This window comes from Candoia aspera, chromosome 9 (assembly GCF_035149785.1).
Source record: "Candoia aspera isolate rCanAsp1 chromosome 9, rCanAsp1.hap2, whole genome shotgun sequence".
NCBI classification, from domain to species: Eukaryota; Metazoa; Chordata; class Lepidosauria; order Squamata; family Boidae; genus Candoia; species Candoia aspera.
Window position 1 is genome coordinate 22056138 of NC_086161.1, and position 72089 is coordinate 22128226.

The 72089-nt window shown below is 41.8% G+C and overlaps 2 protein-coding genes across 2 annotated transcripts; one reads left to right on the forward strand and one right to left on the reverse strand.

Moving 5' to 3' along the window:
* The first annotated feature begins 6790 nt into the window (after positions 1 to 6790).
* Positions 6791 to 15959, forward strand: VDAC3 (voltage dependent anion channel 3). The gene is made up of 9 exons (XM_063311103.1): positions 6791 to 6908; positions 7790 to 7861; positions 8162 to 8211; positions 10944 to 11096; positions 12121 to 12173; positions 12582 to 12809; positions 13644 to 13794; positions 14788 to 14845; positions 15428 to 15959. The coding sequence occupies exons 1-9, from the start codon at positions 6881 to 6883 to the stop codon at positions 15517 to 15519; spliced, it is 885 nt and encodes a 294-aa protein (XP_063167173.1). The 5' UTR covers positions 6791 to 6880; the 3' UTR covers positions 15520 to 15959.
* A 542-nt stretch (positions 15960 to 16501) lies between these two features.
* On the reverse strand, positions 16502 to 49377 carry IKBKB (inhibitor of nuclear factor kappa B kinase subunit beta). The gene is made up of 21 exons (XM_063311096.1): positions 49154 to 49377; positions 42538 to 42632; positions 41187 to 41304; positions 38232 to 38301; positions 36602 to 36690; positions 35286 to 35375; positions 34559 to 34683; positions 32910 to 33017; positions 32679 to 32808; positions 31867 to 32061; positions 31408 to 31522; positions 29490 to 29613; positions 26215 to 26366; positions 25771 to 25832; positions 24491 to 24600; positions 21948 to 21997; positions 21020 to 21119; positions 20708 to 20855; positions 20413 to 20537; positions 17802 to 17892; positions 16502 to 17576 (listed from the first exon to the last, which is right to left on the reverse strand). The coding sequence occupies exons 1-21, from the start codon at positions 49274 to 49276 to the stop codon at positions 17508 to 17510; spliced, it is 2289 nt and encodes a 762-aa protein (XP_063167166.1). The 5' UTR covers positions 49277 to 49377; the 3' UTR covers positions 16502 to 17507.
* Between the last annotated feature and the right edge of the window lie 22712 nt (positions 49378 to 72089).

Genomic DNA, 72089 nt, shown 5'->3' on the forward strand with positions numbered 1-72089 from the left:
GGGAGGGAGGGCACCCACCCCACCCGCGCAGGGGTCAGCCGGAGGCGCTGGGGCTTGTAGGGGAGGCGAAGGCCGGGCCTCAAGGGGACCCCTGAGGGCTCTGGGGGGGCCCTCTTGTGGGGCTGCTAAGCGGTACTTAAGATCCCGCCCCCGTTGCCTTTCTCTGCCTGTGGGCAAGGTTGGGGCTTGGGCGGGGGGCAGGAAGGGCGGTGTTTGTGGAGTCCGAATCAGGGAGACCTTATGAGCCCCTCGGCCCCCCCGGATAGGGGCTGGCTGCCCCCGACGTACTAAGCCCACCCCTGGTGCCTCTGCGGGTCACGGAACTGGAGTTCCCACTGCCCAGTGTGGCCCGCGGTGGAGGATGCTTGCTGTCCCGTCAGCACTGGCCCGTGGGCGGGCCAGAACTGAACCGGCTGCCCCTTACCTTGAGGGGGGGCTGCGTGTATCGCGTGAAGTCACAATGGCCTTTGTTGACTTTGGCTCAGCAGGTTGTTAACAAGCCATTTTGGTTTGTTGAGCTTGGTGTCTGCTTTAGTGTGCTGTGGGCACAGGCTGCCATGGAGGGGCAGTGGGGAGGGGCCAAAGTCACCTTTGTACAAGATGGGTAGGGGCTGCCAGTTCCTCAGGTGTGCTTGCTGGGAATTATGGTTCTGACATGTCTGGGGAAAGTTTGGTTATAACACTGGACTAGAACTGGAGAGACTTGGGCTGAGAATAAAACAGAAGATGGAGTATGCTGATCATAATCAGAGAGACTAGAGTGAGGTTCAGGCCCTTGATTAGCAAAGAACCCCATTGAGCAACCTGGAGAGAGTGTTTTTGAACCAAACCTCTCTGACAAAGGGTGGCTGTACAGCTCAGCATTGGAGGGACCAATATAGTGTCTTGGCTTCTTGGCAAGAAAGGTAAGGTGGCAGAATATAATAAATACGTCTATAGAAAGGCTGTTGACTGTCCTGTGAAGTTTTGAAATACGGAATTTAAGAATCTGTCTCAAACCAGGTCAGATGTCTGTCCCTCTAACTCAGTTTAATGTAGCCTTTCCTGACTTGGTGCCCATCAGATGGATTGGGCTGCTACCCCACCCTCAGCTAACCTGGTTATTGGGCTGTTGTGTCTGGTTTATTCTTTAATCTGAACTTCCAGATCAGTATGGTAAGATTAAAAACATCGTATTTTAAGAATGTCTGTTTTCTGCTTCAAGCAGCAGGGGGCCAGCATGCATGTATTACTACTAGCCTGTAGTCATTTTTAAAGAGCACAATAGGACTTAATGGGAAGGTGGTATAAATAATACCACATCTGAATTATATACTTCTAAAGAGCTTTGGGTGGCATTTATTCATAAGATTTATAAAGCCATCCCAATGGATTCATGACTCAGGCAGCAAACATCAGATAACACCCCCCCCCCCAAAAAGATAATACTGCATTGCAAATCATAGCCATACAACATCAACAAAAATGAATCCAGAAACCAACATATAAACAACATACAGCCAGGACTCTCCAATTGTGCACTCCACTTCCCAAAAGATGAGGTCATCTGTCATTCTGGTTCAGTTGGGGGAAAAGCCACATTTTTAAACCTTTCCTGAAGGCTAACAAAGTTGGGGCCATCTATATTGGGCAGGTTGGGAAGGAGGTCATGTGCCATCTCAGAAAAAGCATGTGTATGCTCTTCCTGGCAAGGTAATCCAGATAGGTTTTTTTGGTAGAATGGAGATGTATTTATTTGTTTATTAGATTAATATCCTGCCTTTTGTTCAGGAGCTCAAGAACTAAGAACTCCCCAATCTAGTCCATCACCTTAGGTCATGCTGATCAGTTTGGCCAAGTGTTTAACTTGGTTCAAAGAAAATTGTTTGAAAATGAAGAGTGAATTAGAGCATGCAATAATGCCTTTTCCCTTATCCCTAATTAGGTTACATATGGGGAGTTACAAGTATTGTGAAGTTAGCAATGATGTCACAATGCACAGAGGAAAAAAAGTTTTAAAAATACTGCATAGCTTGGTATCCTTTTAACTGGACATCTAATAGATTTTTTTAAAAAAATAGACTTAAAAAGTAGCTAAGAGGTGGGAAGTTGTGTTCCTGACATGGTCAAAACAATGTTCTTTTTGTCTATTTCACCTCTTGAAATATATTCTAAAGTTTCTATTAAATCATATGCGAGACTGTATTCGAGGATACATATGTTATACCGTGTATAAAGTGCGTCAGTTTTAGTTCCTGAGGCTCTTGTGAATCAGCAGATGGGTTGTATCTAGGAATACTTAGACACATTCTTGTTTATTTAGAGTCATGTACAAACATAAATCTTATATACACATATTTATTTTGCTGGCCAGGGAATTCTGGGAGTTGAAGTCCATACATCTTAAAGTTGCCAGGGTTGAAAAACATTGCTCTAGTAAGTCAGCTAAAGCTGCTTTCACACATGACTAGCTTTAACCTTTGTTAGTATTTTTGTACTTAGCCGGTTGTGTAAACCTACCAGTTTGGTTACTTTATGGTTCAATCTATTCTGCAAACCCCAAAAATTGGTTTTTAAAAACCATTGCTTTGAGTTGTTTTGGTGGTTTTATATTGTTTTTTTAATTGTCTGTGAGCTGCCCAGAGTCGTATATTGAGATGGGCGGCTATATAAATTGAAATAACAAACAAACAAACAAATAAAAGTTACATGTGTAAACCCAGATTAGGCAAGGCTAGGATATTAACATGACTTATTTATTTATAGTATGGTGTAGGAAGATGGGGCTCAAATTCCCTCATACTTGTTACATAAATTAAAAGGGGAATTTACTGGTGCCTCAAGGAAGCAGATTCTTTTATACTGAGGGTATAATAGGAAGTAAATGAATTCCAGTGTTTATTTTAAAAACTATTTTATGATGGGTTGACATAACTTAGTTTAAAAGTTTCTAATAGTTACAGCTTGCAATTGGCTGGGTTACCATGCATGAATTTGGTTAGGTACATGTTAATACCAGATCTGAATTTTGTGTGGGTTGGTATTTGAACTTTTTGGTACTTTATCGCAGTTTGTGGAAATGCTGTGCTGCTGTAGCAGTATGAAAGAGTACTCCATTCTGAACCCAGCTTGGAATATTGTCATTCACATAAGCAGCTAAGCTTGTGGCACTGCAGTTGAAAATCAGGAAGGTGCTCACCTGGTAGTTCATGCCATGAACTAACATCTGGTGGGACTGAGCTACATGATACAGTTTTAGTTGAGCACTTCATCAGTGCAAGGGTGAGTTTTGCTTTCTTACACAATGTTCCTATTTTCCCTACTAGCAATCAGAGTAGAAGCTACTCAGACAAAGCAAGCACATGCAGAAAAAATGGAGTGGGCTATGATTTGAAATGCCCTTTTGCAAAAACTTTGTGAATGAGACAAATAGCATATCTTGTATAAATTAGAAACTGGATGCTTTGAACTCAAAATACACAAAGCGCAGAATGTCAAAGAAAATAATATGAAATCATTTCCTTTTTGTGCTGCTTCTTTCTCTGATTTTGTTTTAAGAAATGGGAAACATCATAATCTCTTCAGCAGAGAGGTGAACTTCTCCAAAACAGCTCTTTGTGATTGTGTGAGCCATATTTCCTTGCACTTAACTTTTGAGGTCTGAATGGCGGTAATAGATGGCTGCTTGAAAAAGTAGGATTTTTGTCTCTCACCTCTTCCCCCTGCAAACCTCCCCCCCACCAGATTGTGAGTTTTCTGAACTGCGTTGTTGAACGTCTTAGCAACACACAGCCCATTTTCTATATGAAAGTCTATTGTCCTGCATCATTGCAGGTTCTAATCTAAATTTTCCAACTGTTTTCAATATAGGTTCCTTTCCAATTTTTGCATTAAAGTTGCCAATAATTATCAGTACATCCTTATTGGGTATTTGATCTATTATTTGTTGTAATATTCCATAGAATTCATCAACAATTTTTTCAGCATCTATTGTTGTGCATATACCTGAATAATTGTGAAACTGAGTACCCATTCTTGAATACTGGTTATTCTGTCACAGACTGGGTTGTATCCCATTACACATGCAGCAGTATGTTTTGGAATTATAATTGCTATGCCATGTTTTTCTCTGAGTTTCATTTTCCAGCACAGAACATTCTGAATTTGTCTGATCGAAAATGGCCTCTTCCTGTCCACTTTAGTTTACATACGCCTAACATTTTTGTCCAGACTGTGTCATTTCCACTTTAACAATATCCGTATTTCCACGTTCCCATCTTGAATGCTTTCAGTAAGTTCTTTCTTTCAGGTATGGCTGCATCAGCAACTGGACTTCCCAGAAATGTTGATTCAGTCATGTCATACTGCCTAGATCTATTTGATAAAGCGCTTTGCTTTTCCCTGGTAGCCAGATAGTTACCTCCAAATGTGTATGTGTCTCATCAGTTAGCAACATGATATTCTTTCTTGTTGAGCTTCTTTCCATGAATTTCCTTGGCATATGCGAAGAATTAGTTTGCCATTGCTTTCTTCCTTGCAGTGCCTCAGCTGATAGAGTTGCTGCAACCTCACCCGTGGCTACCTGTTCATAAGCTCATCCAATGCATTTCATTTTGGTGCTATGCCAGTCTTGACTGCACTGCTGCCTGCACACACACAGGTGTTGGATTTTTAGGGTGGCCCAGGATCATCCTGTCACAATGCCCTATTTGGACTTCTGTGACATTTTGTAGAACTGTGTTCTTCCCCACAGTTCCCTATATCCTGCTGCTCATAGCTTGCAACTGCTTATTCGTCAGGGTATAACAGTTAACCTGCATATCTGTAGCTCACCGCATGAAAAAGGATGTGCTCTGATAAAATAAGCATAGCATCATGAGGGTAGTCCACACTCTCATGACATTTGAAATCTCTGTATTGATGACAAGTGCATTCCAGATCTGTTTTTTTATGGGGACTCCTTTTGAATTCTTTCACATCAGAAATAGAGAGCCAGTTTGGTCTAGTGGTTAAGGTGCTGGGCTAGAAACCAGGAGTCTGTGAGTTCTAGTCCCGCCTTAGGCAAGAAAGCCAGCTGGGTGACCTTGGGCCAGTCACCCTCAGCCCAACTTGGTGCAACGTACAGTAGACTAGCCTCCTCGTGGTGCACCCCGGGCAACGTGACTTGTCACAGCTAAATAGTCTACACATCTGGCTGCTGGACCTCACAAGGATTTCCCAGCAAGAAAAAAAAAAGCAGCATGAACACCAAACTGCTATGCCATACAGTTAAAAAAAGAAGTCCTTTTGATGGTCAGTCCAAATAGCAGATTTCTTTGCTTTCAAATTCTCAACAAAGATATTACAACAACGGGTGTGACCTTTTCTTTTTTTAAACCGTATACCCAAGAAATGTCCCAGTATCATCCATTATGCCAGTGCTCAGATGGAAAGTGTATTCTGGAGGGAGCATGCATCTGTGTTAGTTACATTTTTATATACATTTTAGAATCCACACATTGGAACACTTCCTTATAATATGTTTACATCCCTAAAATATATATGATCTCATGCTTAGAAGCGTTCAAAATGTTCTGTCGCACTGTTCTGACCCAGGAATAGGTTGTCATAACCTCAGAACAGGCCCATTCCAAGTGTCCAGTAATGGTCTGACCTCAAACTAGACCTGCCTAAATGTTCCAGAAGTGGAACACCTCAAGGTCAGACCATCACTGGAACACTTGGAATGACCCTTTACGTAGTCCGATCAAGCTCTCAAAACATGGTTTCTTCATCAGGCCTGGGGATCCCCTGACAGTAGGGAGCCCACACAATGTCTATGTTACATGTAACATTCTGATTTTAACCCTCCTGCGATCCTGGTTTTAATAATTTAATTGTTTTAATTGGTTTTATTATAATATGTGTAAATCATTGGTTTCATTGTCTGCTACTCAGAGTCACCTTGTGTGAGATGGGTGGCCATATAAATTTGATTAATTAAATAAATGGTATATGTTGCATGACCCTGCTCTCCTCACTTACTGTTCATGATGGCCTCCTACATATTTGAAGTGGTGCTTATTCTGTGGAATTTTATTTGGGATAAAGCCAATAGTGTTTGCCACTGATTGTATTTATTTATTTATTTTTTAAACTTCTCATCCTGATTTTTCAAGATAGAGAGGTTGTAGGTTGCAGTTAATAATCCAAATTTAGGTGAAAATGCATTTTTCAGAGATACTGGAATACCTGGTCTACAAATAACAGAATATAGGAATGTACATCTAGTACTTAACAATATGCTGATTTTGATCTTCATAGAAGTTGGTGGCTCTGAAAATAATATTTTGAATTAGTGTGTTGCTAGCACACTCAAATGTATTTTGAGCTTAAGCAAAATTATTCAAGAAATTCATTGAGCTTATTGGGACTTAAAGATAGAGATGACAAAAGAATCACACAAAATAGGTTTAGACTGAGAGATGGGAACTGATTTAGAGTTACCCAGGAACATTGTAGCTTGGCAAAATTGAGATCTGGATTTCCTTGGTCTTAAATATAATGCTGTACCAGTTGTACCACCCTGGCCTAGGCACGCATTAGGTCCTCTTTGTTGGAACAGTATTCTAAACGCATCAAAGGAATTAAATTTGGGATCAGCGGTTCACAATTTTTAGAATATGAAACCTACATTTTTTTTAAAAAAAAAGATAAACTTGGATTATATTTTGAGTAAAAAAAGTATTTTGTATTGCAGGTCTCTCACTGCAAGTACTGGTTATGATATTCTAATGACACATGTTTTTTTCCCCTCTTCCATCCCTGGCAGGTACACTTAAAAGAGGAGAGTCCTTCTGTAGATTCACAGTGAGAAGTAAATGTTTTAGGAGCTAAACTGTGAAATACTGAGTCTGCAACCATGTTCAGCTGTAACCCTAGAGTCTCAGGTAGATATATATATGGATATATATCAATGTCTATATACATATAAATATGTCTATTCTTATGGAAGTTCAAGCGTTTAAAGTAAGCAATTTAGAAACCAAGAGTCCTGAAGAAAGTTATTGCTTTGCTCTTGCCTTTTGTGGAACATTTGCAAGGAGTTCTGGTTTGACCAGCGTTGCCTTTTGAGGGGCTGTATTGGGAGCCACATCTGGCAAGACTAAAATGCTTGTCGAGCAAATTTCAGAAAAAAACTTGAGCTTTTGGAGAAGCGGGAAAACATCCTTAATAGCAGTAAGGTTGTTAGTGGACAGTATTTCATTTCTGTCAGTGGAAGAAAGAGGCAAGAGATTCACACTACAAAGGCAGCAGCCAATTTAGCGTTAATTTATTACGTTAAAGAGCTGGTCCCAGTGTACAAAATTAGGAATAACGCAACAACGTCTTGTCTCAGAGAAACAAGGCGCCCTGTTGAGCCTCAGCTCTCTTTCCAACTTGTAGCTCCCCACAGGCCTGGAAATTTCTTGTGAAGGAGTTAAGAAAATTGGGATCAAAAAAATAGTGAAGGATGGGCAGGGATGGAGAATTTTTGAAAAAGTCATACTGTTATTGTTGGAAGGATATACAAATGAGGGAAGTGCCTTGGAAGGAATGTATTGCTACAGTCTAATTGCTGGATGTCTTTTTTTTTTTTCTCAACATACTTTGCACTAGACTTGTATCTCTAAAGGTCTGCGAATAGACTATCAGGACTTCATCACTTGCGATATATAAAGTACAACTCGATTTGTACTTTCTGTTCGTGGGCCTTTAGAGAACCACTGAAGTTGTGTTCATGTGTGTCTTTGAGCTCTTTCTAAATCTGTTGTAATCTTGCTTCTTCTAGACCCCATGAATATTCCCCCATGTTATTGTGACCTGGGGAAGTCTGCTAGGGACATATTCAACAAAGGATATGGTGAGTAATGTAATGCCCACAAACCCAATTTTGCTATTTTAACCTCAACCTTATACTGGCTGTCCAGAAAAATTACAGATTATTCGAGTGATATAGACTCTCAGGAAAATCCTCTTTTGAGGTAAGTTAAGAAATGTTGGTTTTTAACTTTAGTATTAGGTAACATTGAACTTGCAAGATTTTTTGCAGTGCTCAGGATCCAAGCATTCACTTGGAATGCCTCACAACTACTGTACCTATTTCAGGCAAATGTATGCTGTTTATCACATCATTTATTCTGGTATGTGTTGTTAATTTCAGGGTTTGGATTGGTCAAGTTAGATTTGAAGACCAAATCTTCTAGCGGAGTGGTAAGTAATGACCTTATTAAATAACTTCTGTAACAAAAGGGTTTGTAGGAATATCTCGGTAATACTGAAGTAGTGCATACAAGCATTCCTTTTCAGGATCCCCAAATCCTACCTGCCCATCAATGTTTTGTGACTTGGCTTTTTCACAGCTTAATATTTTAGAGTATGGTTATAGTAAGTGGCAAAGAAAGATTTTGATTGATGGCAATTTTATTGTGCATTTGTCTGCCATGCTTGGAATAGTTATAGCAGGAGAGATAAACAATTGAAGGAATACATAATTATATAAGTATGATTGATATTATTGGAAATCCAGCAATATATTGGATTAATCAAATTTTACTGATGGATCAACAGTGCTAATTTAATTTCCCCCCCTTTTTTTCATGCAACACTGTTTTTGGATGTGTAATTAGCTGGTAAGAATACAACATATTCTCTTGTCTCCTATATGCTTTGTGTTAAGGTTTATTTACTTGGACTGTGACCCAGTCTGTTTCTAAGCCGCTCCAAAGGTTAAAAAATATATGGTAACCAGGCTCTAACTGTTGCATTATTAAGCTGAACCATTTATGCTGGAACTGCCAAAAGAGTTCCATCTGGTCAGATCTCCCATTTTTTTATAATGTCAGGCTTTGCATAGCTGTTGCACCATTCCCCAACCCAAACGTTACACGGGAGAGATGGAATAAGTTCTTCATGTGCTTGGAAATCCCCATGATTAACTCTAGCATTGGGCTTGGGTATTAAAATCAGTCTAAAGGCCTGAACCATGATTAGATTAACTGTAGATGTTGCAGCTTAGGTATACATTCTGGTAGATGCATTTTTATTTGCATCTCTGCTGCCCAGTGTGGGATTTCTAGTGGGGAGTTCAGTTTTTGAAATTTGTCTGGGACGCGGTGGCGCTGCGGGTTAAACCGCTGAGCTGTCGATCGGAAGGTCGGCGGTTCGAAACCGCGCGGCGGGGTGAGCTCCCGTTGCTCGTCCCAGCTCCTGCTCACCTAGCAGTTCGAAAACATGCAAATGTGAGTAGATCAATAGGTACCGCTTCGGCGGGAAGGTAACGGCGTTCCGAGTCGTCATGCTGGCCACATGACCCGGAAGTGTCTATGACAACACCGGCTCCAAGGCTTAGAAACGGAGATGAGCACCGCCCCCTAGAGTCAGACATGACTGGACTTTACGTCAAGGGAAACCTTTACCTTTTTAAAGTCTTGCAGCTGTTAGGACAGCATCTTCTCAAGATTGATTCAAAGTGCAGAGTATAGTTATTACCATTCCAGTTTTCACTCAATTGAGGCATAAAATATAATTCTGCAAATTGCTTAATTCCTGTTATTTCAGTGGTGAACTTTATTATTTTTTTCCATATCGTTTGCATCCAGTTCCTTTCTCTAGCTGGTCCTTTCTGCGTTCCATGTACTGCCTTGGCCCTTTTGATTCGTGAACTGCTGGAGTTTTGAGATAATTTCATATATTGTGTGAACCCACTGCCTGGTTTGTTTAGTTTTGGCTTAGCACAATGATATGAGTCTGGCCATTGGGATGCATGAAACCAGGGTTTATGGCTTAGCATTATGTATGAATGTCGCCATGGTAATTTATTCAAGAAACCATCGTTAAATAAAAATACGTTGGGAGGAAATGGGCCAGGGCATTTACCATTGCTTCAAGGAATGCTTTCAAGAACTTCTTAAGCTGAAATATTGGGGACCCTTGACTTTGCTGGAGTGTGCAAAGAGTTGCTGGATCAAAGCATTGAGACAGAAAGCTGAGGCAAAATCATAGCATCCCGCTTGTTCTAATATGGTCTGCCCCAACGGCATTTCTTGTCCCAAGAGGGCAGGCAAACCGTTGATGTTGTTAGTCGTCTTGCCGTCTTCTCTTCTGCAGCTTTTTCTCCCAGTAGAGCTCACTTGTAGAATGCTAGCCTAGCAGAGGGAGGGGGCAATTATTTGGGGCATAGATTGCACGAGGAGTTGCAGCAGAGAACAGGTTTCACTGCATCCCTCGTCTTCAGGCTCCATCTGGCAATGTAAACTCCTTTAGGCAGAATGCAAGCTTGCTGCCATCACTCTTAACTTTGGCCTTACTGCCATAAATGGATCAGATGCTGCTTTTTCAACCTATTGAAGGCATGAAATGTATGGTTTTTACAACACTTCTCAAGATAAGATATATTAGCCTGGAACAATGGGATTTGTTTCTTCTATCACATACTTGATTTAAAAACATCTACCTTGTGTTACATGATCTAAGGTATAGTCGTTTTAAGTGTATTCTGTTTTACTAAAATAGGGACGGGCAACATTTTTTCTATTCCCCTCTGCTGAGGATGGCTGAAACAAGAAGAGTAATTGCCAGAAATGGGTGGGGAGCATTTGTCTCTTTCTGGTACCCTCTTGTTTTCTGACATCCTCTTTTGAAATTAAGTCAAAGGCTCCAGAACGGAAAGGATCGGGAAAGCTTGACGCTGAATTAATAGACCCCTTTAACAAATGTCCTTGTGTTTGTCACTAGTACAGAAATATGTCGTTTTAGCACCGTCATGGAACAAGTTGAATTATAAGACCTCAGACAGGAGAAATATGTCTTGATAAGGTCCTGAAATTCAGTGGATTGTATCAATAATACTGCTCGGGAACTGCAAATCATGTTGTAGATGGAGGCTGTATCATTAGTCAAACCCCAAATCTTTCCAACTTAATACAAATGCAATTTGTTTACAGGAATTTACCACCACTGGCTCCTCCAACACAGACACAGGCAAAGCCTCAGGCAGCCTTGAGACTAAGTATAAATTTAAGGATTATGGACTTACATTCACCCAGAAATGGAACACCGACAACACCTTGGGCACAGAGCTTACCATGGAAGATAAGGTAAGAGAGGTAGAATCTAGGTTACGGCACGTCTTGTAGAGGGAAAAATCAAGAAGCACTTAATTTAATCTGCCCAGAATAAAACAGATTTTTGTGTGTTGTAGAGGACATTTTTTTTAAAAAATTGTTTTCTCACATCTTTTTTTCTTAGATCAGATCTTCATACTAGATTAAGTAATACATAAAAAATTAAAAATAATTTGAGTAACATTATCTTATGTTTTTATATTGTTAGTGTATTTTCTTACTTTGTGAGCTGCCAAGACTCCTGTGATAGCAGCGTGTATATTTGATTAGTAAATAAATAATAAATGAACATGGGTAGCACGAGATCTGTTGAAATCCTTGGAGAATTTAAAAAAATATCTGAGGATGGGCACGGGTGGATTTATCTCGCAGTCTCTAAAGCAGCGTTCCTCAACCTTGGCAACTTCAAGCTGTGTGAATTTCAACTCCCAGAATTCCCCAGCCAGCATGGCTGGGGAATTCTGGGAGTTGAAATCCACACAGCTTGAAGTTGCCAAGGCTGAAAAACACTGCTCTAAAGACAGGGAGCAGGAGTTTTCTGAGTGTACTCCGAACATGTGACAAAATAGTGAGGCTGCTGTAAACCCCACCAGTCCCAATTTTGGGGAGAACTTAAGATGCTCTCCGTTTTTTTGAATCTCAGTTAAGTTTCTGGTAACTGAAGAAGCGTGTCATTCAGTATATGTACATAGTAGTTCTGCTTGGATACTGCTTAGGTTTTTGAAGGGCCTTGAGGTAGATTTTTCTCAATTTCAGATAACCCAGGAGCTTCATGCTATAGTGGTAAATGAGAACTGTGCCTTGTCTGTAAAACCAAAACAACAGCTTTTGGGATCACCATTACATGTGTTATTTCACTTGTTTGTGTTACATTCTACTGTGATTTACCAAAAGAGAGAACAAGAAATGTTAAGTAGAGGATCATAAAACAGGATAAAAATGTAACCATATTATGGGGAGAAAGAACCAATGTATTCTTTTCCTTTTTTCACTCCAGTTGGTTGAGGGAATGAAGTTGAGTCTTGAAACCATGTTTGTACCAAATACGGGGTAAGTATTCCTCTTCTAGAAGTAGGACCTCTTTGGTTATATCCATTCCCCATAGGATGTGGTATAACATCTGGATAGCTTTTCTAAAACCGTGAGGACACCCTTCCCTCTCCTGGAACTCCCAGAAAATACCAGGATGTGGGAGGCAGAATTAGATGATGTATTAGATGCTTTTCCGCCTACATCTATTTAATATGTCTTTAACATGTAAATAAAATACAGTTTTTGGGATTCCACAGGTGCCATCTAACTGTTACAGGCACTGTATTGCTGACTATTTTCATAACATTGGGTTGGCAGAGTTTTGATCTCTAAAATTTAATAGAAAATGTCAATAAAATACATTGTATGCTACATACTAGACAACCTGACTCCATCTTCTGTTCTTCTTAAACTCTCCTTTGCCAGGAAGAAAAGTGGGAAGTTGAAGACATCTTACAAACGAGAGTTTATTAATATAGGTTGTAATGTTGACATAGATCTCTCTGGACCAACCATTCATGGCTGGGCTGTGTTGGGCTATGATGGTTGGCTTGCTGGCTATCAGATGGCTTTTGACACAGCCAAATCCAAACTCTCACAGAATAATTTTGCCTTGGGCTACAAGGCAGCAGATTTTCAGCTGCATACAAATGTGTAAGTACTGATTGAAGTCAAAGGGGCTTAAATGCGTGTTCATGTGTGTGTGAGAGTTAAATCAATAAATATTGCACAGTTGAAGTCTCTGTCCTTGGAGGGGTGGGTGCAGACTAAATGAACTGATGTCTTGCTTTACCTGAAACAGATGGTTTCTTTTCTAGTTGTCCTATCAGTGGAGATTTTGCTAGAGCTTTTATTTTGAATTTGAAAAAGGCCTTACCTTTTGAGAATAACTGAACATGTCAGAGCTTGCAGAGACAGCTGATTGACTGGTTGTAGGAATGTCCATCCTGAAGAAGCCAGTCTTTATTTATATTTCTCCCCAGTTCTTCTTCCCTGTACTACACTGTGGCTTATACAAACATTGTAGGAGGAGGGCTGTGGCAAAAAATCAGGAATTTGGTAGCACTTGATGAAAACTCACGTCTTTCAATAAAACAGGTTAGTTGGAAAAGGTGCTACCAGACTTCCGATTTCGTGGCTTAAGTGATTTTTAACGTGGCACCAAACATATGTGCTGTTCCATCCCCTGATGCAGCTGGGAGAAATCCCTTGAGATGTTTTTACAACCCTTCCAAACTTTTTCTAATTCCAACTGTTCTTGAGGAACCTTTGTACCTCACTGAACTCTAAAGCGTTGAATATATTATGAGAATGTCAAGGCCAGAAGAAAATTATTCAGTTAGATTATTCAAACTCCTGTCAGTCTCTGTTTACCTGAAGGAGAGCAGGGGAAGCAAAGGGTGTGGAGGGTGAGTGGGCAGGCAAGTTGAACTGAAGCAGAATTCTTTTCGGTGGGGGCAGAAATGAAACGGTATTTGTTACCAACAGGAACGATGGCACTGAATTTGGTGGCTCAATCTACCAGAAGGTTAATGACAAGGTTGAAACATCTGTAAGCCTTGCTTGGACTGCTGGTAGTAATAACACTCGGTTTGGTATTGCCACCAAGTATCAGCTGGATGAGAAAGCCTCTGTCTCGGTAAGAATTTTGCCATGTTTCTAGGATGTTATAACCGTGTGTTGTTTAATGAAGTCATTTGGATGTCATATTCTCTCTCCCCCTTCTCGCTTCCTCCTATTTACCTATGAGAAGTTTGGAAACTCCTTGTAGGTGATTTGTCTGAATCTGCCAGTTGCTGTAGTTGATTTCAGTTTAGCGAGCTCTGGGAACTGTGGTTTGAGGTTCACTCGTTAGCCAATTAAAAGTTTGGATGATGTGACACTGAACAGCAGAACTGAAGGGAAGCACACGTTATTCAGATCTCACTAAGCCATCATTTAGCAAGATTTCTGAACATCCCATGGGAATGAGTTGCACCTTGTTACTTCTTGGTTTAATTCATTTCCATGATGGAAAACACTGTGGCATTAACCTTTCCTTTTTATCACTCATGGGATCTTCTTGTGGAACTGTTTTGTATATTTCAGTAAACACTATTAGCTTACAAAAATGTATATATGATAATTTGCTGATGGTAGCTTTGGGCTAAGTGTATAAAGGAGGGGATCTTAACCTGAGGTCCATGGATAGATTTCAGAGGGTCTGTGAACTTGGGTGGAAAAAAAACTAATTTTATTATCACTGACCTCTAACAGAGATTTAGCCTTTCATTTAATGATGAATGTGGGCAACCCAAGTAATTTATGGCCTCTAGACTCCAAAAATCTCATGTTACTTCCCATTAATTTCATACCCAAGAGCAAGATTTATGTCTATAATTATGGCACTATTGTTTTGTCCAAGGTCACTGAAGTAAAAGCCTTGCACAGCAAAACTTCCATATGGCCAATTGTTATTAGCCTTTCCCTATAAGGTGTTAGCTCTAGTCCTCGAAAACTTCAGCTTTCAAGATATATACTGTACATAAACATAAGTACCAGGTGTGAAGTTGACTCTCTCAACTTTGATTGAGTCAACTTGTCCTAGGAAAGAACCCATGTATCATTATGTGCTGCACTTTTTTTTTTTTAGGCCAAAGTGAATAACGCCAGCCTCATCGGACTTGGTTACACTCAGACCCTCCGACCTGGTATGCTAATGACTTTTTCTATACTGAATGTTTTCATTTTAATAATACCATAGAGTACAAAGAGTATGTAAATGTAGCAGAACTTTCAGTCAAAACATACTGAAAAGTTCTGCACTTTGTAAACCTTAGGGAAGACCAGCATGGGATGGAATTTTTAAAAAGCAAGTTTCTAGTTCTTGTGATTGTGATCATTGGCTTGAAAGCATGTAGGCCACATCAGCTGAAATTCAGAATAGCTCAGTGGCATTCCATGTGGATCACAGGAGTGGAGTATATGAATCTGACAAAGAACAGTACGTGCTATTGCACACGGTGAGCAATCATGCCGAGAGAGAGTCCTGTCCTAAGAACCAAAGGGGAAATAAAGGGAAGGAAGCTAGATTAACCAAAGCTAGTCTGGAGATTTCTCAGGCAAAACTCCTCAGCAAGCAGATAGGCAATTAACCAAAGCTTAGAATCTGAGACCTGGCACTGTTTGCTTCAGCTTTCCCAACGCTGGGCTTCTCCTGCCTGTCTTTTGTGTTCTTATTGACTAGAAGTGGTCTGCTGCATTCTCTAACAATGACATGATATTTCTACCAGGTGTGAAGTTGACTCTCTCAACTTTGATTGATGGCAAGAATTTCAGTACTGGCGGCCATAAAATTGGTCTGGGATTTGAGCTGGAAGCTTAATGTAGGTTTTGATGAAGTATTAGATCTTTATTTGGAAGATGAAGGAGAAAATAAACCCCACATGTTCTGGCCTTAAACTCTTCCATGAAACTTCAAAAAGCGTGAACTTGATATTCTTCCAAAGAATTGTTGTAACCCCCAACACTGAAGTCTGGAGAGCACAACCCAGTGAAGGGCAATACTTGAAGAAATGCATGGAAGTTGTAATGGTTGTGCTACATTTCAGTTCGGTTCCTCAGTTATTTTAAAAGTTTCCTCAGAAGACAGCATAGCATCTGGTTAAAGGAAGAATCTCCCACTTCCCCATCCTTCTGTGTTACTTCATCACATCGTGCATGTCCGACATTTCATGATCTTTTGTAAAACCGGTCTCTGTGCTGTAGTGAAAACTCTGGTTTTGCATCAAAATGGAAATAAATGAAATCACATTTGGAACCCAATCCTTTGTTTGATTAATGCTACCTTTAAAATCCTAAATGTTCTGTTTCAGACCCAACCCGTAAAGATAGGAAAATAATGGTTGGAGGGGTCGCATGACATTTCTTTCTGTAGCTCAGAGTTTTGCTGTCAAAGCAAACTATTTAAAACTGCTGCTTTCTCAAGTAGGAAAACTAAACTCTTGTACGTAGCACTTGATAGAGAGTAACTGCAGTGGCAAACCAAACGTTCCGTTCTTCACCAGCGGAGGAAGGCATGCTGAATAGCAGCACTGGCCGTTTTGGATAATTGCATTTTTTTCTGCTATTTCCCTCTCTTGAGGAACAGCATCATCAGAGTGTGTGCCTTTCAAATACTATCAATTAATATTGCTTAACAAATAAATTAATAAAATAGCCATTGTGTTAAGTCTGTTTCTGTGTTAAAAATTGCAGTTTATAGCCTTTATTACAACAATATATTTTTCTTCCATCACAGCCTGCTGTAAAAAAATAATAAAATAACGGAGACTTTTTTTGCATTTGGAGGGCACAATTTTTTAAAAAATTGATTTCTGAGGCCTACAGAGCACACAGCTTGGGAAAAGATTCAGTTTCTAAAGGCACAAACTGTGATTATTTTTTAATAATGTATTTAAAAATGTAAGCTTAATGTATCCACTTATTTCATTGGTGGTTCCCCAGAATGCTGGCTAGGAAATTCTGGGAGTTGAAGTCCAGACATCTTAAAGTTGCCAAGGTTGAGAAACACTATCCTAGATATTTCACTGCTTTCAGCTTTTTAACTATAACCCTTCGCAACATCTGGTTAGAGGAACCAAAACCTTTTGATCATGCAGACTTGATGAAGAGTGGTAAATTTACCACTTACAATAATCAAATAAGGTTTCAGTATCATTTATTTCTCTGATGAACTTTTGCCTCTCTCAAAGTAGTGTGGACAGCAAAGTTCCATTGAGGAAGCTGTAAAACTAGATGCTCAGAGGGCTCCATATAGTCCCTGCAAATGTCACTCATTTGAATGACTTCAGGAGGAAAGCCTGTGTGTATACTGATACATGGGCTGGCCTTTATCCCCCTATTATAAGGTTCATGGCTCACATGGAAGCCAATGCAGCTTCTGTCCCACAAGTATATTTAGAGCAATATTAACAGGGAATTGTGTCGTGCGTGGGAGTCTCATATTAGGAGTGTCTAAATTCTTTCCTTGCTGGAAGCGGAGAATCTTTCTCACCTACATCAATGTAGCAAAATGAATGTCAACCTACCTTCAGGGTCTGCAATTCAGCAGTTATTATGGAAACAGGCACCACCAGGTGAACAAGCCACTGAGAGCCTAGACTAGACAGCTTATACCCAAAGTATCAGTTTAAACTAAAGCTATACAGAAAAATACAGTTTATATACAATTGAAGAAGAATCAAATACATCACTTAGGGTCGCCCAGTAGGCTGCAAGCATAGATTTCTCACCAAGAACAGCAGTTACAGTAAGGTCAGGTCATCAACACGATAGAAAGATAATTTTTATGTGATTAAATTAAGATCATTTTCACATCTGAGTTTGTTCTAGGCTTTTTCTTTCTTCTGCTGGAAGTTTCAGCCAACTCCAGTCCAAAGTCTAAATACAAAGAAAATGCATGTCCCTATTAATGTACTCTGCATTTGTTAACATATAGACACACTGATAGATATGAGTTAACTAAATCCCACCCACCCCCCTTTTTAACTTTTCCTCTATCCCTGTTTAAGCAGGGCTAAATATAACTAGCTGGCTGAAAAGTGAGAGTTGCTCTCATTACTTTTCTCCCAACCCATCACTTTATAGCGGAAGACCAGATGTTACCATAAAGCTATGCTCTTGATCCTTCATTGTGTCAAGCATGACATTCTCCAGCTGACTGCAGAGGCTATGAGATTCCATCAGGAGATCGTCACTAAGAGACAAAATTATAAAAGGGAACTCTGCAATAACATTTCACAAGAAAACTGTTGGGTGTGAAGAAATGCCACCTCCTAATCACTGCATACTTTTGTCAGGAGCAAGCAAGCTTTTCATCCTGCAGAGGTCTGCACCAGCCCAACTAAAATAGTCCTTTATTATTTTGCACAATACCCATTTTTTTTCTAACTCCAAAGAGTTTTGTAGGACAGTCCACTATGTTGTTAAGTAGTGTTCAAGAAAATAAGTACAAAGCTCCTGAATTAATAGATATATTTGAGATTCTGCCAGTTTCTATTACGGGCAGTCCTCACTTAATAACCCTAATTGGGACCAACCACTCTGCTGCTAAGCAAAGTGGCTGCTAAGTGGGAAATCACGACTGCAACTGTGCTTTCCGGCTGGGAAAAAAGACTAGGCTACTCAGTTTCACAGCTTTTGTTTGCCTTCTAACCATTCCCCCCATCTTTGGAACACTCGTGTGCCTGCTTGATGACTTGTACAGTTCAAAAGCAATGCAACTGCGCTGCAACCTGGGGGGGGAAGCCATGGATGGGCTACGCAAGCAGCTTACTCTCTTAAAATCTCTTTCTCTCCAATCTCTCTGCTCTGCAAGGGGTGGAGGAAAAAAGCAAGCAATTTCTGTAGGCAATCTCTCCTTTGCCTGACTCTTCCCCCCACCCCCCAACAGAACTGTTTGCAACAGCGTTGCCCACAGAAATCACTTGCTTTTTTCCCCCCCTCCCCCAGTCTGGCAGAGCAGAGAGATTGGAGAAAAATGTTTCAAGAGAGTACTGTAAGCAATTAGCATAGCACACCCACGGCTCCCAGCCCTGGGCTGCCAGCACAGTTGCATTGCTTTCGATGTGTAGAAGAGCCAACAGCTTATTCTCTTGCAATCCCTTCCTCTCCAATCTCTCTGCTCTGTAAGGGGCAAAATAAAAAACACAGGTCAGGCACAGGACAACACATGCTGACTAATGGTGACCACGTGACTAAGGGACATTGCGAAAGTCATAAATGGGCCATAAAGTTATTTTTTCAGCACCATCATAACTTTGAACAAAGGTGCAGACCATAAAAGATAACTGGGAACAAGTAAACGTTTTTATGAACAGTGGAATAATTTTTTTGGCTCATGTACCCATGATGAGACAATAAAGTATTCTCTTGGTGAACCATGTTTCTGCCGCCAAAATCTGCTACCATTTACATATGGTTCACTTGTTTTTCCCCCTTACATGAGTACGCAATACTCATGCCCAAAAGAACTTGCTGGTGTTAACAATCAATACAAATTTGCTTTTAGAGATCACTACTAATCTATGCATATTAATATTAAATACAAATCAGAGAAATTACCTGTCACACATCATGTTATTAATTCAAGTGTCTCCTATCTCTTAAAAAAAGTGAACGTAAGTTTCCTTGTGAACTGAAGGTATTTCAGTAAGGCTGTCCTGAACATATTGGGCAGTGTGGTTTCCAACAGCTGCTTCTATTTTGAGGGTGGGGTGGGGGGTGAGCAAAGTGCATTGAATGGACTGTGTGCCAAAATGGAAATGTTGTATATCAGAACTTGGAGGCACACATTTTAAATTGAGGAGGTTCTAGATCACAGCTGAAAATAAACAGCTGCTGGTCAAAAGCAGACAAATGGTTAGGCCAACCAACTGTCTGGTTCAGTTGACGGTGGGATCTGCAGGAGTTAAGAGCAAAGAGAACATCCAAAGGATTTAAGACTACATTGAACTGGGAAGAGCAAAAACGTATTATGTATTAAAAGGGAATACAGACATTTATTTGACACTAGTAATCTGTGGAATTGAAAATGGACAAGCAGTAGCACTTCCCACTCCTTAAGTATATTTTCATCTCTCCTTTTAAAAGCCAGACAGAAATATAACTGAATAATGTGCTAAGAAAGGCTCTTATCTCCTGGATGGATGGATCATAGGTGTTCAAAGATTTAGGTATTTTTCTATTGCATTATATGATCCTGCATATTGAAGGGGACCATGTCACCCATATGCCTTCTCCCCTTCTGCAAGCAAGATCAACCTCTTGTGATTGTCGCTTCAATTCAAAAGGGCACTGATCTCAATGCAAAACAGAATAGGTGCCTGTTTCTCCATGTTATAGCTCTTGAAGTCATGTGGCAAGCACGTGGTTGACCCTGGCTATCTCAAAAAGCTGAATGGGACTGGGTCAGATGACAGACTTCTTGGACAGAAGGCCAATTTCAAGGTAAACTGGAAAGTAAAAGAAACCCCAGAAGACAGCGATGGAAACCATTTCTAAACTATTGCCAAGAAACGACATGAGCAGGTCTATGAAGTTCAACTCAAAAGAGACTCAATTTGGAACATGGCACTAAAGACCTTTTCCTCAAAGAGTAACGGAAACAGTTGAAGTACAACCGTGTGAAATGATCTAAATTGTAGCTAAATAACTGATCCACTTCAACTGCAGGCCCAGATATTCCAATCTGGAAGTTAACCATTTTCACCATTACCTTTTCATCCCAGAATCCAAATTACTGTGTGGGGTAGTAACCTGGAGTGGCAGCTGACCAGGGTTATTAGGACGCGATATGTTTATGCTATCTGGGCTTCCACTGACCGGCCCACGGACTTTGCTCTGCAGAAGGGGAAAGGAAGAAAGGTTGTTTCCTGCACGCAAAGTGGAAATTGGGTAGCTAATGGGATGCCTTTATATCAACATGACAGTTCTTGTTTCTTTCCCAATACTAGGGAACTTGAGCATTTCCCACCAAGTAGATCAGATAATGAGACCTCCCCTTCACTCACACATGCAATTTTCAGGAGGTTCCAGAGCTCCTTCTGTCGTTTCTCCTGAAGCCAGACAACTGTCTTCTCATCTTCGTGCATAAGCAGCATCACCTCCTCCACCTTAGGAAACAATTCCAGTGCCTTCTGCTTGCAGACCACTGTGTTACTGAACAAAGTGACAGCCAAATCACCTATTAGTAGATATACCACAGGTGGCCAGGATGTTAGTTACCGTTAGCTCTCTGTGCACTAATAATATTCCCCCACTCCAGCTGTATTCCAAACAACCAGCCCACTGTCCTCATTAGAAGGCATTTTTGAGAGTCTTACCTGAGCTGAACATAAAGGAGGCGGACCTTCTTTTCAAACGTCTGGATTGCCTGTAGAAGCAACCTTACTACTTCTTGGCTGTCCCCGCTAGTCCTTTGATCTAGAGAAGAATGAGCAGCATTCAAAACACGCTGAACTATTTTAGACAAGAGAAGAAATAAGAGAGACAGCTAAGTTCTGCCACTGCTGGAGTGCTCAAGAGCAGCTGTGCTATCCTGGTGGCTTTCAATGCCTTGGGTCCACAGCTCCAAGAATTCCCAAGCACAAGTCTTGGGTTGCCACACAGAAGGGAGTAACTGTAACATATGATCCAGTCACATTCAGTAGTTTGATACTGCTGTGTTACAGGGCTGTGCAATGCTTTCTATTCTAAAAAGTTATTATGGAGCATGCAAATGGAGCACTTGTCTGCAGCTGCTTAAAACAACTGTTCCATGACTGAACAAATCAAAGGATTCCACACCCCTACTGTTTTGAGTTCAGGAAGAAAAAGGTTACACCCCTAATTTGTGTGAATAGTCACACGTCACCAAACTCTGAGAGAAGACTCATATTTTACATCAAATATGGCACAATTATATGTTAAGTTACATATCTTAGTGCATATATTTGCTTGCATTCTCTAAAATTAGAAATCAGTGTTCTTTCTATAACAGCATGAAAAAAAAATCCACATTTTTGCCATCCCTTCCACATAAAAAAAGTGAGTTATGTCGCATTAACTTCCTGGAATGGCAACAGTGCTTTATGTTTTGTAAAATAAAATCCAGATTAAGAAACTCGAAAAAGAAAAGTCTGGAGTATGTTAAACTGACAGAAGATTTAAGCTTGAAAACTGTGCCTGAATGCTGCTTCTCCCTGGTTTTAGATATTAGGTGGTCTTTGGAATAAAGTACAGAGCAAGATTCCAATGCTGTAAAACATTTACCTCTTGGTTTTTCCCTCAGTTTCCGGTATAAGTCCCTTGCCTGGTCCTCCCTATTGAAAAAAAAAAAGCAAGAAAAAAACTGAGCAATAAAGATCTCAAATATTGCCTTCCAGAAATTGTTTTCTGTGGGAATGGGTGAGGCAGGCTTAATTCTTCATATATGGCCTGGGTGACACAGAAAACATTCTACCCCTCACAAAGGATTCCCCCCCCCAAAAAAAAGGATAAAGCGACTGCTACAATGCAGTTAAGGAGGAAGAGTGGAGTAAGCCTTTGACTCCATTCTAGGCATGTAGTCCTGTCAATTCAGTCACCTATTTCTCTGTCTCCTCTCTAAAGGAGGAAAATCTACTGCTTTGGTGAATAGAAAATGGATCCTAGAAGGATTTGTGGTTCAGCAAAATTTGTATCCTATATTTCCCCAGTCCCAAACTGCAGCCCTGGCAACACAGAGTACAGTAGCTCAACATCTTCAGTCCACCCAATTCTCCTTCAACAACATCTCTATAAAGAAAAGCATTTTGAAATGCACAGTTGTAGATTCAAGCATGCGCGAAGTGATTTGTCATCCTCCCCCTGAATCCCTTTTGGCGACAGCCTTTATTGCAAGACCAATTCTTTCCACAACTCGTCTCCCCTTTTGCTCTGCCTCCCTTTTGTGATGGTCCTCAGTCTTGAAATGGGAAATAATGTGTGCAAAGCCTCACTGTGCTTCAGCAGTCCTCCAGTAAAGTTAGCAAGTAAAAACATTCCCCCTCATTTGCCAGTTCAGGTGAATCTCAAAAACTGGGGCACAGAACAGCAGTCCCACATGAAGAAAGCTCCTCTGGAACCCCAAAGATTCTTAGTTCAGGGTACATATTTTCACATCTCCCAAAGAGTACAAGGATTTGAAATGTTAAGCGGGATGAGAATGGAGCAAAATTACACGTTCACTACAATCAAGTAATACTTGTTTTCTTCATTTTTAAAACAATTATTTAATTTGTGCCACTCACATTTTTCTCAGATAGCACTTGCATTCTAACAGAATTATCACCACTATCCACCCTTCAAATAAACTAGTGAAAACTTGTCTTAACAGATTAATCACAGGGGAATCTGCTATTTGCATTTACATAATTTGCATGACATCATTACACAAATAATACAATTTACACCTTTTGCATGATCATACAATATCTTTAATGCAAAAGTCTACTACATGTGAAGTCTGTTGTACTGAGATCTAGTAAATCTAAGTTTCACTGTGCAGAAATTACTGTTACTATTCCAAACTACAGGGATGGGATCATTTGACTGCTTTCCTGCATGCAGACATAGCCCAGCAGGACAAGAAAAATACTGTCCAGATCAGCCTAACTTGCTGTTTTTCTATGGCTAGTTCCCATGTCATTTTAGAACTTCATTTAATTGTGATGTATTAAATAAACTACAACTGGCTGTCTTTCATTATATTAAGACATAAACTGTGATTTACAAAGCACAGTGGCGAGGCTAGCCAAAACATAGTTTTATGTTATGGCTGGGTGCAATACAGGAATTCAATCAATGCGTAGGAAGCAGGAAAAAAAACTTGGGGAAGCATTTGAACACGTCACACACACAGAAGCAGATCAGATGAACAGGTGGTTCATTTTGAAACTCTGGTAACCCATACAAACAAAAAGTACAAAACACAACTGAAATCAGCTACAGTCCTCTTTCAGTGCTGCCTATCAGTTACAATGAGCTTTTGATGTGCCAAACTTTCTACTGTTCTGTTCACATGATACATTAAAATAGGGTGGAATGGAGAGCATTTCCAAGCCCAGTCAGCGGGGAGGGAGTCAGCTTTAGCCAAAATCAGCTTGGGGCTGCTTGGTTTTTTAATTCACTCTCCCAATGAACTATGTTATGTGAACAAACACAAAATGGTTAATAAAGGATTACCATCTGATCTATTGGCCAACACCGAACAAAATTGCTATAAAAGTCCTGCAAAAGCAGTGATGCCTTAGGACTCCAGCTTGGTACTCATGTTATGTTTCACTCCCAACTTTTGTCCACAGTAAGTTTAATCATAGTAAGGCCATCTCAGATCTATTGTTATTCTTACTGAAAACCACAGACAACCTCCCAGCCATTTTTCTGGTGGCTAGGATATCATCTAAGATGGTTACTCCAATCTGACTAAGGCAGTTATAATCATGTGCTAATGGTGCCCACGGATAAATGTTTGCCCCAAGGGAGCAGCTAACTGGATCAGCCATGTCATGTGAACACCACTTACTAATCATACACAGTCCTGAAAAAGAAGGCCATTTTCTGCTGCTCCAAACTAATTGCTACTGGAACAGACCATTCTTTTAAGCAGGATTATGACTACCAACTGAAGAGAGTATCTGTAGCTCAGGGTTGAACTGTGGAGTCCTTGGTGCTTGCACTGAAGATGTTGCCTAGTCGGGCAATGAAACGTCTGCAAGAAAACCAGGTTCAGAGAGCACCAGGGTCTCCACAGGATTATGACTGCTAGACAAGTAGCACCAGAAGCAACTACTTACAGATCATCCAAGGAGCTCCCTTGTTTCCGGCCTTGTGGGATTCTCTGTAGCTCCACAATATCTGTCTGCAGGGCCATTGTCTTCTTCACCAGCTGCTCCACTTCTTCCTCCTTTCAGAGTCAAAGAAAGGGAACAAAGGAGGAACAACAGAACAAGAGCTGTTTAGTCTTAAAGTGAGCTAGTAACCACTTCTTTTCAGCTCCAGAATTATCTGGGCTGAGTACCAAATGGTTGGTTCACCCAATATGCCAAGACAATGGCTGGGTATTCACAACTTAACCACAAATCACCCAACACCATCTTATAGTGTGGCCTGGCATGCTGCATGAACCCAACCTCTATGTGAATTAGCCTGACTTGGCAGAAGTTGATATATATTAGCCTAAATTTTGCTTGGATTAATGTTTATCTCTGGATAGAAACTTAGAGCAACAAGCATCATTCTTGGGTTCCAAAGCCAAAAACCAACCCAAGTAGAATCAAAACAGACTTTCACTGTTACATTGCAAAAGATGTCTGAGAGCATAAATCAGCTTAAAATGTTCAAGCCTTTGAGGGATATACAATACTTGCTGCTTACAAATTCTGAACTGGAACACAAACAATAGTGTTGATATAGTATAGTGCCTAAGATCTAATAAACTCCAGAATCAAATGTCATTGGGAACATTATATTTAACTTGGGCAAAGCTCTCTCTCTCTGCCTTAGCCTATTTGCCACAGAAGCACAGTAATACAGTTGTATTTTACAGGACTCTTGTATAGCGCAGTGGCCTGGTTCATACACAGAACTAAGCAATATTGTGGTTTGCTCATTAATGTTACATGTAGGCCCACCCATATTGGCTTGTTCAACAAGCCAAGGTTAAAATCCTGATTCAGAGCTATATATGAAAGCAGCCAATGGATGTGAAATGCTTTAATTATTCAGAGGACAGAGGAAAGGGGACTCAATAATTTATATAGCATATTGAATTATTACTGAGTCTTCTTTCCTTTGTCCTCCTATAATTTCTCAATTCCAAGTAATAATGCCTTATCAGCTCTCTACCCCTCATAAGTTCTCATTAATTTTTTTTTCATACTCCCCCCTGTCCCCAAGTCCAAGGCTGCAGAGAAAAAGCACTCAAATCTCTCCTACTCAATCTTCCTAGAGAGACTCAGCCATAGTATCTATCTATTTTCCTCTCAAATATTCTTCCTTCAGTAACCATGACCAGCCTATACAAGAGCAGGGGAAAATATTTATTCCAGCAAATACAACTTTAATTACAACATACTCTTCCACGAAGCTCTACAGCCTGCTCCATCTCCTTCCAAGCAAGTAGTAGTTTCTCAGAAGCTGTAAAAGGGAACACAGCTATGTTTTAATTTGATTTTTTTTTTTAAAAATCAACTGCCCCTTTCTAAATTAATAAAATGATTATTTGAGCTTTTTTCATTAGGGCACAATAAAACTTTAAATGCTGATACCCTGATGGGAAGTACATTGATTTAGGCAACCTGAAACTCTACTTCTGCTCATGCTATCATGTACCAAGCTAAACATTTGTACATTGGAAGATAGCTTGTGTTTAGAAGAACATCAAGCCAATACAAGTACCATTCAAAATGCACTGTAGATTTTCCTCATGCTACAGTTTTTTGTATAGAGAAAACCAGTAGGAAAAGGATTAAAATTCTGTAACAACTGCTTGTGTCTTATTAAAGAAAATAAAACTTACTGATTCCAAATTCAATTTGTTCATTGTATTTCTCCAAGTCAATCTGGATGCTAGTTTTGAAGAAATCCAACTTTGCTTTCAGCTGTTGAGATAGGGAGGCCATAGCGTTCTTCATCTTGGAAAGCGTGCTGTTATGACGCAGCAGGTTCCGCCTATCAAGCCATGAGGGAAAGAGAGTCACCCTCTATGAGACTCAACAGACTCTGCCCTGCACTGGGGGTGGGAGGCGCTTTGTTTTTAATTACAACAGACCATTGAAACTAAAAGTAAGATGTAGTGCAGCAGGGCAACTCTCTTTTTTATCATATATGATTTTAATTTTTATTGAGTATAAACATAAAACAAGAAAGGAATACAATACATACATATAAATATATACATACCATTATAATCCCTAACTCATCTATTTTATTTTTTCATCTTTTGTTTTTTGTTGTTTTTAACAATATTTTTGCTGACGCACAAATTTTACACTAAGGTGAAAGTTGAAGTGAAAATTCAAACAATGAGATTTGATATAGTGGTTTTAAAAAAGACAGAAAAAAGTAAGAGCATTCAAGTGCCCCCCCCCTTTGTTCATTTTTCTTTTCTTTTTTTCCCCTGACCACCAACCAGAGGTCATCCAAGAGTGTGACCAATGCCGTCTCCATCCCGTACCCCAGCCTGAATCCTGACTCAAAGGGGTCTAGATAATCTGTTTCATCCATAGCCTACTGAAGTAGGTTGGAGGGTTGGAAACAGGACAAAAGCCGTCCAGACTGGTTGGTTGAGTGATGGCCCCTTCAGCAGGTGCACCACTGCCTCCTTAAGAGCCAACGGAACCACCCCCCTCCCTCAGAGAAGAATTCACCACCACCCAAACCCAATCGCATGTCCCTTCCCAGGTAGCCTTGACCAGCCAAGAGGGGAAAGGAGAGGTGGCCAAACTAACAGCTGCAAGAACCCTGTTCACTTCCTCTGGCTCAACAGAATCAAACTCCTCCCAGATAACCATGCATGACTTAGCCCCCCTCAACTATCACTGGCTCTGCTTCAAGGCTGGAGTCCAATACAGAGCAAATCTGAGCACCTTTATCCATCAGATGCCTAGCATATTCCTCACAGAGTCTCTCTCTATTGTCCTCTCTATGCAGATAGTCACCAGGAATTATCATCTCAATTTTTTACTAAATATCCAGGTCATTCAGATTCTTTTTATCTCAAGCTGTTTCTATCAGACCAATCTGATTTTACTTCATTGACCACAGCTAAATATTGCTCTATAATTTGTACAGCACGCCGCAATCTCTCTTCTAATTTTTTGTATGTATGTATGTATGTATGGGAATTTTGTGTTTTTTCTTTTATTCTAATCAGATGTGAATCTTCTGGTTTATTTGATAGTCTATGACCAAATAAAAATTGATTTGATTTGATAATATAAGCTAGCATAGCTTTACATTTTCATAGTGTTTTACAAATTCTAGTATTACTTATGTCCTTTTACAGTTATTTGCCCTAATTATTTATAGTATTTAGATTATTCATTGTAAAATTAATTGTAATTTTATAGAATTCTTTTGCTTTTTAATACCTGTACTGTCCTAACAGTCAGGAACCACGCTGAGACAAGGAATAGGTCTCTAGTGTTTTATTACTGCTACATAAGACAGAAAATCCTAACAAACTGAAGACGCGTGGGAAAAACCCAGACAGATAAACCCCAAAAGTCAAGGCGGGCCTGATCTGTGTCTCTCTGAATGGCTGCTTAACTCCTCAGTACTACGCATGCATTTTCCCCCCTGGATAGGGGCCCCCTCCTGCTCACCATCAGTACTCATGACATGTACTTTGTAATTTTACCTTAATAATTTCACCTTTTCCTTGTTTTATGCTATCAGTATGACTTTTTATTTGTATTTCTATTTTAGCGTAATTGTTATGTTACTAGTTGTATGCTGGTCTATGACCAAAATAAAATTGATTGATCTCTGTAAGTAAACTTTGGAATCGCTCCCTCTAAGGAGGGTCCGGTTACCCGAAACAGGGCCACTGGGTGGCCCTCTGCAGATGCAATAAGGGCAGAGGAATACTTAACATTTTGCTGCCCTTACCACCACAAGGTGGGCTCTAACAGTGGCTCCGTTTGATTGGGTTCGCTCCTTGTTGTCCACCAGTGGCACGCTAGGCATCTCTTCACCCACTTCATCTCCCTCAGTTCTTCCACGAACCAGAGAGCGCTCTGGGATCCATGGGTGCAGAGAGGCCACTCAGGTATAATCTGATCCAAAATCTCAGCTGCCTTCCCACTCGAGGTGGCCAACCGAGCTTCAGTCAGACTGTGTAGCAGACATTTTAGTTCCTGTGTGTCTTTCTGTGTTGTCTTTTTATTGTCTCACTATCAGCATATATCTTGGCTATATTAACATCTACAGCAATAGTTTTTACTTGGCAACCATATATATTTATTTTGTATTATTTTAACTGTTTTATGTTTTTATGATTGTAGGCCACCCAGAGTTACTTGTTGAGATGGGCAGCCAGAGAAATCAAATAAATAAATATTTACTGTCCTTTTACTCTTTTTGTATTTTTATTTGGGATCTATAATTTCAGTTGTAAAATTGTATATTGTTCTGCTCAGTGACTGCAGTAAGGTCACTAATTCATTCAAAATTATAACTGGCTTCCAATAGATGGAGAAAATATGGCAATTATGTCAGAATGGACAAGCCCAAAGTTTTCAGGGGCTTCAGTTCTTTAAAACATAAATTAATAAATTTAATGAACAGTTAAAATTGCCATTTTAATGCACAAGGGCCAGCGGGCTAGGAGGAGGCAGGCTCTGAAAACTATAGTCTGTGGCAGCAGTTTGTAATGTCCTAGGATGAGGCCGTCCTTGTTCTCCCATACTACATCATCTTCCAAGTCTGACAGTGGCTCTTTCAGTCTTACTGAAACAAATCCTCACACTCAGAGGAACTGGTACTGTGGACAGAATTCAGCAACTTGAGAATTAATACCTTCAGTTTTCTCCCCAATGCTTGCCTGAGGAGGACAGTACCTGGTACCATTTTGAAATTTCAGAAGGCATTTGAACAGAGCCTCTAAGCACTAGCATAAGTCAAATCATTTTAGGCAAATAAATGTAACTCATACTAGCCCACATTTTTAAGATGGCACAATGGATAAGGAAGTTGGACTTCTGGGGATGGGGTCAGGCATGGGATGTTGCAGAGTTCAGAAAGACACATTTTGACAGCCCTTTTTCTTACAAATACTGCTATATTACATACATTGCTGCTCGTTGACCTTTCTGAAGCTGATTGAAGTCCTCATTCAAACTTCGGATTGCGTGCCAGACCTGACCCCACACTTTGCGCAACTGGAAGAAGGCAAGGTTCCTTTTGGGATCCTGAACTGAGGAAGAAATATATAATCACTAAGAAAAACAAGACCGAGGGATAGGGATTGGCAAATACATAAACAAGCAAAGTTGATTTACATGCCAAATGCTAGCTCCTATAAAAAGATCTTTGATATGTTTAGGGTTTTAGACCCTAACTTGATCTTCTGATTAGCTGGATATCGTGTCAAATTCTATCTAATCAAAGCTTCAGTTGAGAGTATCTTTGCTAACATGGATGGTACCCGACTTGCCAGCTGGTATACAGTTCAGTGCAGCAATTGGTATTGATGTAGTTCAGGATCCTGAGAACCTCCAGTACCTCCCTGAAGCAAGCTGTTAACCATTGTGACTGCACAGATAAACTATGTGTCTGGGCAACGCTTGGAGAGCTCTCACAAACCTGTGCAAGAAAGCTTGAATATTTCTAACAGTCTGAACAGGATTCCATTTCCAGGTATAATTCCTTGTCCCTCATCATGATCAGCAAAAGCAAAATAAATCATGTCAAGTAAAGAATACTAGCGTCTTAATATATTTAACCTGTAGATGTTACAAAACTAACTTGTTCATGATGCAAAAGGAAACATCATTCTTACTATGAAGATTATTTCTTTTACTAGTTCGAGGACCACATGCAAGTAGCAGCACCCTATCCAAGTGTGAGAGGCTAGAATCATGTGACTGCCTTTGGCTCTTCCCATATCTTTTTAAACTGAAGCAGTCATAATCAAAATGAAGTCTCAAGAGTTAGCTTTGGATCTAGGCTTGAGAAAGTGGAATCCCATTGGAGAAATAGATACTAGTGTCTAAATCTAAAGACAGCTTAAAATCGCACAAAGATTAAAGAGAATCTGAAACAGCCAAGCTAATTTGTACTATTTAAACAGAACTGAAACCACCACCACAGGTAAAAATATATTGCAGGAGGAGAACTGATTTTTGGTAGCCAAAAATCAGGAGGAGTTTGGCAGCATCTTTTCAGACTAATAATATATTTTTAAAAAGCATACACTTTCATGAGTTACAGCTTTTTAATAGAATTTGTTAGTCAAAAAAGTGCTACCAGATTCTGGTTTTTGGTTAAAAAAAAAAAAGATAAAAGCTTTTGAAGCGGGTTCTGTATGCTCTCCTCCCAAAAGTGGCAACCTTCAGCATAAAAACTAATGTCCCCTTCTCAGTTGTGGAGACAATATATAAAAGCACAGATAGCCGAGCTGAGTAATGGTTGCTGGTTTCAGTTGAACAACTTTCCTACCTAAGGCCAAGACACACATGGCCACAAGTTTGCAATGGCAGGTAAACACATTGACCAATTAGTTGCCTGTACATTTCTGATACTGGTGCATTTAGAGAAGAGAGCACTGATGTGAAAACTGAACTAATGAAATGCGCTATTCTTCATAAAACCACAGGAATACAACACGATTCGTACAATAATACACACTGTAATTCAGCAGGAAATATAGAAAGACAACTAGAGGCCAAAGTAAGGTGAGCACTGAGGAAAAGTACTCTGTTCTTCTCTACAAAAAAGTCGCATTTGAGCTAAGGCAGAAAACTCAACAGGCGAGGCTTCACGATGATGGCAGAGAAGCTAAGGACTGCCATGTAATTCCTTACCTCTTAAGCCTGAACCAGATGATCAAGTCTCTCTCTACGCATTCCCAGACTAACAGAGAAGTTGGAATGTTATTCATTTAAAGAAAGAGCACAATTATATGTCTAAATACATAAGCAGAGAAAACTCTTTACTGGAACTTCTCCTGCAAAAAATAAGAAAGTCTCTTCCCATCCCAGATTCTTACGAATGCAGTTTATGCTTTCTGGATGGGGCCGTGGAGAGATCTGAGATTCATAGGCTACTTTTCGGTCATCAAACAGGAAGAAAAGGCCAGTATCAGCAGCTGTGGCATCATTAAGCTGGAAGGAAAAAAATAACTCTTCATTTCATTTGCACGATGACATTCTATAATCACTGAAAGTCTCCCTGGTTGTATCCAAGATCCTGCCTTGAGAGTCAAGGAAGACACAGACGAAGGTTCTTGATAATTTCGAAGTATTTCCTATAGAGGAATCTCTGCCCTCTAAGCTCTTCCCCCCACTTTAAAACATCAGTACTTTCAAAGGCTGAGATATTTTCAGCTATGAAGGATTAAATTCTTTCTTTTAATTAAAAGGAAGAATTTAATCCTTCATAGCTGAAAATATCTCAGCATCAGCCGTAGCTCACAGAGTGCCACCCAGTGAAAACATCACAGACTCACCTTTATGTCAGCTAGATACTGAACATCAAGTTTCTCAGGAAATAACACTAGGCCTCCTTCTTGTAACAACTCTTGGTCCTGCTCTGGAATGCCAGTGTCTGCCTGGATCTTAGCCTTTATGCTCTGCAGAGTCTCTCCCTCTGCCAGAGGATACACGTGCATGGAACCTGTTGCCATGTTTAAGATACGAACCAGCTGGAAAAAGAAATACTCATAAAGTAAGGGAAATAAAAAATAATACTACTGCTGCCAAAAATAAAAAAGCAACAAAGACATTGTTATGAAAAGTTCTTTCTCTCTTTCTGTCAGTTGAGTCTCACATTACATAGAATAGCCAGGAGTCAAAAACCTCATTTTTTAAAAAACCTGGTTCAATTAAATGAAAACAACATTTTCCTTGCTCTATTTTTTACCTGGCTAATATGTTAAACATATTTTTGCCATGTATTCCAACTCCATACTACTTTAAGACCTCAAACAGTACCCAATTTTTCTTTTTTCCTTCCCCAATTGTAGATATTTGTGGACTACAATGCCCATAACCCCAGACCAAGGCCCTTTAAGTCTTCCAAACCACCTGGACAGCATTATGTTGTATAACTCTGCATTACACTCTATCAGTGCTCAAAAAGCTGTAATCAATCATTCCTATTTGCAGAACAATATGGAGAAAACCTATAAAATATATCAATAAGCTAGGATGCCCAATACAACACATTAAATCACCCGGACTTCCGACTGGTCCAGTGTGTACTGATATAACACACCATCCTAAATGTCACCCTCCCTATTTCAGGGAGAACAGAACTTACCTTTACATTCAAGATGTCATCCAAAGCCTTGAAACAGCCATTGGTGCCATAGGTGGGATGAGTGCCTCTCTGCCGTGGGTGCCATTTAAGCATCAGCTGCAGCCATTTCTCCAGTCTATCAGCCAAAACACTATGAACGCAAGCATGAAATAATAAAAGTGGGAAGGAGGATGACTACTTAAGGGGATAGGGGTACTGAGTTGATTCTTTGATCTACATAGAATTCCTTACCTATTGAGATTATTAGGATATGGCAATTTGCTAGAAAATTTCACTTCTCCAGACAAATCTTCATAAACAACAATATCCAGCTCACTCTTCTGTCGGACTTTTGCATGCCTAAGAGAATAAAGGGAGGTCCGTGTGTAAGGGATTTCAGTCTTCTTTCTCCAGCATATGTCTGTTTCTTAATAAAAACTAAGAAATGTATTGTGTCAAAAGCTTTTATGAACCTGAATCTACTGTCAGATGCCAAGAGTATTCATCTCAGTGGCTACATGCATCTGCCACAAGCATTGTGATGTTTCTGTTCAAAGTCTATTATTTAACAACAACAACAACAACTTGGCTGTAGTATCAAAACACAGTGTAATATTATGAGGCTGAACTGTAATGTATCTTAGCTTGTTATAACATCCAACCCCAAACAAATTGTGGTTAATTTTAGCTATAATTAAAACTAGCAAATATAAAATTATTGTTTATGAAATTGGCTTTCAATTCCCCACAATTTATTACTTGAATTATTGTCATTAATGCAAAACAAAGCTGAAGTTTCCAATCTCCTCTTCATAGCCCCATTACAGGAGGAGGAGGGAGGATATGCAAGCTTAGGGAGTATTCTCGTAAATCAAACCATGGTTTGTGCTAAATGCGAATGCATCCATATCAAACACAACGTTCTCCTGAATTTCAGGTAGAAGACCCTGCACTGCTTTGCTCTTGTGATCTGATGAAGCTGCTTCTTACTCCCAGCTCCTTATCCCAGCAGCAATTTGTAACCCAAAAAATGATTGCACAGCAAACTGTTTCTTACTGTCTAAATTAGAAAGAGGATGTATGCAGAAGTACACCAACAATTATTTTAGCGTTGCTTGAGTAGGCAGCATAAAAATGCTGGAAACAAATAATAAACATACTAGAAACAAGAAAATGAATAAATAAGATCAACAAACTACCAGAAACAAGAAAACTAGGACACATTGCTGAAGTTCACCAGGAGCCTTTGGGCCAGTCAGCCCAACCTACCTCACAGGGTTTGTTTCTTTTATTTATTTATTTGCCTTAGTGGCCGCTCAACTCCAAATGACTCTGGGCAGCTTACACTTTAAGAGCAAGAACAATAAAAGTAAGAATCACAGACCTCTAGAAGAGAAAGAAACCAAACAAGACAACCAAGGAATGACCTACAGGGGCTCAGCAGCAACCCCAGATCAAAGCGTGGGAGAAGAGCTGGGTTTTCAAAGATTTTCAGAACATCATTAATACCTTACTTTTCCTGCAGGAGCTCAAGGAAGGGTGTAGAGCAGGTTCCTCAACCTTGGCAACTCTAAGCTGTGCGGACTTCAACTCCCGGAATTCCCCAGCCAGCAAATCCGGCTAGGGAATTCTGGGAGTTGAAGTCCGCACAGCTTAGAGTTGCCAAGGTTGAGGAACCCTGGTATAGAGCGCTCCTGCCTCCAATTTCTTTGGAAAACAACCACTCTGTTCAGTGGCTGTGCTGAAAGGCAGCAACTGAGCCAAAGTAATCCAGTGAGCAACTTTGGCAAAGGGTGGATTTGAACCTGGTTCTAATCCAGCACTTTAACCATTATATCACACCACTGGCTTACTTACAATAACTTCTCCAAATCCAAGTTACAAGAACATGTCCAAGTTACCATTGTACTGGCTGCCAGTTGGGAAGGAAAGGTCGGAAACCAGTTATGCACTCAAAGGCCAGTGTGCCAAAGCTCCAGTAATCCACCGTCACAGTGTATTTCTGTTGTTCCAGCAGCTCGGGAGCCTAAAACATTAAGAACGTAAAGCAGGCTACCAATGCAATCTCATACTTGCCTACACAGAAATGAAAACCAGGAGTTGAATAGGACTTATTTCCAGTTAGGGCACACTCCTCTATCCACTGAATTTTCTTTAAAAGAAAGAACTCTCAGTTAGAACTGTTGGGATGGTCACTCCTTTCTCCTACAAAGCCAGAGCCTTTTAAGAACAATGGATGGGTTAGGACTCACAAACGGAAATTATTCTTGACACATCAGTCATGGAATTCACTACTATAAGCTACAGTGATGCTGTAACATTAGAATGAATTTGAAAAATGGCAAGATAAATCCATTGAGGAAGAGGAGTTGGAGTTGGGAGAGCTCTGTTCATTTTATTACTTATAAAAGACAAACTAAATCACTATGGACCAGACAGTATACATTGAAAAAGCAGACTGGTCCCTGTCAGGAAGAAAGGCTATGGGCCACAGTTGAAATGCTTTCCCACTATATCAGCCTGGCACCCTGTTCATCCCAGCTTCAATATACTTCTTCTGTTCTTCGTATCTGAAACCCCATTGTACTTTTCTGAAAGCCCCATTACTTACTCTAAAAGAACACTTACCAGATATTGCAAAGTCCCAACAAAAGATGTGCAAAGACTGCCTTGATCCAGTTCTTTGGCATACCCCAAGTCAATGATCTTGTGTATTAACTAAAGAAAAGCACAATGATGACATGTGTGAGCATGCTAAGAATGCTGGGAGAGAGAGATGTTATTCATTGTCTGGGTTAACTAACACACTCAGCCCAATGTGCTGGATTATTACTTGTTGTGTAAACTTAGCTAACACAATTTGTAAACCACGTTTTATAGTTCAGAGGGTTGCATGAACCTAGACTATTGTAGATTATTTAATAAATTAGAGTTAATACATTGTGTAAATACAACTGTATTTTATTATAAACTGCTTTGAGACTTCTTAATGGGAAGTGGTATATAAATTATGTTTTCCCTGGAAAGACATGATAAATGCCCCTGGCAAGATCAGAGTTGCCTAAAATCCTAACCCTTTCCTGCTGCAGAAAAAGGAAGGGGGCCACAGAAGTGATGTGCAACGTGACTGAGTCGGGAAAAAGAGCCACAAGAACCAGTGTGCCCACTAAAGCTGAAAAGCAAGCTCTCCCTCCAGTGTATCTCCCAAAGACAGGATAGCCTTCCCTTAGGTAAAGGTAAAGGTTTCCCTTGACATTAAGTCCAGTCGTGTCCGATTCTAGGGGGCGGTGCTCATCTCCGTTTCAAAGCCAAAGAGCCGGCATTTGTCTGTAGACACTTCCGTGGTCATGTGGCCGGCATGACTACACGGAACGCCGTTACCTGCCCGCCAAAGCGGTACCTATTAATCGACTCACATTTGCATGTTTTCGAACTGCTAGGTTGGCAGGAGCTGGGACTAGCAACGGGAGCTCACCCCGTCACGCGGATTCGAACTGCCGACCTTCCGATAGGCAAGCTCAGTGGTTTAACCCGCAGCGCCACCACGTCCCACACAGCCTTCTGTTACCCCACCATAAAGCATGACACCCAATTCAAAACACACTATGCAACAAGCCAAAAATGGAGCAATCGGAAAAGGGCTTCTAAGCCATTTGAGCACAACACAAAGAAAGCAGACCCATAAGTATTGTGTATGCCACTTAAGAGTCACATGCAAGTGAGATGGGCGGCCATACAAATTAAGCAAGCAAGCCAGCACACCCACCTCCAGACTCTATTTCCTTCTTTTTTGACTAAATATGGGACGTCAATCTCTGAGAGTGAATGAAAGCCATCCACAGGCCTCTCCCCGTACACTACACATTTGACACAAGGGAAGAGCCATGTCTAACCTCCTGCACTTTATGAGGAATAAGGACACATACCAGAGGAATCTTACTCACCCTCTCTTCACCTTGTTGCAAGACTATGTTCTCTGGCTTCAGGTCTCTGTGGATGATCCTGTTCTCATGAAGGTAACGGAGGGCTGAAGCTAATATTGAGCGAATATTATAATCAACCAAGTTTATGGTATTAAACAAATACTGCATTGGGTTTTCAGACAAACTGAAACAGGTTCAGAAAAGGTCAGTCAGTTTGATCAGAGGAATGGAGACTGTGTCTTACATGGAGAGACTAAAGAAGCGGGGTATGTTCAGGTTTGAAACAAGGTGACTCTGGAGGGCATGATTCCAACTGTGGGCTTGGACCCTAATAGTCACTAGGAGCAGGGATTTCTCAACAGCAGCTACTCATTTATGAAACTTTCTCCTGGAGAAAGAAGTACTATTGGACTGCCTACTGTGACTTCAGGTGACACTTTAAATGCTTTAAATACTTTAAATATTGTGATTTTAGGTGGATTTTTTGAGGAAATCGTTACATTACTTTATGGAGTTTTTAAACACCTTTTATAATGCATTTTACTTTCAATGAGCGCTTTGTGCATTGCTCTGGACTTTCTTTGGGAAGATCGTCATCATCATTCTTCAAGTGCCTGAAAGGATATTGGCCAAGATGTGTTCTCTATTGACTAGAGTGCAGGATCAGATCTTAAGTGACAAAAAGAGAGAGGTTGATTATGCTGTATATATGGGAAAATGTCCTTAAAGAAACAGCAGCTCAGTGGTCTTCTCTTTCCTGGATGTGTTCCAGCAGAGACCAGACAACCGTTTGTCAGGGATACTTTAATGTAGATTTCTGTGTCAAGAACAGAGTTAACTGAATGGGCTAAGTGACCTCTTCTTAGACTAGGATTTGATGGTAGTGCAAGAAAAAAGGGAAGCATGGTGTCATGAGCACTGATGGCGAGCAGGAGGGGGCCTCTATCCAGGGGGGAAACTGAGGAATTAAGCAGCCATTCAAAGAGACACAGATCAGACCCGCCTTGACTTTTGGGGTTTATCTGTCTGGGTTTTCCCACGCTTCTTCAGTTTGTTAGGATTTTCTGTCTTATGTAGCAGCAATAAACACTAGAGACCTATTCCTCGTCTCAGCGTGATTCCTAACTGTTAGGACACGTGGAAATCTCAGGCAGCAACAGTACAAAGGCTCAGAGCATCGGAAGCAGGGAAAGAGCATTTAAGTAGGGCCACTGAGCAGAATCTGTCCTCAAGGACTATGAGCAGCATTATAACACTCTAAGAACTGAATGACTGCTGAGGTACATGGGCATTAGTTAACCTCTTCAAGATGCAAGAACATATTTTGCTTTTCCTACGTTACTAATTTAAAAAATACCCACGTAGCTTAGAATGAGCATTTTGCCTTTAAGAATAAACAAAAAAGGAGGAATGAAATCTGAAAAAAACAGCTTTTCAATCCACTGAATCGACTGTGCTGAATCAACAACATAAAAGCAATTGTAATAAATACTACAGTGCTCTCAATGCATGTGGTTGCTTCCATGGGCTCAACTAGGAGACCTTTGCTGGAATGTGGCCAAGCTCAGAACTGTTTCAGCCCCACACTGCTATCTGTAATCCACTTCTTGAGATTCCTTACCTTCAGACTAGGTCCCCACAAATTACTTACCAATATCTGACAATAAAATGAGAATTTCTCTCTCACGTAGGCCACAGCAATTCTCAAACTGGTTCAGATGCTATGGATTACAAGGAAAGACAAGAAAATAATCTATCTTTATAGGAGTTTTACATTTTGCAGTATAGCTAAATAAATTTATTTTATTTTTCAAGAAGCATTTAATTCTACAAAGGGAGATTTGTCAGCTAACAAGTGACACTTCCAGAACTGAGTTTCAGAACCATATCAAGTCCCACAGTACTTGCTCTTCTACACTGTACTGGTTCTCAGAGGATATACTTACACTCTGCTATATCTAAAAACATACGTGTCTTGAATGTAAAATAAATATTGCATCATCCCAGGGAAGAGTGGGGTAGAACACACTTTATAAAATAGCATACCAGAGGGAGAGATTTTGATGTCAGCAGCCTAGCATGTAGCAATGCGTATGGAACTCTGAGATAACACTAAAAGCAAGAATTGAGTGCCAACCAAAGCCAAATTTTGCAACAACTGAAGTTTAATTCTGAGTCCTACTTTAATGAAGCAAATTTGGATTTCTCTTGTTTGACAACTGGAAATCATATTCCATAACACTTTCCACAACCCTCCTTAGAGAGAGATGAAACGTTTTAAAATAAGTTGGTCATCACACTTCCATCTCTGGTCACCAGATTTTGCAGATTAGAACACTCTTTATTATAAACTTTTTTTTCTATAGGGGAAGAGTTGTATAAAAGTCTCCACAGGAAAAGGTTCAAGAATTGCTTAGTTCACTCATCAGAGAGCTGAATCCTCCATGTTCCTGAGAGATGAGATAATCTAATTCTCTCCACAGACATAAAATACTGAAACATTTTAATTTTTTCACAGAGAATTTGCATTCCCTCCCACTTCAATTAATCTGCCGACCTACTGGAATACAGTCAACTCAAGTTACACTAACATGAGACCTACTGAATTTGTTTACAGTCAGGGAGGATCACTGTGGTTTGACCTATTCCACTCCATCAGATTGTTGGTCCAAAGCTGGGACACATAACAATATTCCAGTTCTGGACTTTCCCATTACTGAGAGACAAGTAGAGGAGATGCTCTCCCCCCAGAATCTCATACTCGACGTGCTGTCCCCGCCTCTGGGGTTTCTTTAATCCGCAGAGTTAATTCGTGCCTGCCTATTGCAGCCACCTACCTCCTCTTGGAAGAGCAGCCCCAAGGAGTCTAGAGACAATGCAGGGTTGCTATTTCCTGCCTGCAAAAGGAACAGTGTGTCTGTAGTCACCACAATCTTCTCAGTGTCATTCGTTTCTTCTTTCTTCTTTTTAATGTTTTTTTCTCCATCCTGATTAAACCTTTTGTCATTTGAGTCATGCAAAAAGTGAACTAAAACTGAAGAAAGACAAGAGTGTTCCAGGATGCCCTGCCCTTTGGAGCTAGGCAGGACCGGAACTGGGAAAGGGCTTTCCCAGATCCAGGAAAATGCACGCAAAGCTGCTTTGCCGAAGCCTTGCCTACCCAAACAGAAAGTAGCCCATTCCTTGATACCTGCTTCCATTCTAAGAAATAGCAAAAAAGAAAAAAAAATCATATGCTTTGCACAATGACAAAACTGATCTTTAACTTCTTCAAACCACTGCTGTTTTCAGGCTGAGATTTCATCAGGTGTGCCCTGCATATCTTCATATACAGTATATCTTCTCAACTATAAGAATTAGATTTTTTTTTTAAAAATTGATTTAACAATTTTGGATAATATACTTTCCCTCTTGCAGAATCAAGCACATACATCCCTAGAAATCCTGCCTGGAAGCCACAGAGCCTTCACGCTAGGAAGAAGCCAAAGCGGAACATGCCTGCCTCTCTTTTTAACACACCTAAATGAAATAGAGAGGGAAAAATAAGCAACTCTCTCAAGAGCTTTAAAAACAGATTTTCCTGTAGCAGGTTTTCCATATGTAGACCTTGTAATAAAGTTTCCCCGACAGTAGACTGGACCCAAACCTAGGTCATGCCACAAGTGTGCAAATGAATAGGGCAAGTTAGTCATAAGTAACTTAAGTCCCATTTATTTCAACAGGCCTATTCAAAGCATAACTAATTATGTGCCATCAGGTTGATGTCAGCTTTTAGCAACCACACAGATTTTCTCCATGACTTAAACTGGTCCTTCGGGTCTTCCAATGGTTCCGCCATCACCACTGTAACTGAGTCCACCCCCTTGCTGCTGGTTGTCCTCTTCTTCTCTTTCCTTCCACCTTTCCCAGCAATACAGCCTTCTCCAGAGAGGTGGGTCTTCATATAATGTGTAGGATAATTTGAGCCTGGTCGTTTGCATCTCTAGTGAGAACTTTGGATTGATCTGTTAGATTTAACCCATTTGTTTGTTTTCTTGACTATCCATAGTAGTCTCAGGAGTCTTCTCCAACACTGAAGTTCAAAAGCATCAATATTCTTTCCACCCTGCTTCTTTAAAGTCCAACTTTCATTTCCATGTAGTGTCTACGGATAAATCCGTCCAATTTCATAATATTTATTTATTTATTTACTTACTTATTTTTTATCCCGCCTTTATTATTTTTAGAAATAATTCAAGGCAGCGAACATCCCTAATACTCCTTCCTCCTCCTATTTTCCCCACAACAGCAACCCTGTGAGGTGGGTTGGGCTGAGACAGAAGGACTGGCCCAAGGTCACCCAGCCAGCTTTCATGCCTAAGGTGGGACTAGAACTCTCAGTCTCCTGGTTTCTAGCCCAGCACCTTAACCACTAGACCATATTAAGCAACACATTGTTTCAGAAGAATACAGCTTCTAGACCCATGCCACAGTTTCAAGCAAAGCTCTAACTACACGCTGGAAAGTTCAAAAATACCCATAACAACAGCTTGAGAAAAGAGGATCATACTCCGCAGTGTTTCCATTTCTTTCTGACATGCAATAGTGTAGGCACCAAAAGACTCACCCTTCTAAGATCTCCTCCCTGGCAATATTCCATAGCCAGCAGTGGCAAGTCATTGGGTGCAACATTTTGCATCCCTTCCGGAACATCCCGGGCAGCCACCACATTGGGGTGATTTAGACTATGAGAAAGAAAAGAACACATAGAGAATACACAAAAGCTCTGGACAATCTGGCACTCAACTTTAAAGCAGTAGCTTTAACGAATGCTTGTACGTTAAGTGGTGACACAGAATACTTGAATGCTGAAACTCTGCAAAGGATTCTGGGGCATACCCAAGAGCACACTCTTATCCTTTAAGCCTCTGCTTGTATCACTACCCTATGCAAGCAGCACCCTTGTCCCAAATCCTTTCCTGTTGTCATACACATTAAAGAGAATATTTCAAGTACATTTCTAATTATGTTGCTCTTTTATTTACATGTATCCTTAAGAAAATTCAATATATATAAAACACGATTCTGCATATCATATATTGTAAGATTAAATAATTAAATATTGATGGATTACCAAGAAATGAATGAGCAATAATGCTGATACTGTTCATCCATTAATATATGTAATATTACTTTAATTAAAGATACTGTCATTTTGAAAACAAAATACTACAGAATTAGTTATTAAATTTCACCACAAAATAAGCAGCATGGCAAGACTCATGCTGCAGTTTATAGATGAGCTAAAGATAAGTAGCAAGAGGAAGATTTTCTAACTCTCAAAGAGAAGCATGAAGGGATCTTACCTAGAACAGAATGATACTTAGAATCAGGGCAACCCTCTAGTCACTTTTACCACTAAACAAACATTTGAATTTACTTCAGAATAAACATACATAGAATGAGACTGTATGCATTTCTATCTGACATATAATTAATTTCTTGACCTATAAAATGTGTTTTGGTATGCTCTTAATCTTTGTGATGATCCTGAGCTTGCTTGCTGTTTTATGATCACCCAGGTTTCATGCAGAGACCTAGCCAGCTTACAAAGTTGTCCATCTTAATTGATATATGCATATACTTAATGCCTTACATACATTTCAAAGGTCAGATTCTCTCAGAAATACAGCTAAATTAGGCAAGCCTGGGTGTATGCTATCACCACAACTGTTTCCACTTTCATAGGCTCAGGGTCTTGAGGTTTGGGAACTACCAAATCGGGACATACTTGGTTTAAGAAGAAACAAGTAATTTCTTTTCAGCTGAAGTGACACACAAGAATACTCCAGACTTTGGATCATGTTAGCAGTGGCACCTGGCATTTGGCAGGATTATAATTTTCCGGTTAAATACACTCATCAAATAACTACTTCTTACAATGTTTGTGGAAACTTGAGTTTTCCAGTATTGCTCACCGTTTCATGATCTGTATTTCCAAACACCATCTTTCTCGGTTGCGGGGGCTCAGCTCCTGACGACACTGTTTGATTGCAATTTGCTCCCCAGTTTCCTATAAAAGAAGGGGATTTTTTTTGCTCTTTTCTCTCCAATAATGCAAACACAATGTAAAGACCTTTAAACTTTCAGCAACTGCATATAACAGCAACTTCATATAAGCCATGGTCTGTTTTATTCATGATCTATCTGTGAAATGGGCGGCTATATAAATTTGATAAATAAACATTAAAATACTACAACAGCCAGTTTACACATAAATCTTGGTTAACATATCACAGTATCAAATCCCTACAAGCTGCTTTATGGCTCAGCAGGACGAGTGAACTCTGCCAGTGTGCTAGAGGGAGATCAAAGGAGGACCTTGTTAAATCTGGGGAAACTATAACAGCCCCTTGATAAAATAATTAGTTTGATAATATTTCATGTTGTGACACAGAGGATGATGAGACAATGCAGAGAGGAACATCAAGAAAGAATCCAGTCATAGCAGGCAGGCTGCATCCTCAGGGGTGAAGGAACTAAAGGCAAGGATTGCAGCTCAGTCCCCAGAAGGCATCCCATCAGGATGTTTTTGTTTCTCTTGTCCCTCCTCTCCTCCCTTCCCTACCATCTGTCACTGGAGACCCCCTTGTTAGGATCTGTGGAGATCCGGAAGACAGTCCCTTTTCCCCACCAATCTGTCATTAGCAGAGAAACCGATCTTGAGGGAGGTATAACCACATACTCCTTTCCTGCTGAAATCCCCAGTTCCACCCCTGCTGTCACCCTGGCAATTCTCACGTTGCCCTGCATAGAGGACACAATTTCAGGAAGCCTTCTCCAATCTGACCATCGAGGATGGTTGACAACAGCCCTATTGGCTGAGGATGATGGAATTGTAGTGAACACCTCTGGAAAGTGCCAAGCTGAAGGAAGCTGAGTCCATGTGACATTTTGCCAAATGGTGCTTGCATTGCTCCTTTTCTTTTGCTTTAGATTTCCCTTTCCCTTTCTCTCTTCCTGAATATTAGCTTTCATGAGCTTGAGTTCATATAATCAAATGTACGAAAAAAAATCACAGATAACATTTCATGCAATATGACAAGAGGACTCTGGTTCCTTCAAGCTTCTACCACAATAATTTGTTTTACCTGGAGGAGCAACACCTTTAGGGTTTTTCAATGGCTTTCTAATCTTAGCTATGACCTGGGTTAATATACAGCATTCATAACCTTCTACTAAAGATGTACTGTATGCCCTTACTGGAGGGGGAGCATAAGGCTGAGAAGTGAACAGAATAAAAATGTGACTTAGCAACTGCTGGGGACACCAGAAACAAAAATCTGCACAAAATGTTTCTGGATGAGGTTCCTATAATGCTGGTAATCTAAGCACTTTTTAAGGCAACCTAGGCAATACTGCAAATAAGGTTTCTTCACAGATTCCTGAACGCCAATTACACAAGCAATGTCACAGAAAAACATCTATTTGGTTGGGACCACAGATTTTTATATGCTATTACATTGTGAAGCTGCTGGCCATGTCCAACACACAATATTCCCAGTTTGAGACCCAATTCCTTAGAATTGATTCAAATCAGGGCTTCTCAACCATGATATGTCTACCTCAGGTGGGCCTCAGAAGTCATCTTGGTGGGACACAGATAGTCCTTGCAACTCTAAGGACTTAAATCTTCTAAGTTTTGCTCTCATTGTTCATTATAATAAAAGAATGCCTGCAGATATCTTCCTTCCTGCTTTCAGGAACTGAGGGACTGCTGAGGGTCCCAAACCTGAGGGAGTGACATGTGCTTGATAACAGTCAGTGATGGTCCCTGTGTCTGGAACAGATGATCCCCAGATATTTAGACCATCACTTTCATACTTTCAAAGTGGACACCTGAAGAATAGTGACAGAATAGTGGCACATCAAGGCCTTCTTGCTGCTATGTTAGGTTACTGATTTTTTAAGTGTTTTGTATTTATGCTTATTATTTGTAAGCCACTTGGAGTCTTTGGAAGTAGAGTAGCATATAAATCCAAAATAAGTAATAATTAAGAAAGATAAGAAATGCCTAAAACCAAAACCCATGATGCCCCCTGCTCCTTCCGAAATGGATTTTTAAAATGTATTTTAATTTGATGTTTATTTTTTAGCTGCTCTGAGGGTTCAGAAATGAAGCACCGTATAAACTGACAAAGACAAAGAAAGCCAAAAACCTAGCTAGGAAAACTCAAAGCCAAACCCCACAAATACCCTCTGCTCCTTCTTTTATATTTCAACTTTACATTTATTATTTGTTAACCGCTGTGAGGGTTCAGAGAGCACCACATAAACTGACAAAGGAAGGAAGCTAGAAATAAATAAGGAAGCAAAAAAGAAAGCTAGGACAAGCTCAAAGCCCAACCCACCGATGTCTTCTGCTCCCTCCATATCTGATTCTTTTATATTTCCATTTTCTCTTTATTATTTGTAAGATGCTCAGTGTCCTTGGAAACTGAGCAACAGAGAAACCTATTAATTTGTTTAATTGGTGCTGCCAAACCCCAGAATGTCTGAAGGAAGAGAGGAAGTTATAGATCAACCAGCAAGAAAGGGAAAAAGAAAGTAGGGTAGGAAAGGCTGCTCGGAACCAAAATCCAGAGCCCCTCAGATCCTTAAGGCTACTTGTTAATCATATATGAATAATATCATATATGAATGATATTAAACACTAGATAGATAGATAGATAGATAGATAGATAGCAGTGTTTCTCAACCTTGGCCACTTGAAGATGTGTGGACTTCAACTCCCAGAATTCTATAAATATATACTATGTAAATATATATATATACTATAAATATATATCTTCAGCAAAGGATCGTTACTTTGTCATGGTGCTGGAGCTTGAGCACCTCAGTGATGCCATGAGCTAAACCGTGAAGGGCCACCCAAGACGGGAAGGTCATGACAGAGAGGTCAGACTAAATGCGATCCCTGGGGAAGGTAATGGCAACCCACCCCAGTATTCTTGCCGTGAAAACTAAATGGATCAGCACAACCAGAGATATGTCGGTATACCATCGGAAGATAAGACCCCCAGGTCGGAAGATGGTCAAAATGCTACTGGGGAGGAACAGAGGATGAGTTCAACTAGCCCCAGACGTGATGACGCAGCTAGCTCAAAGCCGAAAGGATGGCTAGCGGCCAACGGTGCTGGTGGTGAACGGCGAATCCGATGTTCTAAGGATCAACACACCATTGGAACCTGGAATGTAAGATCTATGAGCCAGGCAAATTGGATGTGGTTATTGGTGAGATGTCAAGATTAAAGATAGACATTTTGGGTGTCAGCGAACTGAAATGGACTGGAATGGGCTACTTCACATCAAATGACCACCAGATCTACTACTGTGGACAAGAGGACCACAGAAGAAATGGAGTAGCCTTCATAATTAATAGTAAAGTGGATAAAGCAGTGCTTGGATACAATCCAAAAAACTATAGAATGATCTCAATTCGAATTCAGGGCAAGCCATCTAACATCACAGTGATCCAAATATACGCCCCAATCACAGATGCTGAAGAAGCTGAAGTAGAGCAGTTCTATGAGGATCTGCAGCACCTACTGGACAACACGCCTAAAAGAGATGTTATTTTCATCACGGGAGACTGGAATGCTAAGGTGGGCAGTCAGATGACACCTGGAATTACAGGTAAGCATGGCCTGGGAGAACAAAACGAAGCAGGACATAGGCTGATAGAATTTTGCCAAGACAACTCACTCTGCAGAACAAACACTCTCTTCCAACAACCTAAGAGACGGCTTTATACATGGACTTCACCAGATGGACAACACCGAAATCAGATTGACTACATCCTTTGCAGCCAAAGGTGGGGGACATCTATACAGTCGGTAAAAACAAGACCTGGAGCTGACTGTAGTTCAGATCACGAACTTCTTATTGCACAATTTAGGATCAGACTAAAGAGGTTAGGGAAGACCCACAGATTAGCTAGATATGAGCTCACTAATATTCCTAAGGAATATGCAGTGCAGGTGAAGAATAGATTTAAGGGACTGGACTTAGTAGATAGGGTCCCAGAAGAACTATGGACAGAAGTTTGCAACATTGTCCAGGAGGCGGCAACAAAATACATCCCAAAGAAAGAGAAAACCAAGAAGGCAAAATGGCTGTCTGCTGAGACACTAGAAGTAGCCCAAGAAAGAAGGAAAGCAAAAGGCAACAGTGATAGGGGGAGATATGCCCAATTAAATGCAAAATTCCAAAATTAGCCAGAACAGACAAGGAATTGTTTTTAAAAAAGCAATGCGCGGAAGTGGAAGAAGACAATAGAACAGGAAGGACAAGAGACCTCTTCCAGAAAATTAGAAACATTGGAGGTAAATTCCAGGCCAAAATGGGTATGATCAAAAACAAAGATGGCAAGGACCTAACAGAAGAAGAAGAGATCAAGAAAAGGTGGCAAGAATATACAGAAGACCTGTATAGGAAGGGTAACAATATCGGGGATAGCTTTGACGGTGTGGTCAGTGAGCTAGAGTCAGACATTCTGAAGAGTGAGGTTGAATGGGCCTTAAGAAGCATTGCTAATAACAAGGCAGCAGGAGACGACGGCATCCCAGCTGAACTGTTCAAAATCTTGCAAGATGTTGTTGTCAAGGTAATGCATGCTATATGCCAGCAAATTTGGAAAACACAAGAACGGCCATCAGATTGGAAAAAATCAACTTATATCCCCATACCAAAAAAGGGAAACACTAAAGAATGTTCAAACTATCGAACAGTGGCACTCATTTCACATGCCAGTAAGGTAATGCTCAAGATCCTGCAAGGTAGGCTTCAGCCATTCATGGAGCGAGAATTGCCAGATGTACAAGCTGGGTTTAGAAAAGGCAGAGGAACTAGGGACCAAATTGCCAATATCCACTGGATAATGGAAAAAGCCAGGGAGTTTCAGAAAAACATCTATTTCTGTTTTATTGACTATTCTAAAGCCTTTGACTGTGTGGACCATAACAAATTGTGGCAAGTTCTTAGTGGTATGGGGATACCAAGTCATCTTGTCTGCCTCCTGAAGAATCTGTATAACGACCAAGTAGCAACGGTAAGAACAGGCCACGGAACAACGGATTGGTTTAAGATTGGGAAAGGAGTACGGCAGGGCTGTATACTCTCACCCTACCTATTCAACTTGTATGCAGAACACATCATGCGACAAGCTGGTCTTGAGGAATCCAAGGCTGGAGTTAAAATCTCTGGAAGAAACACTAACAATCTCAGATATGCAGATGATACCACTTTGATGGCTGAAAGTGAAGAGGAACTGAGGAGCCTTATGATGAAGGTGAAAGAAGAAAGTGCAAAAGCTGGCTTGCAGCTAAACCTCAAAAAAACCAAGATTATGGCAACCAGCCTGATTGATAACTGGCAAATAGAGGGAGAAAATGTAGAAGCAGTGAAAGACCTTGTATTTCTAGGCGCAAAGATTACTGCAGACGCTGACTGAAGCCAGGAAATCAGAAGATGTTTAATTCTTGGGAAGAGAGCAATGACAAATCTCAATAAAATAGTCAAGAGCAGAGACATCACGCTGACAACAAAGGCCCGCATAGTTAAAGCAATGGTGTCCCCCGTAGTAACATATGGCTGCGAGAGCTGGACCATAAGGAAGGCTGAGCGAAGGAAGATCGATGCTTTTGAACTGTGGTGTTGGAGGAAAATTCTGAGAGTGCCTTGGACTGCAAGAAGATCCAACCAGTCCATCCTCCAGGAAATAAAGCCAGACTGCTCACTTGAGGGAATGATATTAAAGGCAAAACTGAAACACTTTGGCCACATAATGAGAAGACAGGACACCCTGGAGAAGATGCTGATGCTAGGGAGAGTGGAAGGCAAAAGGAAGAGGGGCCGACCAAGGGTAAGGTGGATGGATGATATTCTAGAGGTGACGGACTCGTCCCTGGGGGAGCTGGGGGTGGTGACGACCGACAGGAAGCTCTGGCGTGGGCTGGTCCATGAAGTCACGAAGAGTCGGAAGCAACTGAACGAATAAACAACAATAAATATATATATAAAGCAGTGTGTCTGGGGAATTCTGGGAGTTGAAGTCCACACACCTCCAGGCGGCCAAGGTTGAGAAACACTGATGTAAAGTATAAAGAAAGCATATATGTATAAATATATACTATATACGTACACACACACTGATTTTTCACTTCCATTTGAACCTGGCTGATTTTTTAAAACACCTCAGCGCGGCGCTTATTGCGCCTCCGAGGCCGGGGGACGGAACTGCGGCAAGGATGGAAGCTACAAATCCGTCAGCGAAGAGGAGAAAGAAGGCGCGGGTCCGTCAGTGAGGAAAAAAGGAAGCAACCTCGGAAAGGCCGCCCCGAAACTGAAAGCCACCGATCTGACGCCCTTTTTGGGGGGGGGGGGGGAGAGACGGCCTTATTTCCCCTTCTAACCCAAAAGGGGAAACAATCCTCTCGAGGGGAGAGGGGAGAGGGGAGGGGGGCTGGCGGCCTTGGGGACCCCGCGCTGGCCTTTCCCGCCAATTCCCCTCCGTCCCGCGCGCGCCCCGCTCACCTTGTGCTGCCACCGGATGACGTTGCCGAAGCCGCCGGTGCCCAGGCGCTCGCGCATCTCCCACGGGCCGCAGCTGCTGAGGGGCTGCAGAGGCGCCGAGGGCGAGGGCGGCGGCGGCGGCATGGCTGGTTGGGCCGGGCCCGGCCGGCGGAGGCCGGCGACAGCCTGAGGAGAGATCGCTGCCGCCTCAGGAGGAGCGGCGGCGGCAGCAGCGCTAGGCCCGGGGCCACTTCCGCGTCGCGAGGAGGAAGAAGGCGGCGGCCTGGAGGCCGGGTCTTAAAGGAGTAGCTTCGGCGGAGGCGAGGAGGCCGGGAAGCCGGGTGAGCGAGGCCCGGCGCCGGGGTCGCGCAGCAGGCGAGGCGCTGCCCGCGGAGGCTCTGGGCTGCAGCGCCCTGGCCGGCCGCTAGAGGGCAGCGGAGGGCGGAGTTCCGGGGGGCCCCCGGGCTGCCCCCTGGTGGCCGCCTGAGGTATCGCAGAGCCACCTGTCGCCTCCGGAGTGGGCTCCGCAGGTTCAGTACTCCTGAGCTGGATTGGTCTTGGGCTGCTTTCAGACAACCTGCCAGAATTGTTACAGCAGTGCAATTGGGGTCCAAGCACAGGGACCGGCAACTGCCCCTCCGCAGGGAGTGGGTTCTCACAATCTGCTGAATTCTAAACCCCGGTTAGCCAAACTGTTCACCTAATAGGCTGTGCCCACACCAGGTAACCAACCAGATTTTGCTCTGCTCGATGGCCTGATTCCCACAACAGGCTAAGACAAAGCTTGGGTTCCCAAGCACACTGCATCACAAACTACCCAATCTTGTTTTAGCCTTGTATAGCAGGTCGCTCAAAGTAGCCACTGAGTCAAACACCAGCCAACCACCTTGTATCAATCCAGCCATAGGACCACCTTATGACTGAATCAATTGTGCAAACCCATAAGTAAGCCGTGATGCACCGAATTATGGGTGACCTTGTCAGCTTAAGGAGTGGAGAAAGATACGGTTTAGCATTGGCAAGTTACAGCGCCTGCATCCATTTCTGTAGTGCAGCATTACTGCTTGTTCCAACGGCAAAGCATATCCCTGCATATTTGCAAAGGATTTCAGCTTTGACCTGGCTCACTTAACCATGCTTTATCGAATAAACCAGAATTGCTGAGTTTTAACATGACTAACCACAAAGCCTAACAACCCAGACAAAAACAGCCACAACAGTTAAAAACACAACAGGGGCTCCATTAACACAGTAACCCCAGGCCTGGGAACAGAGCCAGGTCTTAAGGGCCTTCTGGAACCCCAGGAGAGTGGGTGCCATCTGTATCTCTGGGGGGATGCTGTCCCAGAGGGCAGGGAATGTGACAGAAAGGGCACATGTCCTTGGTCCCACAAGACAACAGTGTTTAATTGAGAGGACCTGAAGCACACCTACTCTGCCTTAATGTACTAAGCGGGCAGAAATGACTGAAGACAGGCAATCCTGCAGATAATCAGGCTCTATGCCATGAAGGGCTTTATAGGTGACAACCAGCACCTTGAATTGCACGGCAAGCAGCCATGGGCATGATCTCTCCCCTCCTGTCAACACTGACTGGAAATGATCATTAAGGAAGGAGGCAAACTACTGCAACACAAGGCTTCCCACTCCAAAACCCCGCAGCTGGTCCAGAAGGATACCGTGGTCAACAATATCAAAAGCTGCTGAGAGATCAAGGAGCTTGAGGGATGCACCACCTCCATCCTGCCTTACAGGCTGAATGTTCACAGGCTGGATTTTCCATTGTAAACCAATATTAATGCCGAGAGAAAATGACAGTTTGTCTATTTATTTATTTTTCAAATTTCTATCACCGCCCATCTCCCCCAAAGGGGGACTCTGGGCAGTTTACAATAAAATTGGAAGTTAAAACTATAAAAGACATAAATTATCATACAAACAACCAATATAAATAGAAAGTAAATGAATATAAAATCCAGCAGCGACAAGATCTTGCTCAGGAGGGAGGGCCTTGTCCATTCATGTCTTTGCACTGTAGTGCATTTTTTCCTGTTATATCTGACAGGCCAGTCCAAGCAGTGTTTTCTATGCTGCTAAAGTGGCTGGTTAAGGCAAAAATTCTTATTTATCTGGTAAATAGCCCATCATCAGCTGCACTGTGCATATCAGGAAGCCAGTTAGCTGAGGGATTATCATGGGGTAGTGCTTTTATGACATTTCCAATTGCAGAGCCCATCGGGAGACTGGGTATCTATCTGGCTCTGAGTTGATTACATGTTCTAAAATTATGGGCTTGTGATCTGTACTGACATTACAACTGGCTGCTTTTCATTTACCAAACACTGATGGCAATCAGTTTTCATGTTTGTTTAAGTCAGTTTCCATATTACAAAGGGGTCAAATTCTTCACCTTTTAGGGTAGCCCTCTGGGCTACAGTTTGCAGAAGGCTTTAGAGAAGTCCAATATGGCTAAAACTGAGGGTGCCATAAGGGCTTCATTAAGAATCTTTTCTCTTACTCCACATAATAAGTACCATAATTTCCTTTTCCCTCAACTTGTATGAGCTGAAGTCATTTTGTGAAGACATAAGATTGGAAAGTGCTGTATTTTGAAAAGTGCTAAGTGAGCAACGTTTTGGATATGGCCACTTTGTAATTCTCTTGTATAAGGAGTGGTAATACTGGGTCACTATCATAACATTGACAGGGATGGAGGGAAATTTCCTCTCATTTTTTGGTTCATTAAGTGATTGCATAAACCATTTATTAAATGAATACTAACTGGAAATTCCACATGACATCTTTGAGGTTCAGTCTATCAAGTTCCTGCATGGATGTCAGTGTCAATATATATATATTTTAATCCATTCAATCGTGTCTGATTCTCAGAGACTGCCTAGACAAGTCCCTGCAGTTTTCTTGGCAAGGCTTTTCAGAAGTGGTTTGCCATTGCCTCTTTCCTAGGGCTGAGAGTGAGTGACTGGCCCAAAGTCACCCAGCTGGCTTCGTGCCCAAGGCGGGACAAGAACTCGCAATCTCCCGGATTCTAGCCCAGTGCCCTAACCACTACACCAAACTGGCTCGTCAATATGTTAGATGACTTCAAAAACATTAGATAAATCCATGGAAGTTAAGTCACTCACAAATACTTAGGTATATGTAGCCTCCTGTGCAGGATCCAACCTAGAGCCACTTTTATGGGACATCACGGTTGTGGTCCTCTAATCCTGCTGTGCTGCTGCCTTATCACAGCAGAGTGTTCTTACTGGGAAGGATGAGCAAAGAACATGGGAGTGTATGCCAAGGGTGCATAATCCCAGCTGAGTCACAAAACAAGATCATCTCAGGTGCCCAGCTAAAGCGAGCAGGCACCTATACTGGGCAGCAGTGATATAGGAGTATGCTGGAGGTAAGCAATTACTTTAGTGGCAAAGGCAAGGGCATAATTTCAAGGCATTGGTAAGGTACTCCCGTATTTTACCAAGGAAACCATGTTAGAAAACTCATTGCAGTGAAAAATGAAGTGACTCAATCACACATTGGCATCTTAGGTGTCAGCAAACTGAAATGGACTGGAACTGGACACTTTCAGTTGGAAGATCATACTGCTTGGTACCAAGATGCCCTCCTACAATGTTACTAGAAAAGGAAATGAGATCAACACCCCTGTCACCACCAAGTTGAAAGGTTATGAAAATTGATGGAATATCTACAGAAGTATGGCAGGCAACAGAAGAAGAATCTGCGCAGGCTCTGAACAAGCTACTGTATACCAGCAAATCTGGAAAACAACACAGTGCCCAACAGATTGGAAGAGATCATTCTACAAATTTTTGGTACATATTTGGTAGTTTTCCATAGTGCAGTTGTAACATGGTAGGCATGGAACAAACAACACATTGCAGTATCTGCTGTATTTAGAAAGTGAGTTTTTAAGATTATAAGCTATGGGAGGGGGCAGTGCTGGAAAGGGCACATATTTTTAGTGACCAGTAGCATTTCAGTTGCAAGCTCCAGTTCTTTGTGTGTTTCTTCAATTTTTTTCACCTAGCTTTCGGCCTTTGAATGAGCAAAGGTCGGAAACATTACTCCTTTTGTTTCTGAATCCCAGAAGTAGCCAAAGAAAGAAACCATTTATTTCATAGCCACTAATCCTACGAGGGAAACTGGGGCTGCCCCCCTGCCCAACCTGGCGTTCTCTTGCCACCTTGTTCTCTTTCCAGTAAGTTTCACAACTCAGCTTTTAGAAAATCCAATCTATTCAGTTCCATCATTCTTTCTAATCAGATTTACATTGCCCAAAGAACGCTGGCCAGCTTGATTCCTACTTATACTTACTTGGCAGGAACTGTCTCCTAGCAGCAGCCTTCAAGGAAAGTGTAACTTGAAACATATTGTGATCAGCAAAGCGCAGAAGCCAAGATTGCCTGAAGGATCTGTCATAAAAGCAAGCAGGCAAAAAGGTGATTTCTGAGAAAAAAATAGTGCCAGGAAAAGCCAGATTGACATGTGCAGTGTATTCTGAGAGTGAGGCAGTTGTCACATTAGTAGGATGTGCTGCCATCCCAGCATGGTATCCGTAGACATCTCATTGCAAAGAATTGGTTCGTTTGTTTGTTTGATTTTCTATCCCTTTATTATTTTTATAGCCTGGAAAACTGTTGTTTAGTTTAACATATGAACATATGTCTGATATGCTGCCACCCCAGCGTGGTATCCGTAGACTTCTCATTGGAAAGAAAAAGAAAGAAAGAAATGTATGTATGTATGTATGTATGTATGTTCTATCCTGCCTTTATTATTTTTATATCCTGGAAAACTGTTGCTTAGTTTAACTTATGAACCAAATGTCTGATATTCCAAAGGAAGTATCAAGCCACGAGAAATGCTGATCACAACTAAGCAGCTTCATTGGAAAGCACATGCGCTGGGACTTAAATGTTACCCTCTTTTCCCAGGAATCCAAAAATAAAGGTAGCAACCTTCACACTCTGTCCAGTACATATCTTATGCAGATGTCTTCCTTGATTCTTTTTATTTTAAGCATTTTTTACTCTACTCATCCATTTAATGCCTTCCACTCTGGATGATTTCTTATTAAGGGTATGAGGGAACCACCCATCCCATTTTCCTGCCCCTTCCCCTCAAGTTGCCTTTGAAGTCATGCTGCTTCAGCAAGCTTGCTATAGTCTGCAGTATGGGTGCTTGTCCCCCAGAGGGCACCCTTGCACACTTCCAGTGGCTCCAAAACGAACACACTCGGGATTTTGGTGTTTTTAAGCTCTTCCCAATTCTTCTAATTTAATCATAAATGGCCTCCCTGCAAAACAGATTGAAACAGGAAGGAAAAAGGAAGATCTAAAACAGAGCACTTTCTCAAATACCAGTTTCTAAAAGTAGTTCAAATTTCAGTTAAACAAAAGGGTTTTAACAGACTGCAATCAAAGTGTTGCCACACAGAAGACTGTCCTCTGGGCTAATTTCTAGAATTAGACCAAAGGATCAGAAGATCATCATTTATCATCAGGGACTGGAGTTTTATTTTGGGTTTTTTTTAATAAAGACACAGAATTATATAAATAGGAGCTTGGTTCATAATGACTCAGCCATTTAGTTGGGTGACCTTGGGCCAGTCGCTGTCTCTCAGCCCAACTCACCTCACAAGGTGGTGGTTGTGGGCAAAATAGGAGGAAGGAGTATCAGGTATGTTCGCCACCTTGAGTTACTTATAAAAAATAATAAAGGCGGGATAGAAAATAAATAAATACGGCTTGTTTAATGTTGGCTTAGTAGGTTGCATGAATCCAGCCACTGTGGTTGTAAACTATAATTTATGGCTTACTATGCGGTGCTAAGGAACGTACTGATGGTCTAGCCAACTATCCATTACAGTATTTTTGTGAAATTCTGAAGACAGGATGAAGTGCTGGATGGCTGGAGGAGGGTAAATGTTCCTCTGTTCCGAAAGGGGGCAAAGGAGGAATCAGGGAACTACAGATCAGTCTGGCAACATTCTAGAGTAGATTCTCGTGCAAAGTGATGCAGCTGCTCAGCCCTACTGTTTAGAAGCAGAAGGCAATATCACTTCGACAAGCTGCATCAAGAGGATGCTTTGCACCTTTCTTGAAACGAGGCATACCTCCAGATATTTGCACAACCCTGTTGCAAACCCTCTATTTGTTGATATTTCTGTGATTTTGTTTCCCTTTCTGATTTTTTTGTATTTAGTATACTCTTTGACCTTTTCAGCAAAACTAATGCAGCGCAACCTATTCCACTTTTTAATTAATTTTTCTATACATAGTAATCACTGTGTCCCATTGATTAATATCATTTCACTATATTTTTGATATTTCCATTATACTTACACTATCACTCTGATTCGTTCACCTCGCCTTTGAGACCTCTAGCACTTGTATATAATATGAAAAGGGTAAATACTCCCTTGAGTGAAACTTAGCTCCTGATGACTACCTGGACATGTCCATGAAGGTTTTTTTTGGCAATAGCACCAGTGGTTTTCTCTTGGTTTCTTCATGGATATTTTTCTGATTTCCTAGTTTAGTCCACAGCATTAGAATCCCATAGTGGACCCCTATCCAAATACAAGCTAGGCCAGACCTTTCTTAACTTGGGAGCCATCTGCTGGGACCACCTTTGGAGAAAATAAGAGCTCTCTCTCTCTCTCTCATTATCAAGCTGTGATCACTGGTTCTCTGCTTGCCCTGCTTTTATCCTGTGCCATAAAGAATCCATAAAAGATTCAGATTTTATCTAAAGTATGGATTATTCCACAGCAGATTTTGCTTTCCAACAAAATCCTCCAAGGCCTTTCCAGAATGTATCTTTGTTATTACTTTATCTAGAAATGTATATTTGTTGACTTAGAATTTGTACAAGAACAGAACTTCTTTGCATTCCTTTACATTCATCACACGTTGATCCATGACTGAGTTGCATTCCTAATACAGTGTGGATCACAAAGCCAGTGCTACTGTTATTCAAACATATGGTAGAAGTGGTGGGGAAACATCTTTTCAACTGTCTGAAATGAAAGTGGTTTCTTGGTCTGAAAATGACAATAATTGAGGATGCAAAGTAGATTATTCACAGAATTATATTCTCACATTCTCTATATGTCTTTCCCATTGTTCATGTACCAGTTTGTGCCCAATTTGAGTAATTGATGCATCCAGAGTGAGGATGAGAAAATAAATCCCAATTCTGTTGGTCAGCATTCAAAAATCAAACAGTGGTAGATTTTGATCTCATATTCTTTCCTTCCTTAACACATTTCCCTTCTCCTGAACTCTGAACCCAGTAATTTTTTTGAGTACCAGAATAGAACGGAACTTATTGTCCAGTGTGACCCTCCAGTTGTTGTTGGAGAGCAACTCTCATGATCCTTCACTGTAGGTTATGTCAGCCAGGGATGATAGGCATTGAAGTTCAGCCACATCTGACGCACCACCCTGTCATAATATTGTCACCAGGAAAGTTTATTGGGGAGTGGGGGAGGTATTTTTATTGGCGATACTATCAGTTCATCTACTGCAAATGAAATTACCCCCAAATCACTCAGTAGATTCAGTTGTACCTTTTTCCCATCCCTAGGTCTGAGGAACAATATAGGCCCTTTTTAAGACCCTAAGAGGCTTTATAGGTGAATATTTATTTGATTTTCTCCACTTCTCAGTGTATTCTTGGTCAATGTAAGTTTTTCCCTTTATTTTTGTCCTTTGAATTCAGTGGCCAAATGAATGGAAACCTGAAATAGGAAAACTCAAAATACTGAAATAATTTGTGGGGTTATATTTTAACTGGACGGACTTCCTGCCTTGAATTAGAAGCACCAGTTCATTGGATCACTTCAGATACTGGACCATACTTTCTGTGGTGGCCCCCTCCATGCTTGGGGCCCAGAGCAATTGTCCCATGGGCCCTTCATCCCAGGCCTTGCACCTGTGGGGTGCTATAGTAGTCTCGTATGTTTTTCCAATGCCTTGCCTTGCCCTTTTTTTTTCTTGTTTGTATTGTCCTTTGGAATTAGCTAATGGTTTCAAGAGCAGTAGGTGAAACTACTGTGCTAAATTGTCCTTAGTTTCAAAAGGTTTTATTTTACACCACTAATTCATTCATGGACTGTGAGCTGAATGGCTCATTCCTAGCACAAAAGCACTGTGATAACATGAAGAAAACACACACAGAGGAAAAACATAGTTTTGGATCCTGTCAGTTGTAAGTCATTAAACTAATTACATAGTGAGGGGAGGGGGACAGGACAGGAACTTATTGGGTAAATTACCTGTTAAGTTCCTGAACTTTGGGAAATGCTGGCTGGATAAAGGAATTGCTTGGAATGTAGGAGCTGGAATAGGAAACTACAGTTTTATAGCTTCTTTTCTTTCCGTATCAGAAACTTTAACCTGATGATGAGACCATCAGTGCTTTAGAGTCCCAAGAGTGGATTTTCCATCATCCTAAACATTCTGCAGGGATCTAATTATGAGATGAGGTAAAGCAAAGTTGCAAGACAGAAGGGTGGGTAAGATAAAGACAAATTTAATTCTACTATGCAAGGAGGCTTTTCTATCTAAGCATCCATAAAGAGCAACTAACTATACAGAGGCAGAGATTGGGGTCTGAACGACCAACTGTTGTTGATCCTTTATTGGCTTCCTGCACTGAGCAGTGGTTGGACTGGACGTGCTATAGATTCCTTCTAACTCATACATTCTGTGAGTCTATAGGGATTTCTTTGTGGTTCTGTGATAGAAGTCTGTGGATCTTGTCCTAGGAGCTCAAGGTCAGAGGATCGCATGGTAGGTGATGAGGAAGTCCTCTGACCTCAAGAGCTGGTTCCAGTTAAACCCCAGGAACGGGGGACCTGTAGCTCAGCTACAGCTCCCAGCATCCTTCACCATTAATGATACTGTCTGAGGCTGCTAGGCATTTCATGAATATCTGGAATGCCACAGGCTCCCTGGTCCTGGAGAAGAAAATATTAGATTTGGCATACAATAATCTATTGGGTGTAATGTGCCGGCTTATATCAGATAAACTGGTATAATCTTGCTTTGATTGTTTATATGCTTGGTTGTTTGCTTAGTTACAGGCTGCATTGACGCATTCTGAACCTGGTTACTGAATTAAGTCATTTCCTGGACTTGCACAGGGCATTGAATTTTAAAGTAACCAAACAGTCTGGATTCACAAAATACACTAAGCCACCAATAAAAGAAAACCCCACTGTGGTTGAAATTAATGAGTTTCTACACATGCAGTTCCAGTTTCTTTAACTGATCTGATTAAGCATATTGTGTTAATACTTCAGTCTGTATCCCACCTTTCATTTCAGATAGGACACTCAGGGCGGCTTATAGCCTAAAACAAAAAGTTAAATCTGATAAAGAAGCCTTTCTGATCCAGGACTTTGTACATACAGAGCTATAGAATCAGGATGGGGAGATGCTAATCTTCAGGCAAGATCCTCTCTGTAGCCTGTTTCGGTCCAGACATAGCATTCCTTCCTCGCATTCCCCAGCATAGCAGATTCTTCCAAGTTCTAGGGAAAAAAAGTACAAATTGTACTTGTTCCAAAAAGTCTAAATGCTGTGTGGGGAGATTTTGAGGGACATTACATTGTCCCCCTGCCTCCAAACTTCTCATGGAATAATTATCACTTTTATTCTAAACTACTTTGAGAATTTTTAAAAATAAGCACAGTATACAAATGTAAGAAAGAGAGAAAGAGAAAAAAAAGTGGGAAGGGGAGACAAGGAGTATGGTATGTGTGGTTGACAGATTAATGAAGTGTGTGAATAGGATGCATGTATGATAAGAGAGTACAGGGTGGCCCCATTCCATCCCACCATTGGTATGTAGCCTCCAATTGGTTACCCCCCTGAAAGGAATGCAGTTCCTAGGGTGAGAAGGACAAAGGAATTTTCTTACCCCTCCAATGGACATTTTTTCCAACAGGAAAACTTTGGGTCATTGAAGTTTTTCTCCTTCCTAGTAACTGCTACCATTCTGGGATAGGGTAACAGCACAGTTACCTTTGTCAGTAATTCCAAAAGCATGTGCTGGCATAGAGCTGCATACAGCTTGCCTCCTGCCTGCCAGAAATTGCAGGAATGTCTCTAATTAGGTGGTTGATTCTTTTGAGATGGGGAGATGACCTTTGGCTTTGGCTGCCATGGGAAGGAGTTGTTGAAATAAGAAAATGTGACCTGTAAGAGAGAGGTGCAGAAGAAAGAAGCAGAAAATATAAATGTCAACTCCCCAACTCAAACTTGACAGAAGTTCTCCAGACTCTCAACCCTGGACAGTTAGATAAGAATACTTAATCCCTTCTAGGAAGCAGCCACATTGATCGGAGAGCACAGTTATTTCTTATACCTATTGTAGCTTGAATTTGGTGCTTAAGTCTATTTCCCATGGCTTAGTGAACACCTTGCTATGTGTCTGTAAGGCTTAATGTTGGGGAACAGTTGATTATTGACATACTGACATTAATATGCTTTTCTCCCATCCTTGACTTGGAAGCATATCAACATGAATTTCACTTCCCTCACAGTCTGTCTTTACCATGCCTCCTCACCGAGGCCAGGCAGTATTGCTGCCCTCATACAGTATTATGCAGGATAGTTTCAAAACAGTGATAAGCTGATTCTCTGCTGTTCTTGCCCTTCCCCGCATGACTTGCTGGTAGGAAAACCAACCACTGTCCTGAAGTTATGGCAGGGTGGAGCTGGAGGTTCAAACCTTAATTTTGATTATATAGTTATTTAGCCTTTTATTATTTACTATCCTTCTTCTGAAAGGACTGTTCATCTCCCAGGAGACTGATTCTTGCCTGCAGTGACTCTGATTGCATCCTGGCCTCTGGAAGGCAACATCTGTGAAATTGTTTCATAAGACTATTGATCTCTGGAAACAGCCTTTTCAGAGAAATAGAAAATCAGTATATGTAGGTCAAACTTCTCCCCCACCAAAAAAAAAAAAAAGTTGCTGGAGTCATTAGAAGAGCTGATTTGAAATACAAAGCAAAGACATCCCAAGTCAGAGATTTTTCTGATCCTTCTTGTAATGGTTGCCTACTCCAAAATACTCAGTCTCACAACCAGAGCTTAAAGATAACTGATTTATTATAAGAATAGTGTGCAAATACAGAGAAAGCTGAGAATGAGCAAAAGCGCACGAAATACAAACTAAAAACCCTTGCTTTCAAACCAGTCCCGCCCTTCCTCCCTCCTAGCAACCACCCCCTCCCAGGTGTTAGCAACCGTTGCCCACATCGGCCTGAGAAAGTAACCTTGTACAGAGTCACTAACCCCAACATACATTCCACAGTTGCAGTAAGAAGATTACAGCCTGGCACGGCTGGAAATTTCCAACCCGCAAACACGGGTTAGAAAAGTGACATGCGAAACGTTACGATGTATACAGAACATTGAAACGATGAACATGACATATTGCCCCCCCCCCAAAAAAAATGCTAAGGAGCTGGCTTGGCCGGATAGGCAGCATGAAATCTAGCAACGAGGTCCGGAGAGCGGACATCGTGAGCGGCAACCCACTCAGGATGTGGAAAATGCTTCCAACGAATGAGATATTGTAAGGTAGACCGCTGGTGACGAGAATCAAGTACCTCCTTGACCTCAAAGTGTTGTTGGCTATCAATCATAATCGGTGGGGGAGGCGATGGTTGGGGATGCCATCAGTCGGACAGGAGAAACGGCTTGAGTAAACTGCAATGAAAAACAGGATGCAAACGTTTAAGATTATGTGGCAGATCCAATTTAAAGGTCACAGGGTTTATTTGTGCAACAATAGGAAAAGGACCCACAAATTTAGGACCAAGTTTCTTGGACAGTTGTGGTGATTTGATGAACTTTGTGGAAAGGTAGACTTTATCCCCCACTTTAAATGTAGGTTGCGGGGAGCGCTTTGCATCCGCATGTTTTTTATAAGAGGATTGGGCATGTTGCAGTGCTTGTTGGATTTTCTGCCAAGAGTCTGTGAGAGTCTGTGCCCAATCGTTTAGAGATGAAGGCAGAGATTGCGGGTGCGGGAGTTCCGGTATCGGGACGAAATCACGGCCGAACACAGTTTTAAAAGGAACTTGGCCAGTGCTTTGATGTACGGCGTTGTTATAAGCAACTTCAGCAAAGGGAAGAAGATCCACCCAGTTGTCTTGTTGATAATTAACAAACGCACGTAGATATTGTTCCAATGTGGAATTAACAGCCTCAGTAGATCCATCTGTCTCAGGATGCCACGCCGTAGAGAGGGCTTGTTTGGTTCCAACCAGTTTCATAAATACCCGCATGACGTAAATTGTGAGCCCCTGTCACTCACCAAACGGGAGGGGCTCCCGTGAAGGCGGTACACGTGTACGAGAAATAGGTGGGCCAGCTGTTGCGCGGTGGGAATGGAAGCGCAGGGGATGAAATGCGCTTGTTTGGAGAAGAAGTCTTTGACTACCCAAATCACCGTTTTACGTTGACTGGGGGGTAAGTAAAGGTAAAGGTTTCCCTTGACGTAAAGTCCAGTCGTGTCCGACTCTAGGGGGCGGTGCTCATCTCCGTTTCAAAGCCTTGGAGCCGGCGTTGTCCATAGGACACTTCTGGGTCATGTGGCCAGCATGACTCACGGAACGCCGTTACCTTCCCGCCGAAGCGGTACCAATTAATCTACTCACATTTGCATGTTTTCGAACTGCTTGGTGTGCAGGAGCTGGGACGAGCAACGGGAGCTCACCCCGCCGCGCGGTTTCGAACCGCCGACCTTCCGATCGACAGCTCAGCGGTTTAACCCGCAGCGCCACCGCGTCCCTGGGGGGTAGGTCAACTATAAAGTCCATGGAGATTTCTTGCCAAGGATAGGAAGGATTAGCCACAGGCTGCAGAAAGCCTTGGGGTTTTCCAGCCTTGCGCTTAGTCGCCGCACAAACAGGACAAGCAGCTACATAAGCTTTAATATCCCTCAGGAGAGCTGGCCACCAAAACTGACGTCTGATGAGATGGAGGGTCTTAAGGTACCCAAAATGGCCAGCCAGTTTATCATCATGACAGCGCACCAGGATCGTCTTTCGTAAAGCCTCAGGTACATAAAGACGATCATTCTTCCAGGCAAAATCAAAGTAACAGTGTTTAAGTTTGCCTGCAACCAAGTATCAGATTTCAGGTGGAGAAGAAACTGTTGTTGCAAATCTGACGGAATTGGCAAATGTCCCGGACTGGAAGGAGGAGGAGTGGCTGGCCATTGAGCTGGTTGGGTGCGCGTCTGCGCGTCACCGCTGCAAAGCCCAATTGCTTTTCAGTCCACACAGTACCCTGAACGATTGGCACAGGGCCAGCATCTTGGGGTCTGCGGGATAAGGCGTCTGCCAAAAGGTTTTTCCTCCCCGGAATGAATTTAAGAGAGAAATCAAAGCGGCTAAAAAATTCAGCCCATCTGAGTTGTTTAGGGCTGAGTTTTCAACTAGTGCTTAATGCCTCAAGGTTTTTATGGTCAGTCCAAACTTCAAAAGGGTGAGAAGCCCCCTCTAATAAGTGCCGCCATGTTTCCAAGGCTGCTTTTACAGCAAACGCCTCTTTTTCCCAAACATGCCACCTTCTCTCTGTTTCTGTGAACTTGCGAGATAAATATGCACAGGGTTTCAAACTGCCCGAGTGGTCGGCTTGGAGCAGAAGGGCTCCGATAGAGAAGTCGGAAGCATCAACCTGCACCACAAACGGTTTAGTCGGATCGGGATGCTTTAGGATGGGTTCAGTTGTAAATAGCTGTTTGAGCGCGTCAAACGCCTGTTGGCAGGCTGGGGTCCACTTAAGTAGCGTGCCTGGATTTTTTGAACGCCGCGTATCCCCCTGAGCTTTCGTTTTTAGTAAGTCAGTGAGGGGGAGGGCAATTTCTGCAAAATTTTGGGCAAATGCCCGATAGAAATTGGTGAAGCCAAGGAAACTTTGTAATTGGCGTCGCGTGCGTGGGGGTTCCCATGTGACAATGGCTTCGATTTTAGCAGGGTCCATTTCAATGCCCCCTTCTGAAATCCTGTAGCCCAGATAATCAATTTCCGACTGATGAAAAGCACATTTTGACAGTTTAGCATACAACTCAGCCTTTCTCAGTTTAGCGAGCACTTGCCGCACCAAGTGAATATGTTCTGCCATTGTTTCAGTATAAATCAATACATCATCCAAATATACCAACACCCCTTTGAACAGGTGGTCATGCAAGACCTCATTGATGAGCTGCATAAAAACCCCAGGCGCCCCTGATAAACCAAAAGGTAACACTTTATATTGGAAAGCCCCCAGAGGACAGTTAAATGCTGTTTTCCACTCATCCCCTTCCCTTATGCGAATACGAAAATAGGCTTCCCTTAGATCCAGTTTTGAGAAAATTTTACCTCTGGCCAGATGTGATAACATATCTTTGATGAGGGGCAAAGGATATTTGGTTAAAATTGAAACTGCATTGAGCCCACGGAAATCTGTACATAGCCTCAAAGAACCATCTTTTTTCGGTCTAAAAAGGACAGGTGCCCCCACCGGAGAGTTAGCTGGCTCAATAAAACCCCTGGCCAGGTTCTTGTCAATGAACTCCCTCAATGTGGCCAACTCTTTCGGGGACATAGCATAGATTTTTGGGTTAGGCAATTTTACATTGGGCAGGAATTCAATAGCACAGTCCATCTTTCGGTGAGGCGGCAAGCGATCCGCCTCCTTTTCTCCAAACACATCTGCGAAGTCTTGATATTGCTCCGGCAGCCCTTCTAGCGGCTCAAGCGTTTGTACAGTCGTTGTGGCTGCCCGTCCACCCTCATTGTCTCCCAGTAAATCCTTTTCTGGCACTTTATAAAATCCATCAGCAAATGTCACAGTCCTATGCAGCCAGTTGATAAGAGGATTTTGCTTGACAAACCAGGGCATCCCCAAAATGACCAATGGGCCCCCCACCGGCGCTATGACAAAGGGTAATTTCTCCCAATGACTACCCATTTGTAGTGCCACCAGTCCTGTGGAGTGGGTGACCGGTTTCCCCCCAGCCATAGTCCTGTCCAATTGCGTAAAGATCATTGGCCGCTTCAAAGGGAACCTAGGGAGGTCTAAGGCGGCTACGAGATTGGGGTGCATTAATGAATGCGAGCAGCCTGAGTCAAGCATAGCCCACACCTCCACAGTTCGGGTACTGGATCCCAATTTCACCTTGACCGTCAGGGTAGGAAAATTCCCACTCACCGAATCATGGTCGCGCCCATCTCCTTCCACCTGCCCTACGGTGCCCTTCAGAGCAGGTGGTTGCCTTTTCCCGCTGGCTGTTCAAAATCCAGTTCCTCCTCCTCTCCCCCGAATTGGTTGTCGTTAGGATCGACCTCCGCGCAGGCAGCCCTCATCTTTCTCGGTACCGACGGAGACTTGCCGGACGACTTCTCTGGCCGCTCCTCAGATCTCTTTCTTGGGCACGCAGCTGTGCGATGTCCTTCTTTCTCGCATCTCAGGCACTGCCCCTTCGCAAAACGCCGTTCTCTTTCTTCCTCCCAACTTTTCGGTTTGGGGCGGCTTGGGAATCCCGGGGCACGGACACTTTTACTTGACTTCCCTTGCTTCAGTTCCTTGTTATGTGCGAAAGTCTCTAGGGCGTTTTCAGCACTGCCTGCCAGCTGAATCCACCCATACAATGTTTTCGGATCGTCACGTCCCAAAGCCCATCGGAGGACCTCCGTCTCCAGTCCCTGTTTGAACATTTCTACTAGAGTTGACTGGGACCAATCCTCCACCTTTCCAGCCAGGGCTTTAAACTCCAAGGTGTAGTCTGCGACGGAGAGAGATCCCTGGGCAAGTTTCCTCAGCGCCCGTTTCGCTCGTTCCTGGGCCAAGGGGTCTTCGAAGTGTTGTTTTAACGCCCACAGGAACTCCTCAAATTCTTCTAATTCCGTGGCTTCGGCTTGGCATAACTGTACATACCAATCCGCTGCCCTCCCCTTTAGTTTGTTGGCGATGGCATTAATTTTGCCATGTTCTGAGCGAAAACTTTGCCCCCCGTCCTCCATATAGTTCCTGGCATTGGTAATAAAGAAGGACAACTTTGTGGGATCGCCATCAAACTTTACCATGAAAGGCGGAGGGGTTCTTGTCGACTCTTTCGGCTCAAGTGGTTCCGCGAATGCCAACGAACGCCTGCCCACCGTCTGTGACCCTTCCCTGGTCACTCCCGACTCTTTTCCCTTCGACTGCCGGAAAACCCGAGTCCTACTTCTTCCCCTGGGCGATGGGGACCTCGCCACCGGATTGGGCTGTCGGGTTGGAATTTCTTCCGGACCCTCTCGCAGGGACCCCGACCCTCTGGGGTTTTCCTTTAGCAGGGCAACTAGAGATTCGATTTTTTCCTCTAGTGCTTTTATGTGTGCGGGGGTAACAGGTTCGTCCAATGGCCCCGTGGTCACCACCGTAGGCGACAACGGGATCTCAGGTTCCCAGGACGCTTGCGGCGATTCGACCTCAGAGTCTCCTTCCTCCCTGGTTCGATAGTCATCCCCTGTAGCGCCGCTCACTTCAGACGGTAAACCCCGGCCTTCCATCTGGGTACCCCGTTTATCCCAGCGGGCTGCCCTCTGAGCTCGGGAGCTCAGGACCACAAGCGCCCTTGTGGTGTCTGGTTCTTCTTCGCCCCCTTCGCTCTCTTGCAGCCTGGGTTCTGACATCGCTAGCGCTCCCCTTCACCAAATACTTGGATGGGGCTAGCGGAAAATTGAATTATGATTCTCAGTTTTATGTAATGGTTGCCTACTCCAAAATACTCAGTCTCATAAGCCAGAGCTTAAAGATAACTGATTTATTATAAGAATAGTGTGCAAATACAGAGAAAGCTGAGAATGAGCAAAAGCGCGCGAAATACAAACTAAAAACCCTTGCTTTCAAACCAGTCCCGCCCTTCCTCCCTCCTAGCAACCACCCCCTCCCAGGTGTTAGCAACCGTTGCCCACATCGGCCTGAGAAAGTAACCTTGAACAGAGTCACTAACCCCAACATACATTCCACAGTTGCAGTAAGAAGATTACAGCCTGGCACGGCTGGAAATTTCCAACCCGCAAACACGGGTTAGAAAAGTGACATGCGAAACGTTACGATGTATACAGAACATTGAAACGATGAACATGACACTTCTTTCCTTTCTCCCTCTTGAAGTCGATTGCAACGTACAAGTAAAGAGAAGATCAGCTGTCCTGTCTCTCTCAGACAAAGCTAAAATTGCCATGACACAACCAGATGAGGATGGGGCACTTTTGCAGCAAACTTGCCAGATGAGTTGGAGTTGAAAAAATCACTATTCCTGACTGTCCTTCTGAGGCTTGTCCAGAGGCACTATACATTATCTGCAGAGAAAAATTTTGCAAAAAGAAGAAGAAAGATGAGTAAAGATGGCACAAGGCTACTATAGCAGCAGGTTGGGGATGAGATGAAGGTGAGGACATGCCCCTCAGAAAAGGGTTAGTAAAGGATCTTCATGCTGCAATAAATAGGACATGAGGATGAACCAATAACTGGGATTCTTGCTCTGGGAAATGTTTGCTCTCAGCATAACTGCCACATCCAATCATCTTCTTGGAGGATCGCTGAATAACCTGTATGACAACCTACCCTGGCTGGTGACCTCCAGCTGTATTGGATTTGAACTTCTGTAATTACTACACAACATCACCATTGGCTTTGCTATCTTGGAATTCTCAAGAGTTGTAATCCAACACTCCAGAGGGTACCAGCTTGGAAAGTTGGGTTTGGAATCTAAGATCAATTAATTTACAGTGCAGTCCTATGCATTCCTATGCAGAAGTAAATCTCCATGAATGGAATGAGATTCCCAGATAAGTAGTCTATGGAAGCTTATCCTTATGCCACAATAACTGTGTCTTTAATGCAGCATCCCCCAATCTGGTGTGGTTCAGATATGTTGGACTTCAATTACCATTGCGTGCTGAATTCCAAGAGCTGAAGTCTACATGGGACACCAGATTGTGGAAGGGAGTTGTTTGAGAAGTAGCACACTTCTTCTGATAACTGCATGTCTCATACAATTAGTGCCTATGACATGACCAGTCCTATTGGTAACAGTTTAGGATATCCCAATGTGCCAATGTAATCACTGTCAAAGCACAAAAAGTCACACCCTGAGCCGTGGCTTCAGGAAACCGTTCACGTACCTCCTCCTATCTCCTCTTCCGTTTCTTATGATATTCACCATCCTGATGTGTCACTCTGAGCACACATACAATGACAAGTCATGTCTCCACATTTTTTGGGTGTAGGGATATTACCTGCACAATATCTTGTTCTCTTCTGTGAAATGACAATTATTCAACTGGATCATCAGATTAGAAGAAGCAAAGGTCACAATGCAGAACTTGGCTAAGAATTTCTAAATTAAATATGAACTTGACTGAACCATATGCATGGTGAACAGAGAGAAAGGGTTAACCTCCCTCCTTTGTTAGTACCCCTGCAGTGATAAAAACTGAATCCCTGCTTAGATGCTTCTTTCAACTTAGAAATATTGGAAGATCCATTGATACAATTTCTATGTCATAACTAGTTTGGCTCTCATATATTCATTGATGCATTACTTAATAAAGTGAATGAATACATAAATGCTACCTATGGCTTGGGGCTGGATTACTTACGAGACCGTCTCTCCCCAGTTGTATCTGCTCATCTTGTTAGATCTGGCAGGCAAGGTATATTCTGGGTCCCATCTGTCATGGAGTGTCACCTGGCAAGATCCAAGAAGAGAGCCTTTTCTGTCATGCTCACTCTGGAACATCATTTCCCTGGAGAGTTGACTGCTGGCCTTCCATAAGGCCTTGAAGACCTGGTTTTGGCCCTGGAGATGTGGGTGAGCCCATTTCATGGTTGTATTAATTGTTACTCATTCTTAATTGCTTCTGGTGGTGGTTTTCCTGGCTGCTATTTATGTTCTTTATAATTTTGTTATATTGTTTTAATCTGTTTTTAAGTATTGTTAGCTGCCCAGAGTCATATAATTGGAATGGGTCACCATATAAAATAAATACATAAATAAGTAAATGGCATACAACCATTGTGTGCCTGCCTACTCTGCTTCTGTCAGGCGCTTTTGTTAATAGGAAACACTTTTCTTTGATAGTGGGGAAAATATATCAAGATTTTATTATTCTACAACAGTCTTTCTTTCACAACAGAAGGAAGGTACCCACCTTGTTTCCAGTTGTGATGTTTGTTCATTATCTCTGCACTGTAAAATAGCTTTTGCTGAACATTCATGCTATTTTATTTTTGGTTCATTTCTTTATTGTGGGAATTATCCCTTTCCCATGAACGAAGTACAAAATAACTGGCAACTGTAAAAATGTCAGCAGTGGCTTCTTCTGTAATCTCCAATGTTCAAAAAAAATTATCAGATACTATAGAAGAAAATTTGCTTTTTCACATTACACTGCTGAATAGATGTGAGTGCAATAAATATTCCATTATATAGGAGCTGGTTGTCAACTCCTATAATCTCCAACCTGATGTTGAAATCCAACATTTCTGGAGGATACGTACTGTATTTGGAGAAAGCTGCCCTAGTATATCTACCATCTACTTTCAAGATATGCATTCATCTGTTGCATTAGCAAAAACTGTTGCTCCATGTTTATGGCATTTCTCTACTACAACCTGAGTATCAAGAAAACTCAAGGTTTTTCTAGAACAGATGTGCTATTGTAGCAGACAGAATGTAACACATTCATTAGATGCAACTGTAGAAGAAGTCATGTTGTTGAACATCCACAAAAACTGGCAGGTTTCCAGGGCAACTGTAAAGGGCCATTATATCACCAAGTTATTGGACACCATTGTACCTTTAGTTTACTTAATAGGCATGTCTGTTTTTCTTTCTTCCACCAAGAATCCAAACAAGAAGTGGGAACAGAAACAAGCTTCAAAACTGGGGGGTGGGGGTGGGGCATTGTTAGAGATAAGGCTTTCACATAGAAATATGGGTTTTCCTTAGTCAGGAAAGAAGGAAGGCCAGGGTAATAAGAAACACAGACAGATTCTTCTTGCTGATCTGCTAGTGGTAGTCACATAATAGCATACACTAGCACTTTCTCCTTCCTGATGCCATATGATCATTGTTAGAAAAGCTTTGTGGATTGTGTTCAGTCAGTCTCCACAACCAAAGGCATTAACTTGCTACTTTTCTAGCTTTTCAATTCCAGATTTGCCTTTACAGATTCTCCCCAACCAAGCAGCCTTCTCTACCCTCTTTCTCTTAGTATAGTTCATCCTTTGAGCTCACTGTACTGGGCCTGACAGGCATTCCGATCTCCATGGGCATTATGGCAGCCAATCTGTATACAAGGAATAATTCAGAAAAGTATGAATTTCAAGCAACTTAAAGTTTTTATTTTGTACTGATTTGAAAACATGAAATTAAATGTGAACAAAATGATAGTTGAGTGCAACAGGATTCAGGACCATCCAGTAATGCAGACATTTGCTGTATCTGTTGCTTCCCAGAATGGACATTGAAAAGGAACAAATAGCAGAGTGGGTGGGTGTGGACATGAACGTTTTTTTCAGATGCGTCTGTCTAGATCTGCCCTGGAAATGTCGTATTAGAAGCTGTGTTACAGAGATAAAAGTGTTTGATATCATCAAACTTTGTTATGGGAAGACAAGTTCTGAAAATATCATGAAGATTACGTGTCCTAAATTATGTGTTTCTTTGATATCTCTTCTGAATTGGAAACAGCATCATGGAAATTTTATAGCACTTTATAGTGATGAAACAGATTAAAATAAAGTACATTTGTAAGCAAATAACAATTTCCATGGTTCTGTTTTTACAAAAAGCAGAAGATCAGAAATAAGCAATAAAATCCAACAATGCGGCCAAATGTTTCAGCCATAAACTCTTTAGTTTAAAATCAGCCTCTCTGGAACAGCTTGCCATTCCAGCTTGCTGCCCTGTATTCATTGACTCTGGACCCTTGGACTTGCTTGACTAATCTTGTTTGTACACAAAACTCATTTAAGGCAAGCTCATGGGACTTCAGGCTTGTTTCTGTAGAGGGTGTGTGTTTACCTCACAAGTGAGTAAAGTTTGCAACTACCTCCCTGGTGTTCTGCATGTGATTTGGACTGAGACAGGACAGTTTGGAACATACTGACTCGTCGTCATTCTTGGGCTGGTCCTGACAGCTGCTGAGAGAATGCCTCAGACAGAAGCAGACATGGAAGGAAGATCAAGCAGAGGAAGTGCCATGGCAAGACAAGACCCTGCACGGGATGTACCATCGACAGATAGCTGAGGTGGCTGACACTGGGAAATCCTACTGGAAAGGGCTGGGCTAAAAGACAGCACTGAGGCACTGATCATAGCAGTGCAAGAACAGGCACTAAGCACCCGATCCTTAGATGCAGGGGTCTACCACACTAAACAGGACCCAAGGTGCAGACTGTGCAGAGAGGCCTCAGAGACAGTCGGACACATGGTGACAGGGTGTAAGATGCAGTCAGGAACAGCATACGCTGAACGGCACAACCAAGTAGCTGGCATTGTGTACAGGAGCATCTGCACAGCGTATGGGCTAGACTCTCCCAAGTCCAGATGGGAGATTCCACAGAAGGCCATGGAGAATGACAGGGCTAAGATCCTGTGGGACTTCCAGATCCAGACAGGCAGGCAGGTACTAGCCAATCAGCCAGACATCATGGTAGTAGACAAGGACCAGAAGACAGCGGTGGTGATAGAAGTAGCAGTGCCAAATGACAACAACGTCAGGAAGAAGGAGCATGAGAAGCTGGAGAAGTACCAGGGCCTGAAGGAGGAACTGGAGAGGATGTGGAAAGTGAAGGCCAAAGTGGTCCCAGTGGTGGTAGGGGCACTTGGGGCTGTGACTCCCAAGCTGGGAGAGTGGCTCCAACAGATCCCAGGAACAACATCAGAGCTCTCTGTCCAGAAGAGTGCAGTGCTAGGAACAGCTGAGATCCTGCGCAGAACCCTCAAACTCCCAGGCCTCTGGTAGAGGACCCAAGGTTGAGGAAGACACACACCACCCATAGGTGTGAGAAGGGAATTTTAATTTTTTTATATATAGGAAATTATCCCTGAGTCCTATTAGGTAACAAACTTTAATTGTGGACATGACATACCTACTTTATCCCTGTATCATCAACATGTCCCAGCAGCAAACTCTCCATTTCTCTTGAAAATTCTGTCATTCTAACATTTTAAAATCTACTCATTTATTATTTGTACTCTGACTTTTTCAGAAATAGTATTAAAAATATTTACGGGAAGCAGAGTCTCTCTCATTGTTTATTCTACAGTTTTAAGTCAGCGATTGGCTAACTGAAACATCACTGACTTGTTTGGCTAACAATTTACCCTCAAATCTCTAAGAGTTGATCAAGATCTGAGCTAACCTCAAACAGATGTGAAATTACTGCCCATCTGATGTTATCAGCCATGTCTGGCAACATTCTACATCTTTCCAAAAGCATTGCTTTGTGACTCCTATCGCAATGATATGAAAAAAGCCCAAGGACTGACGTGGGCAAAGCTTTGGAAGAGGAGATATGGAGACTTCGCCCTTTTTAGAGATTCACCAGGATTTCCTCCTGGCAAACGGTGGTGTGCAAAGTTCCCAACATAGAGCGTTTCAGTTTTTCCTGATGGCAAGACCCTTTCTCTCCTGGACTTCCTTGGATGAGCAACGGAATTACACTTTGGCATACAAAAGATACAAAATATAGTCTAGGCTGAATCAGGTTTCCTGTCATTCTGGTGAAGTCACTACTACAACAATGATCTCATCAGCAAAAATGTAGATAAAAAATAAGGTCTAAACAAGGAGCTTTTTATGCCAGTTCTAGACACTCTAAGGGCTAGAGGAATAGCTGTTCAAGAAAATTTAGATGAGGCT

What these genes read in the sequence shown, in the direction of transcription:
- IKBKB (XM_063311096.1), bottom strand. Translation starts at nt 49,276, where the DNA reads ATGCCGCCGCCGCCGCCCTCGCCCTCGGCGCCTCTGCAGCCCCTCAGC. An exon ending in TATCCTAATAATCTCAATAG is followed by an intron (nt 32,809 to 32,909) that starts GTAAGGAATTCT and finishes TTGCGTTCATAG; the next exon opens with TGTTTTGGCTGATAGACTGG. An exon ending in ACAAATTGAATTTGGAATCA is followed by an intron (nt 25,833 to 26,214) that starts GTAAGTTTTATT and finishes TCCCTTTTACAG; the next exon opens with CTTCTGAGAAACTACTACTT.
- VDAC3 (XM_063311103.1), top strand. Translation starts at nt 6,881, where the DNA reads ATGTTCAGCTGTAACCCTAGAGTCTCAG. An exon ending in ATGTTTGTACCAAATACGGG is followed by an intron (nt 12,174 to 12,581) that starts GTAAGTATTCCT and finishes CTCCTTTGCCAG; the next exon opens with GAAGAAAAGTGGGAAGTTGA. An exon ending in CACTCAGACCCTCCGACCTG is followed by an intron (nt 14,846 to 15,427) that starts GTATGCTAATGA and finishes TATTTCTACCAG; the next exon opens with GTGTGAAGTTGACTCTCTCA.